This window comes from Theropithecus gelada, chromosome 9 (genome assembly GCF_003255815.1).
Source record: "Theropithecus gelada isolate Dixy chromosome 9, Tgel_1.0, whole genome shotgun sequence".
Classification (NCBI taxonomy): Eukaryota; Metazoa; Chordata; class Mammalia; order Primates; family Cercopithecidae; genus Theropithecus; species Theropithecus gelada.
The window spans coordinates 20,951,875-21,023,963 of record NC_037677.1 but is presented as its reverse complement, the minus strand read 5'-3'; the positions used below and the strand labels follow the sequence as shown (position 1 = coordinate 21,023,963).

At 42.2% G+C, this 72,089-nt stretch overlaps 1 protein-coding gene and 1 pseudogene across 1 annotated transcript; one reads left to right on the top strand and one right to left on the bottom strand.

Annotated features, from left to right (window-relative positions):
- The first annotated feature begins 19,811 nt into the window (after positions 1-19,811).
- Positions 19,812-52,943, top strand: C9H10orf126 (chromosome 9 C10orf126 homolog). The gene is given in 6 exon segments (XM_025397991.1): positions 19,812-19,834; positions 20,808-20,860; positions 20,863-20,886; positions 20,889-20,948; positions 45,750-45,784; positions 52,635-52,943. Coding segments are annotated over 6 exon segments (504 nt in total).
- Positions 46,892-47,017, bottom strand: LOC112632313 (annotated as a pseudogene).
- Positions 52,944-72,089: the final 19,146 nt, after the last annotated feature.

Genomic DNA, 72,089 nt, shown 5'->3' with positions numbered 1-72,089 from the left:
CCACCGCAATGGCGCTAAAATTTAAATAGAAGAGTAAGTTGATAGGAATAACCAAGACAATCTTAAAAAGAACCAGGTGGGACATGTACAAGATATCAAGATTATCTACAAGATACTTGATGTCTACAAGATATCAAGACTTACTATAAAGTTTTAGCAATTAAGATATTGTCTACTATATCTTTAGCAATTAAGATAATGTCTATTATTCCAGAGAGACAGCAAGAATGGAACAGAGAGCCCAAGAAAAGGCCTGCCAAATATAGCAGCTTGATCCACGACCGAGCTGACAATTGCAGATCAGTGTACAAATGGCAGATTATTCAACAAGTGGCACCAGGACAGTTGGTCATGTGTATGGGAAAAATCACGAAAGCCGTCTCACAGTCCATTTTCAGATGACAATGCTGAAGTCAGAGGGCAAGGTGGATTACAGTCCAAAATGTGAAAGGTAAAATTTTAAAGTACTTGGGAGAAAATATAGGAAGAATATCTTTATGACCCTAGGGATAGAGCAGAATTTCTTTAACAAGCACAGAGAGCACAAATCATAAAGGAAAATATCAATAAATTCGATCACAATAAAATCAAGATGTCCTATCCTTCAAAAGACATCAATGAGAGACTGAAAAGACAAGTCATAATCTGAGATATTTCAGCACGTAACGGACAAAGGATGAGTATTCTGTAATATAAAGTATATTCTGTATATTATACACACAGAATACTCATCTTTTTATATAAATGTTTATAAATTAATAAGGAAAAGATAAACACTCCAATTTAAAAAAAGGCAGAAAATATGAACAGGTACGACCCAGAGGAAGGCATAAATAACTAATACACAAATGAAAAATGCTCGACCTCACTGGTTATCAGGATGATGATAACCACTATGAGACATCACTACACACCCTCTACGGTGGCCCAAATGACAATGTCTTGCAAAGCCAAGTATTGGCAGGAATGTGGAACAAAGGGAGCTTTCAAACATTGCTGTGTTTGTGTTTGTGCAAGTTGATAAAACCATTTTATAAAACAATTTATTAGGAATTAAGTCAAACATATGCCTACTGTGTAAGTGAGTAAATTAGACTGTCTGTGACATACAAAAATTGACAATTTCATGTGGTTCAACCTAATATATACCCTAAAGACACTCTTGCACGTTTGATCTGGAGACATGCATAAGATTCTTCATAGCAATATTGCCTGTGATAATTCTAAAAAGAAAACAACCTGAACTCAAATGTCCAGTGATGGCAAGCTGGATAAGTATATTGATGTATATTAAGTAATGGAAGACTTTATATCACTGAAAATGGAAAACCTATACTCGATACAGGTCAAGAACATAGTGTATGAAAAAAGAGAACCAAGCAAAACAAAAAAAGCCCTAAATTGCGGAACTTATATATGATTCAACAACAGGCCAAACTCAACAATATGTTAATCAGAGATATGTTCACATATGTTACAATCTCTAAAGAAAATTCAGGAGGGGGTTTATATAAAGCTCATCAGTTACCTCTTAGAATAAAGGAGGAGAATCTGTTTCTGGGTGGCATTTATAAGGCTGCAGAATAGAGGAGAACCTGTTTCTGGGAGGCATTTATAAGGCTGCAGAATAATCAGTTACCTTTCTTTCTTAAGCTGGGAGACCGGCACATGGGTGTATGTTTCATTTCTTTAATTTCATTTTTTTTATTTCTATAATTCTTTAAGATGTATATATATATGTGTGTTTTTTGGTGTATAGTGTATATACAAAACAAGTTTTAAAACAGAGTAGATTGGCCAAGCATGGTGGCTAATGCCTGTAATCTCAGCGCTATGGGAGGCCAATGCTGTAGGATCACTTGAGCACTTGAGGCCAGGAGTTCGAGACCAGCCTGGGCAACATGGTGAAACCCCATGTCTACAAAAAATACAAAAATTAGCCAGGTGTATTGGCCATGCCTGTAATCCCAACTACTTGGGAGGCTGAGGCAGGAGAATTGCTTAAATCTAGGAGGCAGAGGTTTCAGTGAGCTAAGATCGTGCCTCTGCACTCCAGCCTGGGCGACAGAGAGAGACTCTTGTCTCAAAAAACAAAAAACAAAAACAAGACAAAATAATAACAGCAGCAAAAATAGAATAGGTTATAAGGAGAAAAAAATGCATCAGTCTAGCTTCCTTTCTAGAGCTCAGCTCTTAAACAATTGTCCTTTCTAAGTCTTGTTTTCTTCTTGTTATATATCCTGGTATTTTATTGTTCATTACATGTAAACCATTTGTCTTCCTCAGTTTAGAACTGGTAACATTGTAGGCACTCAATAAATATCTTATTATTGACCCGAGCAACCAACTAACCAAATGACAAGAGGTTCAATTTCCTTAATAATGAAACACACTACAAATCAAAACAAGGTGTTGTTTTTAACCTAACACGTTGGTAAAATTTAAAAAGTGATTAGTGTTTGGAAGGGTGAGAAATCACATATTGTTGCTGGGAATGTAAAACATAAAGTGGTGGCTAATTTACAAATAAATTTCAAAAGTCCTCAAACCTTTGTGTTCTTTGATCTAGTGGGTCTGCTTATATCACGTAAGCAGACATGTCATAGATGTGGGTAAAAATTACACTTCGCATAGCACCTTGTCAAACTGTGTGAAAGATGTGTGTTTGGCAATGATGGTTTGGTTAAGTAAGCTGTGGTATATCCATACATAGAATGAAATAATACAGAACTATTGAAAGGGTGCAAAATAGATGATGAAATAAAACACTTTTATTCCATCTATTTTGTGCCATTTTAAAACCTGATTTTAAAATGTTTTATAATAAACATTTTATAATTAACTTTTAAAAATTAGGTGGCTGGGTGCAGTGGTTCACACCTGTAATCCCAGCACTTTGGGAGGCCGAGGCGGGCAGATCACGAGATCAGGAGATTGAGACCATCCTGGCTAACACAGTGAAACCCCATCTCTACTAAAAATACAAAAAATTAGCTGGGCGTGGTGGCGGGCACCTGTAGTCCCAGCTACTCGGGAGGCTGAGGCAGGAGAATGGCGTAAACCCAGGAGGTGGAGCTTTCAGTGAGCCGAGATTGCACCACTGCACTCCAGCCTGGGCAACAGAGCAAGACTCCATCTCAATAACAACAACAATAACAAATTAGGCTAAAATCCTAGGTATAAAATAATTCCATGCTTTAAAAAGAAGCATATTTATGTATAAAGAACAGAAAGAATATACAGTTCCTGGGCCCATAATTGGTGCTAAATAAATAAATGAATGAATAGTAAATGAATGGAGGAAAGAAAGATACACCACACCAACACGCTAACAATGGTTACCTCTCTGTCCTAAGATTAGGGATGACAATAATTTTCTTCTTTTTACGCATATATGTATTTCCTTAAAGTTTATATTATGTTCATGTATTCCGGTTGCGGTAAGATTCAAATAAATAGAATTAAAATTGAAGACTAGTATTGACGTAGTACTATCTAGTTTTACATCACAACATTATCACATAGGAGGTTATTGAATGTCTTTGAAGTTGAGGTTGACTTTTAGGATCTGCTTCCTTTTTTTTTGAGACAGAGTCCCGCTCTGTTGCCCAGACTGGAGTGCAGTGGCACAATCTCGGCTCACTGCAAGCTCTGCCTCCCGGGTTCACGCCATTCTCCTGCCTCAGCCTCCCGAGTAGCTGGGACTACAGGTGGCCGCCACCACGCCCGGCTAATTTTTTGTATTTTTTTTAGTAGAGACGGGGTTTCACCGTGTTAGCCAGGATGGTCTTGATCTCCTGACCTCGTGATCCATCTGCCTGGGCCTCCCAAAGTGCTGGGATTACAGGCATGAGCCCCCACGCCCGGCCAGGATCTGCTTTCTTACCAATCTTCTTTTTTGTTTGTTTGTTAGGTTGAGACAGAGTCTCACTCTGTCACCCAGAATGGAGTGCAGTGGTACAACCTTGGCTCACTGCAACCTCTGCCTCCCGGGTTCAAGCGATTTTCCTGCCTCAGCCTCTTGCGTAGCTGGGATTACAGGCGCATACCACCATGCCTGGCTACTTTTTGTATTTTTAGTAGAGACGGGGTTTCACCATGTTGGTCAGGCTGGTCTCAAACTCCTGACCTCCTGATCTGCCCGCCTCAACCTCCAAAAGTGATGGGATTACAGGCGTGAACCACCGCGCCTGGCCATCTTCCCAATCTCCTTAATATATACTTGTTTATTCAGGATCCTGCAGGTTTAATATCTTTTAAAAGAAATGATGACCAGGTGCAGTGGCTCACGCCTGTAATCCCAGCACTTGGGGAGCTGAGGCGGGACGATCACTTGAGCCCAGGAGTTCGAGACCAGTCTGGGCCACACGGCAAAACTCTGTCTCTACTAAAAATACAGAAAAATTAACCAGGCGTGGTGGCATTCACCTGTAGTCTCAGCTACTGAGGAGGCTGAGGTGGGAAGATCACCCGAGCCTGGGAAGTTGAGGCTGCAGTGAGTTGAGATCACCCCCACTGCACTCCAGCCTAGGTGACAGAGTGAGACCTCGTCTCAAAGGCAAAAAAAAAAAACAAGAAGAAATGATTATGTGTTCATACCCAGATTTGAAAGTGCCCATTTCAAGGTCATTATTTGGCCAAAATCTAACTGGCTGGTCCATATGTATGTGTGTGTGTCCACCCACATCAGCAGAGGAGGAGGGCTGGGAAGACAGTGATAGGCACGGATTTCCACACGGAGGCTCTGGGATTGAGAGTTTCAACACAAGACTCATAGGCTGTGGGACTCAATTGCCAATTCCTAATATCACGCACGAAACTTTGCTTAAGGGTCTGAACTTTCTTAAACTCTCTAATCTGGATATCCTTATAACAACCTGGGGATGTATTTCCAGGTCTGATTTCTATTAATGTGGCCATTGTAGTTTTCGAAAATATTCATGGCAAGACTTGAAGAAACGTTTGGTTCTTGTTGTGAACCAAGTTATTAGAAACATTTCTGTGCTATTGAAGACACAGATGCGGGAAATTTAGCAAATCATTCTGGGTCTCGAGGTCAGTCTTTCTCCTACACTGTCCTGTGCACACCCTTGGGTGCTGCCTCCCTTCTGGAATTTTTGTGGGTTTGAGGCAGGACCAAGTATTTATTTCTACACCTCCTACAGTTTTCATGCTTTTTAGTTTCATTAAAATTTGAGTCTTCCAGCAATTCACCTAGGAGGAGGAGAAGGAAAAGGCAGGGGCTTCATGATATTCAAGATTGTGGGTTGTCTTGAGTGATAGTAATTTTTTTTTTTTTTTTTTGAGACGGAGTCTTGCTTTGTCACCCAGGCTGGAGTGCAGTGGTGTAATCTTGGCTCACTGCAACCTCCCCGCCTTCCGCGTTCAAGCAATTCTTCCACCTCAGCCTCCCAAGTAGCCGGTATTACAGGTGTCTGCCACCATGCCCGGCTAAGTTTTGCATTTTTAGTGGAGACAGGATTTCACTATGTTGATCAGGCTGGTCTGGAACTCCTGGCCTCAAGTGATCTGCCTGCTTCAGCCTCCCAAAGTGCTGGGATTACAGGCATAAGCTGCTGCGCCGGGTCCTAAGAAACCCTTTTTGGGAGATCTGTGAGTTTTCTCTTATTTGCATAAGCATGGAATTATTTTGAACATTAAGGAGCGACCCTAGACAGCCTAGGGGAGGGGCGGGGAGTGGGGGCGGGTAAAACACAAGTTAAAAACACATTTGTCTTACAGGAAAGATTAAAAACATTAGCCAAACCCCAGCACTGACATCCGCCGCTGAGTACATCATTAACAACTTGCTTTGGTGAACATCAGGGTGAACTTGGGGAGTCTTACAGGATCCTGGTGATCTGTGAAAATAATTTCCAGGATGACAACTGTATGGATGTGGGGAGGGGAGAACCTGCCCTGGGTTTTGTTTAAAGAATTTAACATTTAACAGATTATCTGAGCCTGAGTAAAATGTGTTGAAGTACCAGTTTTTGCCATACAGCCTCATGTCTTTGCAGCTCTATGGGGAATAGTATTAAAGCCTGTTCACTAAACTGCTATATGGGAGCCCCACTGGAGAATGTCTGATGAAGAAAAAATGGAAACAAGAAGGCTCAGCAGCGTGGAAATCCACAGTCAATTATCCCGAGACACTAAAAGAAGCAGTGGGAGGCCAAGGTGGGAGTATCATTTGAGCCCAGGAGATCAAGACCAGTCTGACAATATAGTGAGACCTCTTTTTTAATTTTTACAGAAAAATGAAAAAATTAGCCAGATGTGGTGGCACACGCCTGTAGTCCAAGCTATTCAGGAGGCTGAGGTGGGAGGATCTGCTTGAGCCCGGAAAGTCAACGCTGCAGTGAGCCGTGATCGCACCACTGGACTCCAGCCTGGGTGACAGAATGAGACCTTGTCTTCAAAAAGAAAAAAGAAGCAGTGTTTAGAAAAAGATAGAAGCAGTGCTTAGGAGTGAACAAATGTGTATCTCTACTTGCAGAGGTTGCGTTCAGCAGGCAGCTGTGAATTGAATCGTCCACTTTGCTTTCTAGATCTGGGGTCATGTTTTACTTTCTTTTTTTCTTTTCTTTTCTTTTTTTTTGAGACAGAGTCTCACTTTGTCTCCTAGACTAGAGTGCAGTGGCGTGAGCTCAGCTCACTGCAACCTCCGCCTCCCGGGTTCAAGTGATTCTCCTGCCTCAGCCTCCCAAGTAGCTGAGACTACAGGCACCTGCCACCACACCCAGCTAATTTTTTGTATTTTTAGTAGAAATGGGGTTTCACCATGTTAGCCAGGATGGATATTTTACTTCTAATGGCCAATGACGGCCCATCTGAAAGGTAGGAGTTCCAGCTTTGCCTGTGGGCAGATTTTTGCAACCACATCTGGCTTTGTTTTGCCATATTTTTAACCCCCTCTCCCCTGCTACATTTGTTTTCTTTTTATTACATTTCCCATCTGGATCCTTGTGTCTGCATTTCTAATGTCAACAACTGCTTTTATCACAGATAATAACTTCCTTTTATAAAAAGACCGTATCATCCTTACATGCATTTCAAATTAAATTTTTATGAACAAACACAGAAATACAGTATTTGGCAGTAAGCACGATGAAGTATACTTATAGCAATCTAAATCTAAGTTGTGACAGCCAGGAACCAAGGTGGTTGCAGTTTTTTAAGTAATCTATTTCTTGAGAGTTTTGTTAACTTTCTTCAGAACTTAATTAACTTCACATTGGGATGTTTATTTAAGTAAATTATGTGGTATGCCCAAACATTCCATAAAAACAATTATCAAAACACTAATTAATTATTTAAAGCACCAGCATTTTCCCAACCAAAATCGTTAAATGCTCCAAAATCGGTTGTTTGTCAGTAGACAGGCTGAAATAAACTTACGAAAAATGGCTGTAGAATAGAGGAAAAAACCAACCTCTACAGTTTCCATGGAACAGGACTAAGCAAGTGTTAAGGTTTCTATTGTTTTGGTTCTAGGTTCTGCGGCCGACTTTCTGTGGGTTGCTCAAACCCATCTGATTCCAACAGGAATCAGATGACCACTTGAATAGCTATAGAGGACAATTATAAAATAAGATTAAAATCAATTTCCTCTTCCTATCAGTTAAGGTGATAGAATTAGGTATAATATATATTATATAATAATTATATGTTATATTTAATCTAGTGAATAATATATAATATATGTTATATATAATATATAATACATATTATATATTATATTTAATCTAGTGAATAATCCTTTATAGCCATGCAATGCTGCCTGTATCCCACACCAAAAACTCAGCGAACTATAGATAGTTAAAGTTGAACACTTAAATGACAAGTTTCTAATGTTTCTAGTTTTGAGATGTGGTCCAACAAAACAATCATGCAGCAGAAGGATTTAAGCCATCTCAGCATGGAAACAGAATGGACAGAATTGGTTACACAGTTTCATCTCATTAATATAATAATGGGTAAAGTGCGAACTTCCGTTTTCAATGGTTTCTTAATGGCATGAAATTCATAGAAAAAAATGTATGGGTGCAGGACCCCGGCCTGACCCAGTCTCAGGCATCCATCTTATTTGAGACAAAATATAGCCTGGAAGGGCTCCACTGTGGAAATGAGAGCTTACATTTCAATGGCTATTAGGCTAGTTCTCAGACCTTTCTGAGTGGGATTAGTGCATGATTTTAAATCCTCCAAAATAAGTACTGGTTGCATTAGCCGCTAATGAATCATTCTTATCTGCCTATCCTACACCTTGGAACTACTCAGAACATAATGGCTGGAATCTTAATTTCTTTTATTGATTGTTCCAGGTAAATCTTTTATTTTTTTATTATTTATTTATTTATTTATTTATTTATTTATTTATTTATTTATGTTTTAGAGAGAGGGTCTCTGTTGCCCAGTCTGGAGTGAGTGGCATGATCATAGCTCACTGTAACCATGAACTCTTGGGCTCAGCGATCCTCCCACCTCAACCTCCTAAGTAGCTGAGACTACAGATGCATGCCACCATGCCTAGCTACTTTTTAATTTAATTTTATTGTTTTAGAGATTGGGGGGGGGTGTCTCACCATGTTGCCCAGGCTGGTCTTGAACTCCTGGCATAAAGTGATCCTCCTGCCTCAGCCTCTCAAAGCACTGGGATAACAGGCACGAGCTACTGCATCTGGCCCTTGTAAATCTTTACTGATACAGTCTGGTGACTACTTGCAAGATAGTTGCTCTGTGTAGACTTTGCCTCTATGCTTCTAAAGAAATGAAGGCTTGGAACAGCTATAGAATTTGGATGGATGCTTACTCTCACAAAGCTCAATCTCTAAAGAGGAATATCTCTCTTCTGTTCTATTTGACAACGTGTGTAAGGCACAGTCACATCTTTGTTAAATTTCTATCATATTATATAAAATTACCTACTTAAGGAGCAAACAACTTTATTGAATACTTGTTCTACAGAGTTCTGAGTTGGATGTTGTAAGGAGATACAAAAATATAAAGATGTAGCCTCTAACTTCAAGCTATTTACTACTTAGTGGGAAAAGACAGAATGAGTACATGTGAAAGTACACAAAAACATAGTCATTAGAAAACTCCATGTACATACTCAATTACGTATGTAAACGCTATGGGTGCTAGGTTGAAAAATTTAAGTCAATCAAGTGGCTCATGATAGGAATTTAGTTGAAGGAAAGCATGTAGCATGGGGAATAAGACAAAATACTACAAGGATGATACTGAATGAAGTCTAGAAGTTCAGGTATTGACCTGGGAATAAATCCTTTGTTTAATCAAAGGTTCATTCTACTGGAGTTACTGATTGAACTTTACGTGATATCCTATAAGAAGCTCCAAGTGTGGCAGAGAAAGTAACGGTATTTCCCAGTTTCCAGGTGCCTGGTTCTTAAATGACTGTAAAATCTCACGCTGGGATGAATCCATCTGAGCTTGGCACTTCTTTACCTAGTACTGGGGAGTCACAGGGAGCATTGAGTCTCAAGTGCTGGGATTACAGGTATGAGCCACTGAATCCAGCCTAAATGTTATTTTTTATACCCTTGCAATGAGGAAGGAATTCAAACTGTGTTGAGAGCAATGCAAATGTACAGCGTTTTATTAATTTTAAATCTTCTGCCTTCAAAGAAATAATAATCCCTGTGGGTACATAAAATACACTAATGTGAAAATAAATACTGAAACTGCAGAGTGATTCACTAGGTAAGTATTCAGTTAATGCAGGTACCTGATGGGGTGACATAAGGTTAGAACTGGCACCAAATGCCTTTGTTTTTTCTCTATCACTGGTCATGTGTTCAGCCATCCACATCTAACTCCTCTCGGTGTTAGCTCCCGGAACTGTTGCAAGGATCAAAGGAGATAATTTATTCTATTTCAATAAATGGTTTTGTTGAAATTCAGATGCACTAGGGAGTTTGCACAGTGCTGGAGTTAGAAAGATGAATACACCAGGCATGGTGGCCCATGCTTGTAATCTCAGCACTTTGGGAGGCTGAGGTGGGAGGATCGCTTGAGCCTAGGAGTTTGAGACCAGCTTGGACAACATGGCAAAACTCTTTCTCTACAAAAAATGAAAAATTAGCAGGGCATGGTGCTGCATGCTTGTAGTCCCAGAAACTTGGGAGGCTGAGGTGTGAGGATTTCTTGAGGCTGGGACGTTGAGGTTGCAGCGAGCCATGATCCTGACACTGCACTCTGGCCTCAGCAATAGAGTGAGACCCTGTCAAAAAAGAAAAGGAAAAGAAAGGAAAGAAAGGAAAGAAAGGAGGGAGGGAGGAAAAGAAAAGAGGGAGGGAGAGAAAAAAAGGAAGGAGGGAAAGAAAAAGAAGAACGCAAGAAAGAAAGGAAAGAAAAAGAAGAGAGAGAGAAAGAAAGAAGACAGAAGAAAAGATAAAGAGAAAGAAGGAAAAATAGAGAAAGAAAGAGAAGGAGAAAGGAAGGAAAAGAAAGAGAAAGAAGGAAAGAGAGAAATAAACAAGAAAAGAGAGAAAGAAAAAAGGAAAAAGAGAAAGATGAAAAGAAAGAGAAAAGAATGAGACAAGAATTGCTCTTGAACACAGCTGCACAGGGGAGGCAGACACTTAAAGGATGATAATCACAGTTTAGGAGCATTCAGAAGGACACGATAGACTCTGTCTAGAGGAGACAGTGTATGTTAGGACACTGTACATGACCAGATATGAAATGCTGTTAATATGGGAAGCTGTTAATGTGGGTTGCTTTTATCAGATGATTTTATAATAGTAGAAATGATTTTTCTTCATCAGGGAGAAGATGGCACAATTCCAGCTGAGATAATGCCTATTTTCTGATAGGTATTTATGAAGGAATGCATGGAAATGTGTCACGGGTAACCTCACATTCTGCTACTTCAGGTCAAAATCTGACACTAGCTATGTTTAACCCATTTGCTACTCTCTTAAGAGAGTTTGGGGAATCTATTCTTCTTAGTTAAGCATGGCACATCAACTGAGTCTCATGCAGTGTGCCTGTAGTTGTGTCTAGAGCTACAATAAAGAAGAATACAAAATTGTAGTTAGACAGGAAGAATAGTTTTGGAGTTCTGTTACAGGGTAGGGTGACTACAGCAAATAACGATGTAGTGTATACAGTATTTCAAGATAGAAGATTTTGAATGTTGCCACCACAAAGAAATGATAAATGTTTAAAGTGATGGATATGGTAATTACCCTGATTCAATCGTTATACTATGTATACCTGCAACTAAACACCACACTGTACCCTATAAATATGTAAAATGATTTTGTGTCATTTATAAATAAAAAATAAAATAAAAAATAAAATATCAACCCTTGGATAAAACAAAAACAAAAAAGAAGAAGAATACAGAGGTTGCTTTTTGAATTAGAATATCTGAAACAAGATCTGGGTGGTAGGAAGAAACCAACATTGTTTGGGTCTCCCTCTGTTGCCAGGCTGGAGTACAGTGGTGTACTTGTAGCTTACTGCAGCCTCAGACTCCTGAGCTCAAGTGATCCTCCCATCTCAGCCTCCTGAGTAGCTGGAACTACAGATATGTGCCACCATGCCTGGCTAATTTAAAAAATTTTTTTGTAGAGAGGGATCTTGCTTTGTTGCCCAGGCTGGTATCAAACTCCTGACCTCAAGTGACCCTCCTGCCTTAGCCTCCCAAAGCACTGGGATTATAGGTGTGAGTCACTGTGTCTGGCCTGAACCAACATTTGTATTGTGTGGACGTGTGCATGTGCATACACACACACACACACACACACACACACACACACACACCCTGCAGAGATATCAGCCTATGAGTAAAATAGTGGCCCATGATGTTACACATGTTCTTCTGCCTATCAGTCAACAAGAAGGTTTATGAATTTAGAATTGGTGGTCAGCTATGGACTTGTTGATTGCCTTTGTTTTCACAGCTATTCCATTTACTCACTTGAGAGCATTTTCTATGATGAATTCAAGCACTAGCCCATTAGTGAGCATTTACCTTAATGTTCTAGAGTCCTTGTTAGTATAATACAGAGTTAAGGGCTATTTCACATTGCAGTAAAGATCCGGACAGTGTCTTTTATTCTTTGTGGGGATAATTAAGAAGCTGTTGCTAGTGTCTGATGAGAAGTGAAGTTGCTGTTTCTGGCAGAGGGGCAATGAGGATCAAAACACATATTTGGAATTTTATGTTGTTCCTGAGCTCCCCTGCTGGGCCAGGATGTGGGTTGAATTTGCTGTCTTGTATTAATGAAAAAAAAAAAAAAAAAAGACACAAGGGAGGCCAGGCAGTGGAGAGCGGAGAAAATAAAAGGCGGTGAGATGAAGTCGAGTTTCCTCTGATCTCCCTCGGAGCTGCTGTCGACTCATCAGCCTCAGTTAATTATAGAGGCAGAAACTGAGCCACTGCCAAAATAAACGGTGCTGGGCACATACGTAGCCTCTTGATAAGGGCTGCATTTATCTGTGAGAAGAGCGTCTCAGATAAATGTGGAATGACTTACTGCCGGAACTTGGGACCTTTGTAAACCACGTCTACTAAATCTAGAGCTTGTTTATCAGTCAGTCTGCAGCTATTCGTCCCTGCAAACATTTTTTTTTGGTGCACATTCTGTTTCTCTTCCTGAAGGAATGGGAAAGCTGGTCTCCTGCGCCCTGGAATGAAAGTATCTTAACTATTAATATCTGGGTTTAGATGGAGTGGTACTGCCTTTTAAGTTTGTGGAAAGTTTGGAACCATGACTCTGCTGCGTAAAATTACTTTTCCCATTCTCTAGATGGGGAATTTTGAATTAAAGTTTGAGAGGATCAAGTCAACAGAGTTCACAATTATTGTTGATAAGCGTTGGGATGCAATCTTGTCTGTTTTATTGAAATTCAACACAGGACTTTCTGAGCCCTTTCTCTGCTATGCACCCTGCCAAGTGTGGGATTTCAAAGAGTGCCCTTGGACCATTGGGGAGCTCAGTCTTTTTTTTTCCTTTGAGGCAGAGTCTTGCTCTGTTGCCCAGGCTGGAGTGCAGTGGTACAATCATAGCTCACTGCAGCCTTGAACTCCTGTCCTGGGTTCAACCGATCCTCCTTGAGTACTGAGCCTCCCAAATAGCTAGGACTATAGGCACACGCCACCACACTCAGCTAATTTTAAAATTATTTTCATAGAGATAGGGTCTTGCTATATTGCCCAGGGCCTCAAACGATCCTCCTGCCTCGGCCTCCAAAGCACTGGGATTATAGGTGTGAGCCGTCCGAACCGGAGCTCAGTCTTGAGGTGGGATAAGCAATACAGATACATAGATCTCTAGTCCAGAAATACGTTTGGAAATGTGTTCCCACCCTGCCAATATCAATATTCAATACGTTTTCCATATTATGTATGACGCATGCATGGAGTTCTTTTATTGCTAATGATTAATGGATTAAGAAATACCATTTTCAGATCGATTTTTAAATACATTCTTACAGATCCATTAAGAGATTATTTTTATTCCATAAAATCAGTTTTAAAGTTATTATTTTATTCAAAATTTGGAAAGCATCAACCTCTCTGGTATCCTCAGTTGTATGCCTGTGTGCTTTTTGCCTTAATAATTACTTTTCATCGCCTGAAAGCTCCAAGCTGGTTGACTGTGGATAGTTAAGTGTTTATCTTTTGTTGCTTCTGGGTAGCACATCTTACTGCTCCTGCGTGCTTTTGAGTGGCAGAAAAAAGTCAGTGTTATCATCAAACATTAACCCCGTGACCTGCTTGTTTATATGCCTACTGTAACATGGCTTTGCTTGAATTTCTGAGGTTAGTCAAAGCAAATATCCGTACAATCTTGAGACAACTGCATATAAACTAAAACATCTTTTGTCAAGATTGCCAGTAATACATTCCTTCAGACCAAAGCCTTAAGGAAAACTAGCTACCGATATTAATGGAGGGAATTTCTTAAAAACTTAAGAGGAATTATAGGACTTTTGTACCACCTCCCATTTACCACTTTATCCTGAAAGATGTGGGGTGGAGGTCCTCCCCCTGGCTCAACTTAAGTGCCTTGTAGGGTTGTTGCTACAAGAAGGCACTGTCGTGTGAAACTAACTGTGCTTTGTGTTTGTTAAACTTAAATATTCTAAAATAAGCATTCGTTTTGTTTGTCCATTAGGTAGAGTATGGGGCAGCATGAAACAGAAATATCTGGCTTCAAATAAATTGTATATGCTAAATTTTCACTGTGTATGTGAATCTAATTATAAGACAAAGCTATATAAGACATTTAGCAAACTGTTTTCTAGAGATGATATTAGATAAAACCTTAGAAATCACACTGATTTTTTTCCCATTCTAAAAAGTGCATTTTGGCTCCATAGCATAATAGCCATCTTTCCAGGATGAATCGTTTATGTTTTAGGGGTAGAGAGAAATCTGATCCACATTAAAAGAAAGGCCAATCACTAACTACTCCAGAAATCATATAAATAGATTGTTATGGGCCAGGTGCTGTGGCTTATGCCTGTAATCTGCACTTTGGGAGACCTAGCGGGGAGAATTGCTTGAACCCAGGGCTATGAGACCAGCCTAGGCAACACTGAACTTGTCTCTACAAGAAATAAATAAATTAGCCGTGCAAGGTTGTGTATGCCTGTGATTCCAGACACTCAGGAGGCTAAGGCAAGGAGGATGGCTTGAGCCAGGGAGGTTGAGTCTGCTGTGAGCTGTGATTGTGTCACTGCAGGTCAGCCTGGGTGACAAAGTGAGACTCTGTCTATAAATAAATAAATATTTTCTTGCTAACAGTTGGCTTCAGTATTTGGAAAGAAAAGTTTAAAAAGTTTTAATAATGTTGTGCCCTCCATATCAATTGTTAATGACAACACTCTGTGCCACATTGTAGAAGACAAAATCATTCATTCTAGGTCCAAGGCTCTGTCAATGAAAGCAAGTTCACATTCTCCACAGTGGGCAGCAGAGGGGTACTCTTGATTTTTGCAGGTGTCACTGAACTCGAGAACCCCTGTTCTAATCCCTACAGTCCCTTTTTCCCTAGGAATTTGTCCCTAGTTCACAGTGTTTCCATGCCAAGCAACAGAAGGGATTTCCTTACAGATCTTCATATTGAAACAAACCACAGACAAATTCCTATTACTGAGTCATGGCTTTGGTTTACTCATCAGATCTCCAGCACAGGACTCACAGTCTCTATCTTATGCCTATCACTTTGTGGGTTTTGTTTCTCCAGAGTGCTAGAGAAAGGGTTTTTGATTCAAATCAGCATAAACTGCTGTTAGGAAAGAAAAGGTCCCTCTTTATTTGCAGTTTGGTAGCCAGAGTGCTGACTTAGCTTCATGCAGAATATATAATCCCTTCCTTTGTTTTCTTAATACATTTGCTTGTGCCTCAATAATGAAAATTTCTACTTTATATTTATAGTAATTTGTTTATTTGCCTTCTCCTCCTACTCTCTCTCTCTCTATATATATGTATATATGTATATAGATGTGTGTGTGTGTGTGTGTGTGTGTGTATATATATATACATTTTTTTTTTTTTTTTTTTGACAGAGTCTCTCTCTGTTGCCCAGGCTGGAGTGCAGTGGTGAGATCTTAGCTCACTGCAACCTCCACCTCCTGGGTTCAAACAATTCTCCTGCTTCAACCTCCTGAGTAGCTGGGATTACAGGCGCCCGCCACCATGCCTGGCTAATTTTTGTATTTTCAGTAGAAACAGGGTTTCACCATGTTGGCCAGGCTTGTCTCCAACTCCTGACCTCAAGTGATCTGCCCTCCTCAACCTCCCAGAGTGCTGGGATTATTGGCCTGAGCCACTGTGCCTGACCTTCCTCTACTGTATTATAACATCTTCAGGATGACATAATTTCTCATTCCACTTAAAATCTTCCATAGTATAACCACAATACTTTGCACATAGTAGGCTCTTGACAAATTCTGTTGAATCAAAAAATGCATTAAAAATGATTGCCTCATACCAGTAGACTTTCTTCCTTCTTAGTAATTTTAAAAGAGGGTTACCCTGTTTCGATTTCTTATCACATTGGAAAGGGTGCATTAACAGAAAGAGGCCCGTCTTCCTCAGTGGTTGGGGTCCAGAGAGTCCAAATACTTCTTCTCCATTCTGATTAGATCATATTTCATTCTGAACATAGCCCACTTTGAACTGACATTCAAAAGCACCTTCTCTCCTCCATTTCTGCCCTTTTTCTCCTTGCCCATCTATCCTTCCTTCATATTGCTGCAGCTCCTTGTGGTTGAGACCTGTTCTTGTCTCTATCAATAGATTCTTGCAGTCTTCAAATTGGAGCCTAAAAAAAACCACTGTATTTTGTTGTTGTTGTTGTTATTGCCGTGGTAATCTGCAACACAATAGCTTCTGTATTATCATGCTCAATGACTATCTCTACTGAGAAGAGAATGAAAGGAATTCATTATAAATATAATCAACAATAAACATAGTAATAAAGTAAATTATATAGACTGTTAGAAGATAATAAATGCTATGCTCTCCAAAAATGAAAGAAAGAAAAAAGAAAAGAAAAAGTGTAGGGCAGGATAAGGGAATAGCGTGTTTGAGGAAGGAGCTGAAGTTGTGTGTTTAAATAGGATGATGAGAACTGGCTTATGACAATGTAAGATCATGAGATTTGAGTAAAGTCTTAGACAGGGAGAGGAAGTGAGCCATATGGATCTTTGAGGGCATGGTGTTCAGGCCGAGGAAAGGAAGGAGGCTGGAGGTTGACTGAGGAGCAGAAAGGAATTGCTGTGCTGGACCTGAGATGGTAGGAGCTGAGACTAGGGAGGTCACAGAAGCCTGAATCACATGGAATAGATGATAAGGGGCAAGGTAGGAGCAGGGGGGCCTTTCAGGAGGCCAGAGCAGTTCTCCAGATGGTATTGGGATCAGAATAAGAGCAGCAAAGGTAGTGAGAAGTTGTCAGAATCTGGATGTGTTTTGAAGAAAGAGACAAGGGATATTCTTGTCTCTTTGAATCTATTGATAGAGACAAGAACAGGGCTCAACCACAAGGAGCTGCAGCAATACGAATAAGGATTGGATATAGGATAGCAGAGAAAGAGACGAGTCAAGGATGAATCCAAGAAGTGCTCCATTTTAGGCCAGAAGGATGAAATTGCCATCAACTAACTAACATGGGGAAGGTTGAGGGGTGCAGTGGGATAGGTAGGGAAAAATCAATTCAGTAGTGGACGTGTGAGTTAGAGAAGTATATTAGATATTCACGTGAAAATGATGAGTATGCTATTGGATATGCAGGTTTGGAGTTTAGAACAGAGGACTGGACTGGAGATATTCATTTGGGAGTTACCAGTGTGTGGGTAGTATTTAAAGCCATGGAACAAGATGAGATCTTCAAGGGAGTAAGTAGAGACAGAGATGAAAACAAGAACAATGACTGAGCCCTGGAGTAATTAGAAGTTAAGAGGGGCAAAGGACTGCAACGAATGTGCATGACAAGGTCCATGTATTGCCATCAAAGTGAGTGGCTGTTTCTGTGAGGGTAGAGGTCAAGATGACTGAAGGAGGAGAGAAGTTTAATGACCTGGAATGGTGGAGTTTTGGAAGCATTATTATCTATGCGTTGAACATGCTCAGAAAAGAGAGGAGAAGTATTGGAGAGGATGCCAATGGGCTGACGTTGTTGGAAAAGGTGGGGAACAGTGTTGGGCAGGGGTATTACAGGACCAATGCATTCGTATGCCTGTTGTGCAGAAACGGATCAATACACCAAGACAGCAGGCTTTGCAGCAGAGAGGGGGTTTGATGACAGCAGGGAGGCCAAGTGAGCAGATGGGAGAAGACCCTCAAATCCATCTTTTCGAAGAGTTCTGGGCTGAGGTTTTCAAGGGGATTGTGGGGGTTGAGGGGATGAAAAATTGTAGTCATTGATTGGTTGGGGAAAGGGGGATGAAATCATCAGGCTGTAGAAACTGCATTCTTCGGTGAGTCAGCTTCTCATGGGGTCCTTCAGACCAGCTGGCGTCAGTAGTTTCATCAGTATGCAGGACTTATAAGAATATCTCAAATGGAAAACAACATTTCACAATGTTTAGTTGTTGTCTGTAGAGCAGTGAAGGGGAACTCTAATCTTGTGACAGGGTCTCTGTGATTCTGGAGCAATAGGTAGCAAAATACTATGAAGAAGGATCAGAGAACAGCTGACCCCATGACTATCGCTGAGTATGTGCAAGCTTGGCTTATTTTTGTTTCTCTTCCTCTCTTCTCTTCTGATTAATTTTATAAAGTTTATAGGGACAGTTTCAGGGGTGATAGATGATGATGGTATGAGATTTGCAGTAGAAAGGAAGGAGAAGGCTTTGGGCGGGGAAAGGACCAGCAGGGCCCCTCCATCACTTCCGGGTCTGCAGGAGGTGGCAGGAGGGCCTGGAATGAAAATTAGCCTGCGGCCGGGTGCAGTGGCTCACGCCTGTAATCCCAGCACTTTGGGAGGCCTAGATGGGCAGATCACAAGGTCAAGAGATTGAGACCATCCTGGTCAACATGGGGAAACCCCGTCTCTACTAAAAATACAAAAAATAGCTGGGTGTGGTGGCGTGTGCCTGTAATCCCAGCTACTCGGGAGGCTGAGGTAGGAGAACCATTTGAACCCAGGAGGTGGAGTTTGCAGTGAGCTGAGATCACACCACTGCACTCCAGCCTGGTGACAGAGAGAGACTCCATCTCAAAAAAAGAAAAAGAAAAACAAAAACAGCCAGCGCATAAGAGAAGAGGTGAGCATCGTCCTCAGGGAAGAGTCAGTTTTTGTCAGAGCAAGGAGGGACTATTTGGAAGTTAGATTTGGGATGTGAAGAGTTTTGCTATTAGTGGATCAGGCTGATGACACCGTGGACAGGTTTCAGGAGTCAGGAACGGGTGGGAGAAAGTTTCCCAGTGTGGGTTGTGCAGCACCTCCTGGCACGGAGAGTGTGGGTGTGACGAGTGGCTTGGGAGGCGAGAATGAAGAGCATGAATGCCAGCGTACAGCACTGAGCTCGCGTCTGCCACGTTGTAAGCTCTCAGAAGACCTCAGCTTCTATTCACTTTGTCACAAATCGATTAATTATTGAGCTGAAGGATATATTAGAAAAGGGTCAATAGCAATACTTCTAACTTCCAATCCGTACTTAGGCTTGGCATTCAATTGATGTTATCAAAACCTGTGCTAGCTCCAAGGAAGAGAGAACACTGTGTTCTGATTTAGTTGCTTCCTGAAAGGAGCTGAGAGCTGTAAAATGCAGGCAAGATTGGACTTTTCAGTAATGCTTATGTATTGACTTGCAAAAACAGTATTAGAACATTTTTTTTTAATGCACATATTATCTGCTTAGGGTAAGGGAAAAGGTTTTATCCTTTTATTTTTGCATATCCCCTTTGAGTGAACATGGTTCTTTTTTCTTTAACTTACAACTTTACAAGGTATTTGGAGAAATATAAGGGAGAGAGAGTTTCTGTTTCTTATCTCTTTAAGCAATACCCTCTTGTATACCAAATAATATCTTCCTGTGGTTAATGATATGAGAAACAGAACACTTCTCCAGAAACCTTTTCACATCCCAGATTCAGAGTTCCTGTGCCAGGAATCTGATCTGACGTATTTTACTACTTAGGTAAATCCTTAATCTCAAGAGTGACAAGAGTGAAGTCTTTTTATGTTTGTGTATTAGAGATGGGCCTCCTTCTGTCGCCTAGGCTGGAGTGCAGTGGTGTGATTACAGCTCACTGCAGCCTCAACCTCCTGAGCTCAAGTAGTCCTTCTGCCTCAGCTTTCTGAGTTGCGACTACAGCCATGAACCACTGCATCCAGTTCAGGTTTTTTGCTTGTTTGTTGTTTTTCTTAAAAAACACTAGTGATTCTATTTTGATTCTGGCAACTTTCATAAGGTCCAGGGACAAAATAAATGTGTTGTCTCCTGGGAGGAGATGGATTTATAAGCCCATGGGCACCATTCAGAAGCCGTGTGCCCTGGAAGCACCAAGGAATGTTGCTTGCTCCACCTTCCCAGGTGCTCAAGGCAAACCCCTGGGTCATCCTTGACTCTTCTTTTGCTCTCACAGGGCACATCCAATCTATAAGAAAGTTAACTTGGCTCAGGTAGTTTAAAAATCTATCTGAACGTAGGGGCCAGGCACGGTGGCTCATACCTGGAGTCCCAACTACTCAGGAGGTTGAGGCGGGAGGACTGCTTGAGCCCAGGAGCTCGAGGCTGCAGTGAGCTATGATCATGCCACTGCACTGCAGCCTGGGCAGCTGAGCAAGGCTCAGGCTGGTCTTTAACTCCTGGCCTTTAGTGATCCTCTTGCCTTGTCCTCCCAAAGTGTTGGGATTATAGGCATGGACCACTGAGCCCTGCCTAAAACTTTTATTCAGTGACTTGGAAGAATGTTCTGGTGGACAGGAAAACCCTGGATGGAGAGAAGGTTGAGGCATTTGAGAGGTCAGAGAGAAGCAAGGTATCCAAGGACAATGGAATTGGCTGGTTGTTGCTCAATTTCATTGAGGCTCTACAGTAGGATAATGAAAAGCTGTAGGCAGGTAGGGAGCAATTGAAAGCCAAGTGTGAAGGCCTGAGGGCCTCCAGGAAAGAAGCCCATATTCACTCAATTCAGTGTAGAAAAAGCAGAAGACCAAACTATGGATTTAATAGGCTTGCTTAGCTTCAAAGATGATTATCATTACGCAAAGATCAGAGGACTGGTTGGGAAAACATGGAGCTCTTTTGCACGGAATGGGGACATTTGGGTGGATGCCTCCAAATATTTTGAGTTCTCAAACTCTTCTAAGCCCTCGGAGCCTGCAGCGGTGGCTCACCCTTCCCTGTTATGATCTGGAACTCCCACCACAGAATTCCGTTTCCATGGGCCAAGAGGGTTTCTCAGGATCCTCAACTTCTTGCCTGCTTGCCAGACCAATCACTAGAGGTAAGTCACAACATCACCAAGCCAAGAATATTATGGCAACATTGATGAGCTAGAAGGAGACTGTACCTCCCCCAAACTGTGAGTAATTAGCCCCCATGTACTAGAAGGAAGGAACTGGATTTCGAAGGTGCTTAATCAAGGAGCAGGATAAAGGCAAATAAAGGGACTTGAGGGCATTTTCTCAGGATGTGGGACTTAATGCTTGGCAAAGACCCTAGAGGATAGTGCAAACTTGCTGCTTGGGTGGTTCAACAAGCCTGGAGATAGGTCCATGCTGAGTGGAGCTGAAACAGATTTTTAAAGGCTCAGGGAAGTGAACATGCTGGAGAGGGTATATTATGGTGATCAGAAGACCCACCAGAGGATTACGAAGCACAAGGAGGTCTGGAGAACACAGCATTCACCAAGCCATTGGGAAATTAGCTGGAGGCTTTCCTCTGCAGACCACAACTGGTGGTATGAAAGGCTGTTGTGGAGTTGAACCCACAGAGAGCAGTGATATGGGGTGAAACAGAGGGGAATCTTGTGAGGATACTTCTTAATACATCTAATTAAAAGAAAGCCAACACAGGCCGGGCATGGTGGCTCCCACCTGTAATCCCAGCACTTTGGGAGGCTGAGGTGGGTGGATCACTTGAGGTCAGGAATTCAAGACTTGCCTGACCAACATGGTGAAACCCTGTCTCCACTAAAAATACAAAAATTAGCTGGGCGTGGTGGTGTACACCTGTGGTCCCAGCTACTTGGGAGGCTGAGGCAGGAGAATCACTTGAGCCAGGAAGATAGAGGTTGCAGTGAGCTGAGATTGTGCCACTTCACTCCAGCTTGGGCGACAGAGTGAGATCCTGTACCAAAAAAAAAAAAAAAAAAAAAAAAGGCTGACAAGGATGCCCAGGAGGCTGAGGGTGTTTGCTCTATCAAACATTTGCAGTCCCTTGTCTAGTACCTAGAACCTGAGGCAGTTTTCAGACCTGGAATCCCCCAATAGAAAGGGTGGCCACATTCCCAGGATGAAGGACCCAGCAACACCACACGAAGCCTATGATGGTATCATTCCTTTTGTCTTTCCCCAAAGGACATTTATTCAAGTCACTCTACTCTGGGAAAAAACTCCCAGATGTTTTGAAGATTACTGGATGCCCTGTAGGGATGGATGGAGGTAGGCATTGAGGTGTGCAATGACTCAGATCTTCATTGGAGAAAGGACTTACCTGGCAGCTGCAAGGAGTGTGGGCAGCTGACAGCTTCTAGCTGCAGTACCTGGAGGATCTGCTTCAGCTTTTGAACCAAGACCACACTTTTTCTAGGCAGCTCCCAGCCAATACCGGCACCATGGCAGTACCAAGGCTGCGTCTGTCCAACACAGGAATCCTCTTTGCTCCAGAGCTTCCCATCACGTTGGTCAAATCCGTGCCCAACCCACCAAAATCTGAGACTCTCTCTTGTCTATCTTGTTTTCTACCCTTTTTCCTTTTGTAAGTGTCAAATCTGCATCGTGATCTGAAGGCTTTCCATGCTTGGGCAATCTTCATATTTCCTCTTACGCTTTTTACAAACATTACCCCCCAACCCCAAATCTCTTGCACTTCTAACTCAACCTCATTGTCTGCTTTCCTGAGGATGCAACTGACATGATGCTCTGGTCTGCTCAGTTGTAGTCTGTTTAGCCACAGATAAGGCAGTCGGGTACAGTAAATGGCTTTGCAGAGGCTCGCTAACACATGGAAATGTTTATACCCATTTAAAAAGTTGATTCACAAAGTAGTACCAGATTTTCTCATTACAGTATTTTAATGCAGGGGCTCGTACAGTTAAAATATTCTGGAAGTTAAGTAGGAAAACTACATTGAAGATAAATCTACATTAATTACAGATGCAAAATTTTTGTTTTAAATGTAAGCATCTATCCTACTCCCTTCGACCAGAGTTAGGCTGGGGTTCTATGAATTGCACACAGACGTTTCTTGCTTGTTACGGAATTTGCTTTTTGTATTTTGGAAGCAGCTAAATTCTGGGCAACAAAACCAAACTGGTCTCACATTTAGATTAAGCACCTTCAATGGCTGAGCCACTTCCTCTTGAATGTTTGATAGTCACCCAAAATTGAGGACAGTAGTGGATACACTCTTCGCCTTCTGTTTCAACACTCTCTTGCCTTTTTTATTTCCTAGTGCTATTTGTGGCACCGCAATCATATATGTTTACTAGGTTTAGACAACAACACCATCTTGGCTGACACTTTAAAAAAAAGATTTGAGATCCTTGACAACAGCTCAATTCCTCAGACTTAGGAAGAGGTCACATGGCTTCTCACAACAGCTAAGACAAGGGTGGGAGTGGGAAAGTCTTTCCATTGCTTCATCTAGGCACTTAGTAAACAAAACCAGTTCCTCAAAATAGCTTTTATACAAAGAACATAATCTTTTACCTAAGAATCTTTATTTGGGTTTCCATCATCCAGTCTTTTCCTTTTTTCTCTTTTAAAGCTCGAAGCCCATGGACTTTGAGATTTGTTGCATCTTTATCCACAAATCTCCTCCCTTTAATAACCAGTCTTCTCAGAACTTAGATTCCAGCCAAGCCAACACCTTCAACATCTTCTTCGGATGTTGACTATTACTAGACCGTTTTCCAGCCATTCTCATTTTATCAATATCTCCTTCAATCACGAGATTCCTTCTTAAGAACCGTTTCCTTCTAAAGGTCTATTCTAACTGCCTTCAAATGATTTCTTCTTCTTCATCATTATCTTAATGCTTCCTTAGCCATGAGCTTGTTTGTACAAGTGTAAAGATAAATGGCGACTGGCAGAATGCCTGTGCTTGAAAGATACAACGGGCTTATCTGCCAATTTCTTCCGTCCTATAGAACTGTGGTTACACTACTCCGCCTTCATTACAATCACAAATGTGTGAGAATGAAGGAGAGGCCAAGCATGCCTGTAATCTTGGCATTTTGGGAGGCTGAGGTGGGAGGATTCCTTGAGCCCAGGAGTTTGAGACCAGTCTGGGCAAATGGTGAAACCCTGTCTCTAGAAAAAATACTAAAAATTAGCCTGGCATGGTGGTACATGCCTGTGGTCCCAGCTACTCAGGAGGCTGAAGTGGGAGGATCACCTGAGCCCAGGAGGTAGAGGCTTCAGTGAGTCCTCATTGCATTGCTGCACCCCAGCCTGGGTGACAGCTAAACCTCGTCTCAAAAAAAAAGAAAAAAAAAGTAAAGAAGAAATCACCATCTGAAATCTGAGGATTGAGGGACTAATTTGGCTACTTTGTAATTGTTTTATTATTATTATTATTATTATTATTATTATTGTTATTTTGGGATGGAGTCTCACTCTGTCCCCTAGGCTGGAGTACAGTGGTGCGATCTAGGCTCACTACAACCTCCATCTCCCAGGTTCAAACGATTCTCCTGCCTCAGCCTCCTGAGTAGCTGGGACTATAGGCGCCTGCCACTACGCCTGGCTAATTTTTTGTATTTTTAGTAGAGACGGGGTTTCACTGTGTTAGCCAGGATGGTCTTGATCTCCTGACCTCGTGATCTGTCCACCTCGGCCTCCCAAAGTGCTGGGATTACAGGCGTGAACCACTGCTCCCCGCCTGTGATTTTTATAAGTTGTTTGCTGTCAGAGCTAAGGATTTTACTTGAGTTAACAAATAACTATGCTCTAAGTAACAAAAATGCTTAGCCAAAGACGTGCCAATAGTTTTCCTGGTATTAGCTGGTTCCCCCTTGAGTTAAAACATACCTATGAGAACACATAGGAGGACATCTCTCAAAATGTAACTGGCACCAAGCTATTTATGTATACCTGTTTGCTTGTCATCCATTGAGCCAGGCATCTGACATCTTTGTTGCCTTTGTGTTTCTAGGTCTTGGTACTGTTGACATTTGATAAATGTTTATTTCTTGATTTTAATTCGTAGCCTTTGTTTCATTTAATACTTAAGTTCTTCATGCCAGAATTGTCTGGATGGAAGGCAACTGGAAGTTTAACATAGATAAAGGAAATCGAGGTCACAGTACATTCTTCATAGTTCTAACATCTGCATTTCGGGAACAGAAGGCAAACGTTTTAAATGTTTTGCTGATTGCAGTTAAACAAAATGATCAACTACTCATCATGATACAGTTCAGGGATGTATGTCTGCAATTCACACATTTCATCTCCTAGCTTGTTCTTCTTTCAATAAAGAGGTCACGATGGGAGTGACTTTTAGGCTAAGTAAGAAACGGTTACCTTTGCCTTTGTGTCTCTTGTAATAATTGTTGCATTGGGTACGGATTACATGTGATATGTGCATTGTGATCTGCTTCAGAACAGGAGAGGACATGTGTTGGTCTTCCCCAGGATCACCTCTGTGAACCACTTAAAACTCCAGTAGACACAGCACTGGAGAGTGTCCCGCAGAGAACTGTTTTAACTGGCCATCTGCCTCCTCACCCTCTAGATTATGGACCTGTGTTTTGCAGCTTTTAGGCTCCAGATCTTTTTTTTTTTCAGTCTCAACCCCTAAATCCTAACAAGGCTAAATAGTCTTTTGTTTCTTTAAGTGTGTAGAAGCTATTCCAAAGCTTTTTAGATTTCATTGACTAGTAAATTTCCAAAAGACACTTTTGAAGCCTTGCTTAACGTTTTTAATATTTTTATTTTATCAGGTAAAAATAGTTCTTAAAAAGAGATTGTCAAAGATATGTATATATATTTTTCTAGAAATATTTACTGTGGCAGATATTCCTCTCTCCTTCCTTTTTGGCAAAACTTCAATTTCATGTGGGAGTTTATCCCTCTCCCATATGAGTTAAAATTTAATCTTGACAAGTCGAAGCCTCTAAGTCAATATCCTTGAAAGTGATTGGCTTAAGGGGAGGCATGAGATCCTTTTCTGGACTGCTATGTACATGGGAAGGTCTGTTAGGGGTTTATGCTGGTCTGTTTCCATTTGTCCCGCTCCATCCAGAACTCATCTGTCTTTTTCTGCTTTGTGCCCCAGGAGGTTGACCTCTAAGTATTGCGCTGTGAAGTCTTCCTTGTCCTCTGGCATTCCACTGGATTCGGCTAATGGAGGCATTGCTAGGAGGGCAGAGTATTCATAATTCGACCTCAGTCTCCCTTCCTCCTGGCTGCGATCCAGACAGTAGCCACATTCCTGTAAGGCACAGCTCCCATGTCGGGCAAGCTCTCTTCCTCAGCTACAGCTCTCTTTATGAAGGGTGGAAACTTCCTTTCTTCTTTCTCCTTCAGGACCAGAAGCAGGAGGACTCTCTGCTATAATCCTTGGCATTTCACCTTTCCTCCTTGGTTCTCTTAACTTTGCTTGCTTGCAGTCTTTAAACAACCCCTCCACTAAATTCACTTCTATTAAATTCTCTGAGAATGCAAGCTCTTCCCTGCTCAAACCTTGACTGATACAGGGGGCTTCGAGGAATGGTTCTTGAAAAGACTCATAGAGGAGGAAGACATAGTCTCTCTTGTACTGGAGGTCATTGTGTCAGCAGGTGACCCTGGGACCTTGGAGGCAGCCCTTTTGAACAAGGAAGGGATTCAGGTGAGAGAGACTAACATGCTGTGGATAGCAGAGTCAGAAAACGGAAGGGGAGTGTGTCCTTGAGTCACTGTGCTTTTGAATGAATCAACTTTGGAGGTGTCCTGAAAGGGGACAGTGTGCTCGATAATCTAGTACACATTGCTGATGCTTTATGCCACTTTGAGCAGCAGTCTTGTGTTCTGTGAAGCTGAACAATTTCTCTCTCACTCCCTTCTTGAGATGGGGTCTTGCTCTGCACTCAGGCTGGAGTGCAGTGGGGTGATCAAAGCTCACTGCAGCCTAATACTCCTGGGCTCAAGCGATCTTCCTACCTCAACCTCCCCAGTAGTTGGGACTGCAGGCATGTACTGCCATACCCAGCTAATTAAAAAAAAGTTTTGTGAAGAGGGATCTTACTATGTTGCCCAGACTGGTCTCAAATTCATGGTCTCAAGCAGTCCTCCTGCTTCTGCCTCCCAAAATATTGGAACTGCAGGCATGAGCAACCATGGCCATCAGAAAGTTTTCTTGAGTCTGATAAAACAAACCCACAGGGTGCAATTACAAAACAATGGGATCGTTGGGGGGAAATGTACTTAAATAGAGTGCACAGAGATGCGTCTAAAGTGACTTGAACAATGAGAAGCTCAATGAGAGATGAGCAGGTGGGAAAACTATCACCACTACTTCAGAAAGAAAGGGACATTTAAACTCCAAATATGCAGAAAAAAATAAACTGAGAATAAATGGGAGGGCTAGAAAATTAAATGGAATATTAAGGACATTACTTTTATTTTTTCCTAATGTTTGGTAAGCACGTGTGTGTGTGTGTGTGTGTGTGGGTGGGTGGGTGCACGTGCGTGTGTGTGTGTAGTGTCTTTTTCCATGGTTTATGGCTTAAAATAAATTTTTTGGTAGAAATTATACAAAGCACTCATTGCTGCATGCATATGTAACAGGGTGGCATTTAACCCAGTTTAGGTAATGGGGTAAAGTCAGTGAAGGCTGGTGCCGGGATCCTGTACCTGTAAGACTGAAATGGTTTTCAGGGCCCCTGCTCCACTCCCACACGCCTTCACCAATTCCTGGTCTTGTCTCTGCCTCATCCTGCTCTGGGTTGCTCTGCTCTGGTCCTGGTCGTGGGCCCCGGCCTCCCTCCCGCCCTGGCCCTCCAGGCTGGCTTGCTCTGTGCTCTCTGACATGCGGTCCTGGGCCGGGGTTCCCCATCTCCTTCCTCCTTATCCTTCTACCCGGCATTGCACCTCTGTGATTCTCTAGAATAAATTCTCTATCCTTGAACTACTACGGTGGTGATTTTAGTCTTGGTAAGCCCTTCCCCTTGAAAAAATAACATTTAAAAAAAACACAATTTTCTCTAATATATTTTAGGATAATTTTAATTAAAAAAACCCCTGTATGGTATTCGTTTCTCATGGGTTGTAAATGCTGAGTGTCTTTTAGGCTTGCCCCCTCTCTGTGCTCCTTGTCTTACTCTGGCCCCTTTTTCTAGACCCTCCTCCAGCTTATGGCCCTCCTTTGCTTCTTCACGTCTCTTTTTGAGACAAGGTCTTGCTCTATCACATGAGCTGGAGTGCAGTGGTGCCATCATAGCTCACTGCAGCCTTGAACTCCTAGGCTCAGGTGATCCTCCCACCTCAGCCTCCTGACTAGCTGGGACCACAGACACGCACCACCGGCCCAGGCTAATTTTTAAATTTTTGCCAGAGGTAAAGTTTCACTATGTCAGCCAGGCTGGTCTCCAACTCGTGGCCTCAAATGATCCTTCCACCTCAGCTTCCCAAAGTGCTGAGGTGACAGGGGTGAGCCACTGCACCTGGCCCACTCACCTCTTTGAATCACTGTCTTCTCAATTCTGAATCCTTCTAAATTTTCCTCACCAACACTCAGATTGAGAAGTGGGAAGAAGAAACAAGAAAATAGGAGGAGAAAGAGGAGCCCAAAACAATTACTTTCTAATGCAAGCAGAACAGAATCAAGGCGAAAGAAAAGATCTTTTGAGGCCTGGAATTGAGTGAGCCCATGAGCCAAACCCTGGGGGGAAGGCGGGAGGCAGGACTTGTGATTTCTTCTTGGGTGAGCTATTTGCTTAAATGATGCTGGAATTGTAGGCCATAGATGCAAATTATAGAATCATTCCCTGATTTGCCCACTAGATTGGGCAAGTTGGGGAAAATAATCAATTTATCTGTTGAAAATTAATTCTTTCCGTTGGACGATAGCGAAAGGGCCTAAGAAGATACTGAATAAATGCTTTCTGATGATGTGGGCACAGCCAGGAGCCACTACACTGATGTTTTGAGGCCTTTCCAGCTGTAGAGTTCAAGAGTTCTTAATTAGAAACACATGTTCTGAGAGTCCACACAGTCACATCTTGTCACCGTAGAGGAAGACATTAAAAGGTATGGCTCTAGAATGAAGAATGGCCTGGTGCAGTGGTTCATGCCTGTAATCCTAGCACTTTGGGAGGCTGAGGTGGGAGGATCACTTGAGTCCAGGAATTCGAGACCAGTCTGCGCAATAAAATGAGACCCCTGTCTTTACAAAGAGTAAAACAATTAGCCAAATATGATGGCGCACGCCTGTAGTCCCAGTTACATGGGAGGCTGAGGCAGGAGGATCGTTTGAGCCCAGGAGGTTGAGGCTGCAGTGAGCTGTGTTTGTGCCACTGCACTCTAACCTGGGCAACAGAGCAAGACCTTCTCTCAAAAACATAAAAAAAATAATCAAAGGAAGAAACTTGTTCCTTGTGATGTATGGGGCAAGACGTTCTGACCTTTTCCTTTTTTCTTGGCGTTGGGACCTCAGGGGATTCCCTTAGCCTCTCTGGGCTACCAGTGTTGTGATCTGTAACACTGAGATGATTAATTCTGTTCTACTCACCTCTCAGTGTCGAACAGGATCAAATGATACAGATGACAGCATGTGGTGACACATAGCCTTCCACACTAGTGCAAGGTATCACTGAGGTTTTACTATGATGTGTGACCCAGTTGCACGGTCACCAGGTACTGTGAGTGCTACTGGCCAGCTCCCTGCTGCAGAGGAAGGCCAGAGTAAACTGCAGTTCTACCCTGGGTAGCTTCACTTGGCTGGAAAAACAAATCACTTACCCAAGGTTGTGTGCCTAGACTGTGCTGAGAAGCCAGGGGAAAGAGAGAGATGTCTCAACCAGGGCATTTACAAACCGAAGCCTGGGAGTACCATCAGACTTACCAAAGGACCCTTAGGTTAATATATTTGCAAACATAGCCACCTGGCAGTTCAAAATGAAGTCACATTTGTTTAAGAAAATTATAATTAAGTGTGTTTTTGATTCAAGTTCATCTTCTTGGCCCCTTCTCCTAAGTATTTCTGAAATCTGCCCACTTCTCTCCACCAATACCACCGCTTTATTCCAGGCCTGCCTCACCTCCCATGTGCTTCAAACTCTCAGCCTCCCACTTGGTCTCTTTTGTTCCAGTCTCTTTCCCACAGCACCCTACTGTCCACGTCCACCTCACATCATCTCTGCCTCTAGTCAGATCCTGTCACTTCCCTGCTTAGCATCTTCCAGTATTTCCCTGTTCCTCCTCCTTCCGTGCGGAACTCAGACTTCCAGCCTCCCCAGGGCTGGATTGGGTTGCTCCTGTGTGCTCAGTGGGCATGCTCACCCACCTTCCGTCCTTGATCTCACCTGGTGTCCTCACATCACACTGTTTTGAAGAAGGAGAACTCTGACTCCCACTAAATCTTCTCGTCAAAACTGCTGACTTGAGGCTTGGATGAGAAGGTGGAACAGGATATGGAAAAGAATTATCACAGACCCCCACTAGACAGCAACCATGTGTCTTTTTTTTTTCTCTCTCTCTGTCTTTGAGATAGAGCCTTGTTCTGTCTAGGCTGGAGTACAGTGGCATGATCTTGGCTCACTGCAACCTCCACCTGTCAGGTTCAAGTGATTCTCAATTCTCAGCATGCCTCAGCCTCCTGAATAGCTGGGACTACAGACACCTGCCACCACACCCACCCAATTTTTCTATTTTTAGTAGAGACAGGGTTTCGCTATTTTGGCCAGGCTGGTCTCGAACTCCTGACCTCAAGTGATCCACCTGCCGCGGCCTCCCAAAGTGCTGGGATTACAGGCATGAGCCACTGCGCCCAGCCCATCTCCTACTACATCTATAATCATCTCCCTCCACTGTTTCCTCTTTCTTCCCTCCAGGTACAATTGTCATGCATCCCTCTCCTGTCCAAGGCCAATTCCTATGCTCATGCCTTGCACACGATCCCTGCACCATCTCAGGGACTTCCGCCTTTTATTATCTCCTCTATCTCCAACCTCATCAAGCTTCCCCTTTCTCCTGGATTATTCCCATCAGCATGCAAACATTCTGAATGTTTTTCCTTGATCCTTTAGAGGATGTTCAGCTATCCTTCCATTTGTCTGCTTTTTATGCCTAAAATTCATGGAAGAGTCAGCTGGGCATGCCATGTCACCACCTCACCTCTTCTCCATGCCTGTTGGGCTCCCGCTTCTGCTGCTTGATGGTGACTACTGCTCCAGGTGAGCAGTGACCTCCTCCTTGCCACACTCAGGGCTCAGTTTTCTTTTTTTTCTTTTCTTTCTTTCTTTCTTTCTTTCTTTCTTTCTTTCTTTCTTTCTTTTTTTTTTTTTTTTTTTTTTTTTGAGACAGAGTTTCACTCTGTTGCCCAAGCTGGAGCGCAATGGCGTGATCTCGGCTCACTGCAAGTTCCACCTTCTAAGTTCAAGTGATCCTTCTGCCTCAGCCTCCCAAGTAGCTGGGATTACAGGCATGTGCCACCATGCCTGCTAATTTTTGTATTTTTAGTAGATTTGGGGTTTTGCCATTTTGTCCAGGCTGGTCTCGAACTCTTGCCCTCAAATCATCTGCCCGTCTTGGCCTCCCGAAGTGCTGGGATTGCAGCCGTGAGCCACTGTGCCCGGCCTCAGCTTTCTGCCTTCATCTTGCTCCTTGCTCAAGGGCAGTCACCACCTCCCCTGGGTTTCTTTGTCTTTTCCAGTTCCGTTGCTGGCTCCTCCTTCCCTCCTAACACAGCTATATGACTGTGTTCCTGAGCCCTCCACTGCTCTTACCACACTCTCTGTGGGTGGTCCCAACTTGACCCACGGCTTTAAATAGCATTTATTTGCTGGTGATTCCTGAATTTATAGCCTCAGCTTAGACCACTGCTCCTCTGAACTTCAGACTTGTGTATCCAACTGCCCACTCTCCACTCCCATGTAGCAATTTCACAAGCATCCCAAAGTTAATATGTCCCAGAATGAACTCTTGATTCCTGCCACTTCAGTCTATTTCTCTCCTGTCTTCCCTGTCTCAATAAATCACTCCTTCATCCACCTGTGGCTCCATTCCGAAACCTGGATGGCCATTCAGAAATCTGGATGGCCTACGTGTCTCTTCCCCTATACTTATCTTCATAGCTGATTTGTCAGAAATTCCGGACTATTCTACCTCTAAAATACATCTTGAATCAGTCCACCTGTTACCTCTTCTCTCACTATAGTCCAAGCCACCACCAGTTTTTTCTTCTCCTTCTACTTCTTCCTTTATTGTGGGGAGGAGGAGCTGGGGCATGGTTTTGCTCTGTTGTCCAGGCTCGAGTGCAGTGGTACAATCATAGCTCACCGTAGCCACCACCTCCTGGGCTCAAGCGATCCTCCCACCTCAGTCTCCCAGGCAGCTAGGACTACAGGCCACACCATGATGCTCAGTTAATCTTTAAATATATACATATTTTTTGTAGAGACAAGGTTTTGCTGTGTTGCCCAGGCTGGTCTCAAACTACTGTCCTTAAGTGATCATCTTGCCTCGGCCACCGAAAATGCTGAGATTACAGGTGTCAGCCACTGTGCCCAGCTCACCATAAGCTTCTTAAGTGGTTTACTTGATTCCACTTGTGGAAGGCTTCGATCTCTTCCTACACAGCATCCAGGGAAAGTGTGATGCCTGTATAAATCTTTCAGTGGCTCCCTATTGCCCAGCTCATATGGCCCTACTTGGTTTGGCCCCTGCCTTTCTATAAGCCCTCCTTCTCTCACCATGTCTCTGCCCCTCCTCTTTTCACAACCCGTGGCTGGCCCTCCTCACATCTGTCTGTTTCACTGATGAATACTCAGTCTCTGGTAACTGCCCCAGTGCAGAGGCTGTGCAAATCAGTATTTGTTTTGATTGTTGAATTTATTGCCACACGTTAGATCCTAGAGTAACTAAGATGAACTAAAGAAAGCTTCCACCAAACAGGAGCTGTTAGTCAAGTAAGTGACACAAATGTGTACACAGAGAATACTTACAATTCATTGTGATGGAGTGAACATGAGGGGAAGTCAAGGAAAGGCTTCTCAGGGAAAGAACACTTGAATTGAGTTGATGACCTTCCCCGTAAATCTAAACCATCACATAAAAACAATAACTTCAGGAAATAGCATGGAAAAATATGCTAAAATATTAATATTAGCATTCCTGGCTTTTAGTTTGTTGGAAGTTTTTTTTCTTCTCTATTTTCCTATTTCCAAATATTCCAGCATGAATTATAAAAGTTAGCTTTTTTATGATAAAAAAGTTAAAAAAAAAACCCAGAGGAAATAGTTCTTTAGTTCTTACACACACACACAACAAAATAAAAACAAATGAAAACAAAAATCCCTGTTGAGCAATGCAAACACACATTACACTTTGATATTAATAAAACAAGACACACTGGGATATCTCATTGTGCATTTTCTCATGGGTTTCTGGAAGTCAGCTACAGGTACTGGAAATGAAGCTTCTTCTCAAAATAAATTTTCCAAAAACAACAAAAAAATTGAAGAAAAAAGTGAGAAAAAGAATGAGAAATGTTGAAATCTTTTTACTGAGTTTATGAGTTGAGTGGGTAGCAGGGAAAGGATGGGTTGGGAGGGAACAGGGAGGAAAGGAAATAGGATTTTTTGGTGATGTTCCACTCGTAAAAGTCAGTGGATATTTTTACAGGTACCAGCTAGTCCTTCCTGAAAATCCTCTACTGGTGACAGGCTGTGAAGCAGCAATAGGAAGATAAATGCTTTTCTGAAGAGTAATTTTAGTGCCATGTGGAAAATGTGAGGGGAAAAAAATTAAAGATCGAATGGAAAATCCATCCACGGGCCAACCCACACCACAGAAGCGTTGGGGACCTTGCATGTCCTAATTAGCCCCTACACCGGGAGCAGCAGCCCCAGCAGAGGCCTCTCTCTGGGCAACTGCCCTCGTCCTTTGTGGGGGGCAGCCTGGGTAAAGAGCATTCATTTACTCCACATGCCCTGAATGTGGCTATCATTTTGAGGGTGCAGAAGAATTGGAAAGTATAAAAAGCTAAGACCACCAAGCAGTGACCTTTTCCCCTTATTCTACAATGCAAGTCTATTTTTCCGTAACGGGTATTTAGATGGTTTTGAATGGAGCCTTCCCAATGCAGGCAGTGTTGCAGGGAAGCTGCTTGCAATCTCTAATCTCTCTCCAACTCAGCTTCTTTTTCTACCCTAGTCAACCCTTTTGCAATCACGATGAAGTTCATGCAGATCTCACCAAGACTCATATCCCTTCCTTTTGTTTTCTCTCTGTGCTGAGATGATCCTCATCTAGTGCCCTTCCGCAGTTCAGAATTTTCCCATGTTCCCGTGGCAAGCTTTAGAGTTTCCAATGCCCGAGAACCACCCAGCTGGCAGAAGCTAAAAACAAGATGGCGTCATCATGAAATAAACCCTACTAGTATGTAGGGGATTCATAGCTTTCTCCCCTCTTCTTTACTCTTACAGCTTCTCTTCCAAGTCAGAGAGTTTGAAATGATAGAACATTCTGAGGATTTCCTGAGAGCTTTGTACTGAGACATCTTTAAATATCTAGGAGGAACATGGGCAACTGTAATTTCCTTCCTAGGACCACCTCACTAGATGATACAGTTCCGTTTTAACAAGGGTAGCTAGTGGCTGAAAATAAGAGTCACACCCCGTGTTCAGAGCATTGCCATTTTATGTTTTGAGGTACAATTGACCCTTGAGCAGCTTGAAGGTTAGAGGCGCTATGCATACTCCCGAATACTCCAAAATCTGTGTATAACTTTTGCCTTCCCAAAAACTTAACGACTCACATAGCCTGCTATTGACGGGAAACCTTACCCGTAAGATAAACCTTTGATTAACACATATTTTGTATGTTCTATGTATTCTGTACCGTATTCTTACAATAAAGTCAGCTAAAGATAAGGAAATGTTATTAAGGAAATTATAAGGAAGAGAAAATGTATTTATTATTCATTAAGTGGGAGTGGATCGTCATAAAGGTCTTCATTCTAGTTTTCTCTGTGTTGAGTAGGCTGGGGAGGAGGAGGGAGAAGAAAGTTGGTTTTGCTGTCTCGGGTGTGGCAGGGGTGGAAGAAAATCCACATGTAAGTGGAAACTTGCAGTTCAAGGGTCAACCGTGTATTTTTTTTCCAGTCAAAGGGACTTTCTGCTCCCACACGAGCAGTCATTGAGTTCTAATGGTTGACGTTTAAAACACAAAAACTATAGGATCTACAGGAATAATTTCACATTTAATTGAAAACAGGAGACAATCCCGAAGGACTTAGCATAAAGGAGATGGTTCCTGGTCCAGTCTTAAGCCACCTGCTGTAATATGTTCAAAGTCCCTTTTTGGTCCTGATAGCCCAGACAATAACTGGGAATGTTTACTTCTCTTGTCTTTAATCCTTAGCCTAAGGGTTTGTCTGTTTCTTAGTTTTAATTGTTGTGTTTTGAGGAGTTTCAATCAGGTCTGGTTAGATGTAGAATTAAGTTGGAACCTAGTTTGAAGGAGTTTACCTCCTTTGGCTATAATTGAAAATGGTAGCTGGGGCCAAGGGAGTGCTGACAAGATTGCTAATTTGGCCTCTTGTGACCAAGAACCTGACTTGATGAAGCAGTGATGTGGGATTATTGCGTTTGAAATGATGTACTCACATAAGCTTTGGTACAGAAGTTGCCAAGAGCCTCAGGAGCACCAGGATCCGGCCTCGCCCAGCTGACTTAGGGAGAGCAATGGCTCCAGTTTGCTGGGGACTATTCCAGGTTTAAAAGGGAAAGTCTCAAGCTCTGGAAAACCCCTTAGTTCTGGGCAAACAGGAGAGTTGGTCACCTGGAATTCAAGTCTGAATGAATCAAAACAAGAAAACAACTGGGGAAACACTGATGGTATCAGGTTTGAGTTTTCTTCTTTTGTGGGATGAACCTTGTTCACAATCATTTTACTAACTGGGGTGGAGAAGAGTGTGAGAAAGGGAGCACAGATGGAATATATATATACATATATATATGTATATGTGTGTATATATGTGTGTGTGTATATATATACACGTATATATATATACACACACACACACACAGTTTTTTAGAGAGGGTCTCACTCTGTTGCCAAAGCTGGAGTGTGGTGGTGAGATTACGACTCACTGCAACCTCCACCTCCTGGGCTCAAGTAATCCTCCTGCCTCGGCCTCCAGGGTATCTGAGACTACATGTATGCACCACCAGGCTTGGCTAATTTTTTGTATTTTTGGTAGAGACCAGGTTTTGCCATGTTGCCCAGGCTGGTCTCGAACTCCTGGAGTCAGTGATCCGCCCACTTTGGCCTCCCAAAGTGTTGGGATTATAGGTGTGAACCTCCAGGCTCGGCCTACATACATATATGTGTGTGTGTGTATATATATGTGTGTGTGTGTGTGTGTGTGTGTGTATACTTGCAATGAGATTGTGTTTTCAAGGCAGCTTGTCTTCAGTAGTGGCCAAGATTAGAGAATGGACCAACCTATGATACCAACAGAGGTTGAGTCTAAGCTAAGGAAAGCAATTTGGGATGAAGAATGAGTCTTTCCTTCCGTCTTTCCTTTCTTCCTTCTTCCTTCTTTTTTGTTTTTTTAATTTCAAAAGTAATGTATGCTGTGTAGACAGCAAGGCTGAAACTATCAGAATGTGGGAGAATCTCCTTGCCTAGAGGCAGCCACCCTCTGTGCTCCAGTACTTGATGTTGAGTATTCATCATGGGTCTATCGCTCCAGAAGACCAAGGTTGATTTAGGGGCTGTGGTCAGCCTTCATGATGGAACTTGGCCTTCTGGCCACTTCATTGTGTTTGTGAATCTATCCTGGATAGTGACCAACTCTCATGGTTTGTCCAGAGCTAAGGGGTCTGCAAAGGCTTGAGACTTGCAGGTTTGGGCAGTAATATGAATATTATCTATACCTCTTCCTCATCTACAGGGGTTAAATTGAATCCAAATAGTGTGCTGTTTACCTCCCTCTCCATCTTTACCCAATCAAAAGTGAGAGCATTATTCACTAAACTGTGAGAGAGAGATATATATATAGACAGTCGGCTCTATTGCACAGGCTGGAGTGTAACAGTGTGATCTTGGCTCACTGCGACTTCCATGTCTCAGGTTCAAGTGATTCTCATGCCTCAGCCTCCCAAGCAGCTGGCACTACAGGCATGTGCCACCACGCTCAGCTAATTTTTGTATTTTTAGGAGAGATGGGGTTTCACCATGTTGCCCAGACTGGTCTCAAACTCCTGGCCTCAAGTGATCTGCCCATCTCAGCCTCCCAAAGTGCTGAGATTACAGGCGTGAGCCACTGTGCCCGGCCTGACTGTGAATAATATAAAACCCAGATATGCCAGGGTTTCTAAAAAGGGAGATTCTTCCTGTGGGCAAAAATGGCAGGACTTCTAGTCTTGCTTGTTGAGTCTTTGACACTATTGTGTTCAGGCTAACCACTTAAACTCGAGTTCAACAAATGGAAAGGGACAATTGTAAGGATATAATTCTAAAGAGGAACATGATGTTAAATAATCTGGCTTATAAAATCATATCACTGCATTTTCCAATTACTGTCTCTTCATGGTCACCTTCCCACATGGCTTTACCCCTGTGTTCACAGGACAGTGGGCATGTTTGATTCTGCCTCAAGGCCTGCAAGAGAAGTAAAACACAGAGGCCCATAAAGACAGAGGTGTTCCTTCTTATTTCATTTTTTTTTTCTTGTACTCTGTTGTCCAGACCAGAGTACAGTGGTGCAATCACTGCTTACTGCAGCCTCAAACACCCAGGCTCAAGCAATCCTCCCACCTTGATCTCTCAGAGTAGCTGGGACCACAGGCATACATCATGATGTCTGGCTTATTTTTAAATTTGTTGTAGAGATGGGAGTCTCACTATATTGCCCAGGCTGGTCTTGAACTCCTGACCTCAAGTGATCCTCCTACCTGGACCTCCCAAAGTGTTGGGATTACAGGTGTGAGCCACCATACCATGCCCCCTCTCATTCCTATCTCAGGACATCTTCAGGGCTCCATTTTGCTTCCAAGATCCTTCCTCCTCTCCAATGCTGGGATGTCCACTCCCCGTAGGGAGGGGCTAACTCCCACCCTGAACTTCGACCACTCTTATGCCAAGTCCTCAGCAGGGCCAGCATCAGACTCTAGCAGAGCAAGCCCGATGGCCACACAAAAGGCAGACACCCCTATCAGAGGACAGGGGCATTGTGTTGTCATATGACACTTTCCTATTTTCCAGAGTGTGGCATGTCGATTTTTAAAACAGAAATCAGGGAATGGAGAAATTGTATAGCTGTGCGTATGTGACTGTACCTTACCTGGACATGAGTTTGCCCTTTGCTTGTGGTAAAATGATATAGACGATATTGTCTTGAGGGATCACTGAGATTTTCATACTCTTTGAGCAGACCTTTGAGAAATTCCTTGGTGAAATCATTTCTTAGTGGATTAGTATCCCTATAAATTATGAAAACATGGCATCTAACGATGAACGATGACCTCAACACAAATAAAATGATGAGAGCCAAGCTGCTGTGGACCTCAGAGGTTCTAGGGAGGTCTGTTCTCATGACCGCATGCATTTGAGCTGGCCTAAAGATAACAAAAAGGGACTTCGAAATATTAGGCTGCGGTTGCTTCACTGATCAAAAGGAGGAGGGAGTTGTTTTGAAGGTTTCATCTGGTTTCTACCACGGTGGCGTTGCAGGTCCACTCAGACCGGTTGTTTTGTATCCTCAGTCAACGTATCCAGAAACTGAAAGGATCTGATGCCTGAAAAGGGAACAACAAAGCCCTCCAAGCTGGAGTAAATCTGACAACAAAACAGATTGCAGCAATAATAAGAAAAAAATTCATTAAGCCAGACATGTTTGAAATATAGGGACTCCCTGTGGAACCACAATGAAGACGGATCAGACACAAAAGCGTTCAGTGTCTCCATTGTAAAATCAAAGCTCCAGTTAATGGGGCGACTTTGAACATAGTTGAAGTAATAGGTTCATTATTCTGCCTAATCCCCACTTTTCACTGTGAAACAATGTTAAATGTTAGGATTCTTTGGAGGTATGAATTAACAAATACTGAGTTTCCATGACATTTTTAGGGACATGTTTTATTTTCCCCATTAAAAAATTCAGCTATTTCTTTAATGTGGTTAATCTCCAATGTGTTCCCGAGAAAGCAACTAATGATTAGACAGCAAAGTCAAACAGTTAATTTTAAGAATATGTGTTATGACCCAGAATTGGTGCGTAACGTTAGCTACAGATCTAGAATCCGAAAATGGGAACTGCCATGGAATCTGGCAGGAAGAAGGTAGCACTTGGGTTAAAGGGGGCCAAAAATGAGTGTCATTGAAGTTTTCACTACATCTTAAAATAATGTGATTTTGAAAGATTATTTAAAAATTTAATGAAAACCTTAGTTTACACAAAAATTTGACAAGTAAGTAATATTTGTAACGGTTTGATGGGAGTAGGGCAGGAAAAAACTTTGTCAAATTGGACTTTCCTTTAAGAGAATCTTTAGAATTAAAATGTTACCACTGATGATGACGTAATATGTTGGCAGAAGGAAGACATGTTGGAATGATGTTAAAACGAGCAAGTTGAAGTTATTTCTTGGCGGTCTTACGATCACGGACATGGGTTTATTAAAAAATCGTTCTTGTAATGATTATGGGGAAAATTATAACCTCGAACATGAGACAGTCTAAATTTAAACATTCCTTTTTATAGGTTTCTGTGATAAATTGTTAATATGGGGCTCCTTAAATAATTGGTTATTAAATATGGCCCTGGGTTGTACAATAAGAATAAATGTAGTGTCACTTTAACTAATCTTTGAAGGACTATTATTCCAGATATTTAGCTTTACCAACACAGGACCCTGTAAAGACTTGCAGGGCAGACATATTTCCTTTTTGCAGATTTAAGAAATGTAAGCTTTAGGCTTGCCTAAAGCTGAGAACCGCTGGAGTGAGTAGCCAGCTCTTCCTTTCTCTGGATCAGTGCCCACTGTGTTTTGGTGATCGAAGAAGACGCTTTTGCTTCTGGGTTGCTCTTGAATGAGACCTGAAGCTTTAAAAATATTCTTGGCCTGGCTCACGCCTGTAATCCCAACACTTTGGGAGGTCGAGGCCGGTGGATCACGAGGTCAGGAGATCGAGACCATCCTGGCTAACACAGTGAAACCCTGTCTCTACTAAAAATACAAAAATTAGTCAGGCGTGGTGGCGGGCACCTGTAGTCCCAGCCACTCGGGAGGCTGAGGCAGGAGAATGGCGTGAACCTGGGAGGCAGAGGTTGCAGTGAGCCAAGATCACGCCACTGTGCTCCAGCCTGGACAACAGAGTGAGACTCCATCTCAGGAAAAAAAAAAAAAAAAGTATATATTCTTGGCCTAGTTTTAGGCTAAAAAAATGCATTATCACTCCTTGCCATTCTGTAGTGAATGAATGCACTATAAATCTTCATTTAACTTTATTATTATTTTTAATTTCAAGTTTTTTTAGAGACAGACAGGGTCTTGCTCTGTTGCCCAGGCTGGATTGCAGTGGTGCAATCATAGCTCACTGCAACCTCCATCTCCTGGGCTTAAGTGATCCTTGACCTTGACCTCCTGAGTAGCTGGGACTACTGGCGTGCACTACCATGCCTGGCTAATTTTTGTATTTTTTTTGTAGATTCAGGACCTTGCTATGTTGCCCAGGCTGGTCTTGAGTGTTTGATCTCAAGCAATCCTCCTGCCATGGCCTCCCAAAGCTCTGAGATTACAGGAGTGAGCCACCATGCCTGGCCCTAATTCTGCATTTTAATATATAAAATCTAGGTGCCCTTTTGTGTCCTATCTGTGGAATTGCCTGGTTCTTTTCATCTGCATTATATTTCCATCTGAAGGGACTCCTAAGTTGCTACTATAATCAATGAATAATTTATCACTCACCATAATTTATTGAGCATATGCTGAAAACAAGTTGGCAAAGAACTGAGAATGAACTACAGATATTTAAAGAACTTTTAGAATAATGGAAATTATTGTAAAAGGGCTTTTGGGGAACTGTCTTTCATTTAAAGAGGTTTTGTCTAATAGGCAAAGTGTGGAGTTTGGGAGAAAGGTAAGGTGAGGATATACTTTGGGAGTCCCCAGCATTGAATCAGTCATCTAGGGTGTGTAAATGGGTGGAAAAGAAAAACTGAGGTCAGAGAACTATAGTCTAGTGATGCCAGAGTATAGAGTAGGGCTCCCTTTCTGGCTGCACAGAAGTTTAAAATCATACGGCCTTGGAAGCCAAACTTAGGAAGTGTTGAGGAAAAGGAGATTGTTCAATAGTGCCAAGCACAGTGGATGCAACAAATAAGACAACATTGGCCATTCATTTTGTCAGTGGGGAGGTCGTTTTGATCTTGACATGGGCAGTTTCTGTGGATTAGTGAAGATGAAAGCCTAAATGGAGTATATATTTTTTAATTTTTATTTTTTGAGACAGGGTCTCACTCTGTCACCCAGACTGTAGTGCAGTGGCACAAACGCAACCCACCGTAGCCTCCACCTCCTGGGCTCAAGTGATCCTCTCTCCTGGGCCTACCAAAGTGCTGGGATTGTAGGCGTGAGCACCACCGCGCCCTGCCTAAATGGAGTATTTTCATGAGAGGATAAGAAAGGAGAAAAGAAAGATGGTCAACATAGATAATTCTTTAGAGAAGTTTTATTATAAAAGGAAACAGAATATGGGAGGTGCCTTGAGGGACTTGGAGTTAAGGGATTTTTTCTTTTTTAAGATGGTAAAAAGTTGCAGCCTGTTTTTCTGGTTTTGTTTTGTTTTGTTTTTTAGAGACAGGGTCTCGCTTTGTCACCCAGGCTAGAGTGCAGTGGTGGGACCGTAGCTCACTGCAGCCTTGAATGCCTTGGCTTTACCAATCCTCCCTCCTTAGCTCCCTGAATAGTTGGGACTACAGGTGCACACCACCATGCCCAGCTAGTCTTTTCTTTTCGAGACAGGATCTCACTACATTGCCCAGGCTGAGCTTGAACTCCTGGGCTCAAGCGATCCATCTGTCATGACTCTCAAAGTGCTGGAGTTACAGGCGTGAGCTACTGCGTGGCCAAGGTTTTTGATACTATTGTGGCTAATGTCATCAACTCCCCAATATTCACTCCACTACAATGGATTAGCCTAAGCCAATCATGATGACTGTGCAACTCATGCCAAGGATGGGTTTCAGAATACACGAGGGACCTCACTTTAGTTGATGGATATGAAAGGAATTCTAATGCAAAGGTGGAGAGCTGGCTTGAGGGAGACTTCAGGGAAAAGTTCTAAATTCTTTTACAAACCATTGAAGAAGAGATGATTCCTCCTCTTCTTTCTCTAGATGCTTTTAATTTTGAGGCCTGGTGCTGCTTCAGCCATCTTATCTCCAGTCTGTGATTGAGGCTAATACACATGGAGATCCAAGTGGAAAGACATGCAAGAAGTGGACCTGGAGCCTGACATATCACGCCTAAGGCAAACCTTCTCTTTAGGCTTTTTTTGATGTGAGCTAACATATTTCCTTACTTTAAAGCCACTTTTAGTTGTGATTTCCTGTTACTTGCACCTGAAAACATCCTACTGATACTGATAAGTCCCGAAACATTGCTCTTCAGAAAGCTGTGTACATGCACTCCTTGAAAATATGCCACAATATGTTGAAATAAATAATAAATACCTTAAAATAGGTTTCAATAAATCTAAACGCCATTGGGTATGAGTGTGTTTGTCAGTAAGATTTTTTGTCAAAATTAGTCTGATCAACTTTTGAGGTGTTGCGTCTATCAGGGGAACAGTTAAGTATTTGCTGGCTACATGTGACTGATGCAGTGTGGAGGCTCCCAGGGGGAGGTTTGCTCTGTGGCCTCAGGCCTCAGGGTGGAGGCAGGTTGTGTGAAGGCAGTGTCACTCTTGATGGATCCCATATTGAAACTAGTTTTTGAATATCTCTTGAATCTTTTCTCTCCATTCTCAGAGAGTCTGCCTTTGTTTATCCCCTTATAATATCTTCACTGGATTCTTGCCAAGACATTTTAACTGTGCTATCATGAGACTTCTCACTCCTCTGCTACAAGACAGTCTTATTCCTCCGCACTCTCTCCTTGTGGGTTAAGTCCCTTCCAAGATGCTTCCAAGTTCCTTCCTTACAAACATAAGGAATATGGTGCTCTCATTCTTCTGGTTCCCTGGATATTCCTGATATCTCTGCATCTTTGGGTTGCACACCCTTTGACCTTTGAGCTGGATACAGAAGACATTCAATACAGTTTGAAGGAGGAATGAATAGGGCAACCTAGCAGTATGTGCATTGTCTGAAAAAAAGAAATCGGTATGAACTGCTTCAGGAGAGAAATGGAAAGCTGGAGGCTTGGGAAGTGAATTATGCCTGCAGGCAAGTTTTCTAAAAAATGTTTTTTTGTTTTTTGTTTTTTTCACTTTTTCCCAGGCTGGAGTGCAGTCATGCAGTCTCAGTTCACTGCAACCTCCACCTCCTGGGTTCAAGTGATTCTCCTGCCTCAGCCTCCTGAGTAGCTGGGATTACAGGCGCCTGCCACCACGCCCGGCTGATTTTTGTATTTTTAGTAGAGATGAGGCTTCACCATGTTGGCCAGGCTGGTCTCGAACTTCTAACCTCAAGTGATCCACCTGCGTTGGACTCCCAGAGTGTTAGGATTATAGGCATGAGCCACTGCTTCCGGCCTAAAAAATGTTTTGACCAGGTTGCTGGCATTAAGAAATTGGGAGATTTTATATTAAATCATCTGGATTTCTGGCTTATTTTGACATCAATGGCTCATTCCCAAAGAGCAGTAGCCAGCTGGGGCCCACTAGGGTCCCTCCTTCTGGGGGTTCTCAGTTTGACTCATTCCTCAGCCGGCCTTTCTGTTACCTGCATGCTGCACTCAGCCTCAGCTTTGGGATTGTTCCAGAACTTCCAGTGCTCTGCTCTTATGTGTTCATGGTCCAGGCCTCTGTGGACTGTGTCAGAGGCTGTCACTGCCCTAGTTTAGGGATCAAAAGCTCCATTATACATTTGTCCTTTGGTGCCCAAATGCCTCCTTGTTTCCTGCAACAAGCCAAAATTTGGAAACCTGGTTTCTGATTAGAGCTCAGCTTTCTTTTGAAGTCTCTCACTTTTCTGGATTCTTCTCACTTTTCAGAGTGTGTCCTTATTTGTAAAATACATTATCTGGACAGATGAGCTGTGAGGTTGTGGACTGTCTGTGGTTATTGTGAATTTATCCTGAAACGTATCTGCGTGTTATGCAACCCTGAGTTGAAGGGTACAGGGCCGGTGGGGAGGGTACTCTATCTAACAGGAGCCTTGCCTGACATGGGGAATAATGGCCTATTTCCCTCCTGTCAAACCTGAAGCCTCAGGAATTTCCGAAATACTGAAACCCACTCCTTTGGCTTATGGCTCCATATAAGCTGTAAAACACACACTCAACACTTGATACTTTTCATTACGATGAAAGGACCCTCAAGTGCAAGTGACAGAGTATGTTGATCTATGGTTAGGGGCATAACATTGTGCTTTACTGTCTTCAGAAGAGTTTTGCCCAACTGTGGCTTTAACTTGACATCCAGACAACAAAGCTCCCTGATCACATTTAATAAGAAAATTTAATAACCCCCTTATTGAGTATTTCTGCTGCCCCCATAGATTAACCTTTAACAAATGAAGCTTTCGTTGCCACACAGCCTCAAGAATGTCCTCTCTGTGATGAATGTGCCTAAATTTGTGTGGACGTGAGGTCTCTGGAGGCTGGGAGAATCCTGTTGTGTGTGGAACAGTTCCCAGGGAGCCAGCTCTAGTGGAATCGATGTCACCAAGACACTAGGAATGACATCCAGGGCCCACAGCCTCCTAATCACACTCATCCACACTAAATTACAACATATAGAAGAAACCCATTTCTCCAGGTTTTTAAATACTAGACACACACAAACAGCCAAATAATTTCGCCAAGATTTTTAAATCAATGGTCATCTATTTGAAAATGGAATGATGGACCGGCTGTGCTGGTTCACACCTGTAATCTCAGCAGGTGGCTGAGGCAGAAGGATTGCTTAAGCCTAGGAGTTTGAGACCAGTCTGGGTAACATAGCAAGACCCCATCTCTACTACAGATTAAAAAAAAAATTAGCTAGGCATGGTGGTGTGTGCCTGTAGTCCCCGCTACATGGGAGGCTGTGGTGGGAGGATAGCCTGAGCCCAGGAGTTTGAGGCTGCAGTGAGCTATGATTGTGCCACTACACTCTAGCCTGAGTGATAGAGTGAGCCCCTGTCTCAAAAAATAAAATAAAATAAAAATGAACAGTGGGTTACTGTGGGTCACAGCAGCATAGCGGTTGTTGGGAGGTGTTCGTGATAATGTGATGGGACAGTTGGTGTTGTCATGGAGACTAATCCACATTATGTGGACAAGAAAAAAGAGTCAAAAAATGTCTGTATTTTATTTTGTGAATACCTTATAAACATTATGAAACAATGCTTATTTACCATTTAGCAGAAGATACTCTAGATGTACGAGCTTGAAGAGAATTTGAAAGAAAGAACTGATAACACTGCAGGATCTTTCCCAAGAGCTGTTGCATCACTGTTTCCTGGGGTTTAACTGGATGATATCACAACAAATCCTTCTACATGATTTTGTCATACTGCTCCCTGTAGATCAGAGAAATTTTGATTTACAATAATTTTTATTTATGATTATGAATGATGGCTTCGAAGATATTTTAAGGCAATGAATGTGTCATGGAAATTTCTATTACTTTCAGGTTATGCTGGATAAGTTCACAGCTTGAATTATGTTTAGTCTCTAATATTTAAGGTTTAATTATTGTTGTGATTTTTTTTTTTTCATTTTCAAGTAAGCCTAGAATTGTATGATTGGAACTCAATGACGGTAAATACTTTTTATACGCCACAGTTTATTTGCATGATATATATTTTTACTAAGTGAAAAAGTTTTCTAGTACATATATATACACACACGCATACACACATATACGTACTTCATACTTATTCTAACGAAACTTTACGTCCCTTATTATATACTATACCTTATGTGCTCAAAGTGCCTTTTTGCACCCTTGGATCTGTTTGAAATCAAGATTTCTGGCTTGTAGATGTATTTTTAATTGGGAACAGATGAGCCTCTGGCCACCTGGGTGAATTATTTGGGACTGCGGTGTGTTCCCCTCTAGCACTCTGCACCCTATGTGTTTCTTCTGCTTCCCTAGGGAGGTGATTGGTGAGTCTTAGGGAGGGGCCAGGACAAAGGTCCTGTGGCCTGGGGAGGACAGGTTATAGTTTAAGCTAACACCCCGTACGTGCTAGGAAGTCACCAAGGAAGGAGGTGGCCTTGTCCCCCGGGGGAGTTTGCACTTGTGTACCTGTGGCTTGTCACGTAACCAAGGTGACTGGAGAGACTGGCTAGGTCCTGGAGAGTCTCACATTTTAAATTTTAAGTTAATTATTACTATTTGAAAGGAAGTTTGCCTGTGTTGTGCAGGCTGGCATCGACCTCCTGGGCTCAAATGATCCCCTCGTCTCAAGTGATCCTCAGGCTGAGATGACAGTAGCTGGGACGACAGGCATGGGCCACTGTATTACTCAATTTTCATACTGCTATGAAGAAATACCTGAGACTGGGCAATTTACCAAAAAAAAAAAAAAAACCAAAAAACAAAAAAAAAACCTTTAATGGACTAACAGCTTCACATGGCTGGGGAGGCCTCACAATCATGCAGGAAGGTGAAAGAGAAGCAAAGTCATGTCTTGCATGGCAGCAGGCAGGACAGGGGTGCAGGGGAACTGCACTTTATAAAACCATCGGATGTCATGAGACTTGTTCATTACCACAAGAACAGTATGAGAAAAACCCATCCCCATTATTCAATTACCTCCCACCAGGTCCCTCCCATGATATGTGGGGATTATGGGAACTATAATTTAAGATGAGATTTAGGTAGGGACACAGCCAAACCATATCAGCCACTGTGCCCAGCCACGCCTGCAGCACCTAGTATTCCCAGGTGGTCTCCCATCCAAATACTAACCAGGCCCAAACCTGCTTAGCTTCTGAGTTCAGATGAGATCAGGTGCATTATCTTCAAGATGTAGTATTTGCACCATCGATTCTAGCTTCTACACAATGTGCAGGGACATTGAATAGATGTTGTCCAAATCCCAATTTTTCTCTTTCAAGCATTGCCTCATCCCATAGTAGGAATGAGATAGAGAACATGGTAATGCCGCAGTTCAACCGCCCTAGAGTGACAGAAAAATGAGATGGGTAGAGATAAATACTACTACAAAAGCTCTCATTTCCTAAGTTCTCTGCATTCTATAGCAGATGGAAATAAAATGGGCATCTATTCTGGACTCCAATGTTACCTTGCCCAGGACTTTGTGACTGTCATCGAGGCATGACTACATACCTGTGTCCAGTTAACCACCACCAAAATAAGAGCAATGGCTCCTTCCGATCTCCCCTTCCCCTACTTGGAGGATGTGTGTGTGTGGGAAAGATTGCCTGCTGAAACTTCACACACCTTTGGACCCCAGCATGTCCCCCAACTTTGCGCTTGCTGTTTCAGGTCACTTAAGCTGATATTAATGTTCCTTCTCATCTATTCCCCTCCCTTTTTGATGTAAACAAGAAAAAACAAAACAAACAAACAAACAAAAAACCAACTTTCATTCCCTTGTTTAAGGTCAGATGCCATGAGTGAAGAGGGCTGGTTAACAGTGAATATGTGGCTGGGCACAGTGGCTTACGCCTGTAATCCCAGCACTTTGGGAGGCTGAGGCAGGAGGATCACCTGAGGTCAGGGGTTCGAGACCAGCCTGGGCAACATGGCAAAACCCTGTCGCTACTAAAAATACAAAAATTAGCGAGGCGTGGTGGCAGGCGCCTGTAGTCCCAGCTACTGGGGAGGCTGAGGCAGGAGAATCACTTGAACCTGGGAGGTGGAGAGTGCAGTGAGCCGAGATTGTACCATTGTACTCCAACCTGAGTGACAGAGTGAGACTTTGTCAAAACAAAACAAAACAAAACAAATGCATGAGGGAGAAGCTTTACAATCTTGTGAATAAAAGGAAATGTGTTCTGAAGGCATCAGGTGGCTTATCTTTGAATCTCTGGGGCATTGTCACAGGACTGTGGGGCGTTTAAGCCCAGACAGAATTGTCTAAGATTATTAAATGAAGGAGTCCCGCATTCATGGTGACTCAAGCTGTTAGTACTTCCTTTCTTCTGGGATCCAGCCTGTTGTGGCCTCTTTAGTATCAGCAGTGGCTGCGCAGAACATTGCCAAGCCCTTAGCAACCTATTCAGAAGCTCTGTGGGGATGGCTGGGGAGTCCCAGGTTTGCAAATGCAACTGCGAGTCAGCCTGGAAAGTCGGCACCACGGTGCCCTCTCCCTGCCCGGCTCCTGCCAAGAAATTCCCAGCTACCCTGCTGTTTATTAAACAGCTCAGTAAAGAAAGCACAGGGGGCAAAACAGTCATCTATATGAGCAGAAGGCATTCACAAGTTGCCAGAGTGATTTTGTCTGAGTGTTCGGCCTGGAGGTGGCTGAAAGAGGAATAATGAAACTGAACGGGCAGTCCAAGCGGACATGAAACAACGATTACACAGTGGGTATTTCTTTGTAGTTAGGCACTCTCTTTGCCAGCGTGAAACTCAACTTGAACTTACTCAACAGTTTAAAGTCAGGGATTCCAGAGACTTAGCTTTGGAGAACACGTGAAGAAATACCCACCGTTCAGGGGCAATGCTGACATTTACAAGGCTGATGCGAAAGATCGCATGTGTGAATGGAAATACTTTATCATTACGGATTTATCCTCTAATGATGCATGTTTGTAAAGCACCTAAAACTAAAATACATAAAAAAGTTCTCAATAATTTTATACACACACACATCCAAAAGCAGCTGCATTTTTACAGATTAGCTATTTAACTGGTCAAGGGCAGTTAGGCTTAATTAATGTGAACTTAGCCACTAAAGTTAATAAATTCTCCCATGGGAGCTATGAATTGAGAATGTGAAAGGAAGTTCTCTATTTAATAGCTGATTAAATGACTAGTGCTTTCCTACAAAATCATTTTCTGGGTTTTGCAAGCTAACAAGGAAGCGTCACTTTGATTTTTTTTTTTTTTTAAATCAAGAAGATTTAAGACAATTTTTGCTCTGTAAAGCAACAAAAAAATAATTCATATAGACTTCATGGAAGATTTGTTTGTTTGTTTTTAGAAAAACCTTAACTATTATAAATATTTCCCTAGTTGCCTGTAATCTAAAAAGTCAAGATATTTGCTATTGGATTAACAATGCTTTGACTGACTCACATACTGATTTTGAGTTATTATTTCAGCTAAGATGAAAGAAAGTTTCATAAAGAAGGCAGTGAAAACCCAGGATCCCTGGTCCCCAGGGTGGTTTTGTGGTAATAAGAGGTTAGGGAGCTTTAATCAGTGACTTTGGCATCTTTACTCAATATATGAAAGAATTACGAAGGTTCCTTAGGTACCGAACTTCCTCCCAAGGAGGGAGCTTATAACTCAAAAACTTAAGGATTTAAGTGCATTGACTAAAATTCAGTTGTGAGAGAAGGGAGAATTCTTGTTTGAGAATTCCCTGCATAGTCATTTGACAATCACCATAAGACTTTCTTACAACACTTTACTGAGGTAAATTTAAATATAGTAAAGTGAAAAAAATCTAAGGCAAAAAATGTGATGACTTTTATACATATGCTTACAGCCACGTGACTACCACACAGTTCCGTGTTCCTCAGCTGAGTGCAATTCTAATCTTTAAGAGGAGGTTTTTGCTATGCTTGTTTTTTTTTTTTTTTTTCCACAGCCTGGCACTTAAAGTGAGCCAAATATTTCTCCAGGTACACTCAGCTGTAGAACTAGTGATCCTGTCCAATGCTGTAAGAAAAATAGGCTGTGATTAAATTTGTTAAGTAATAATTGTTTATTGGGGCCGGGTACAGTAGCTCATGCCTGTAATCCCAGCACTTTGGGAGGCCGAGGCAGGTAGATCACCTGAGGTCAGGAGTTTGAGACCAGCCTGGCCAACACGGTGAAACCCTATCTCTACTAAAAATGCCAAATTAGCCGGGCGTGGTGGCGCATGCCTGTAATCCCAGCTACTCGGGAGGCTGAGGTAGGAGAATTGCTGGAACCCGGGAGGTGAAGGGTGCAGTGAGCCAAGATCACACCATTGCATGCCAGCCTAGGCAACAAGAGCAAAACTCCATCTCAAAAAAAAAAAAAAGTAATAATGGTTTATTGGACTTGATTTTGGTGCCTCCTTGAAGGATTTTGAAGAGTAAGTGTGAGCATGTGAAGCTTTGCAATGAGAGATTATTTTACTCCTTCCTAAGATAGGATTCCCCTATAGTCTCAGAACAAAGGATAGTTCTGTGAATAGTGTATTTCAGCCTTAGGGAATCACATTTTAGTACTTCATTTTATAGTGGGTGGGTGAAAATTTCATTATGGGTGTTCATCAGTTCTCATAATTTAAAGTCATAAATTAAAAATCACTAATTTAAAAGGGTTTAATGTCTGCATTGTGGAAGGCATTTGGGATCTTGGTGTTTGAGTTAGTTTCCTGACCCAAAGACTCAGACGGTAGAAGTAGCATCTCCCTAGTCTCCAGCGTTCTTTTAAAACACAATTACAAAAGATAATACATGCAGTGCCTGGCACACAGCAGGGTGAAAAGCAAATGTAAACTCTTTCCTCTTCCCTCACCATCCTTCTCCTCCTTGATCCCACTTCTAAATGTCATAGCTGAGTATGGGTACCTGTGAATAGATCAAGAGATGTCAGACAGTGGAGACAGGTGAATCTTGAGTTAAGGCGGAGACGAGGGTGAGGTAGTGGTGGAGAACATAGGTAGGTTCAGGGTCTAGAAGGTGAGTTGGGCTGGTGTCCTGAAATATAAGCCGTGTTGGCAAACACAGGCAAGAGAAGGTCCAAGTGATGAGAGTTGATATTAAGGACCAATGGATATTGGGAAACAGTTGAGCAAAGGCAATTAATTGAGCACAATCATTCCATTCAATTCAACAAACATTTATGGAGTCCTTTCTATGTGCAACTAAATGCTCTAAGATTTCTGAGTTAGGAACAGCCTAGCATGTGGCAAGTATAATTGATGGCTGATTGCCAACCTTGGGCAATGACAGTCAATTTCTGCTCTGGTTTGAGTAATCTGGTTTGGGTAGACTAGGATGACAGTAAACACTGTGTTGGGGGAGGGTGTAGAATGGGGGAATGACACATTTCTGCATGGTTGCAACCAAAGACAGGGCTTCTGGGAGACCTGCGTTGTAAATGTTCCATCTCATTGGGCTGTGTCCATTTATATCTGTCTCCCTCTGGCGCCAGATTTTTTTGGTTTTATGTATTTCTAAAACAGAATCCTGTCAATTCCTTCTGAGGTCTTCAACTGGAGTTTGGGTTGGGAGGGCCATGCTGTGTAGAGTTTGGAGCCACGTGGGGCCTACCAGCATTATTAAGTTGCATTCTTTTGACGTGTGTGTCTCCCTTTGCCCCAGCCCTGTTCCCCACCTGTGAAGCAGGCTTTGTCTTCCATACATTATGGAATACTATGCACATAAGAGAAAAGAGCTTCATTTTCTTTTCAGTTTTTTTCCATACTTCGTCAACAATTAACCATGTTAGAAAAAGTAGAGCTGAAATAATCCCATCAGGAATTGGCACTGGATTTCTGGAAAACTTAGCCCTAACCACCTCTTTTATTTAGTGTGTTTGTCTAGGAATTGAGAAAAGCTTGAGTGTTGGTTTATCTTATGTTTCCGACTAAGAGCAATTTCATAAATACTAGAAACCTTGCAGGGAAAAAACCTATTTTCATTGAATGATTAATGCACTAGGCAAGAGAAATTTGAATGAGGCACTAGGCAAGAGAAATTTGAATGAGTGGAGACTAGAAGTGGGTTTCTTGATCTTCTTCTGCATGCAGCATTTTTTTTTTTTTTTTTAAATTTGGAATCTATCCTCAAAGTTTGGAAATTTGTTTAGGTTATGAAACCCAGTAGTCAGATGAATGTCACATCTTCATTAAACAAAACAAAACACAATTTTCTGCCTTCTGAACTGAAGAGTGGTGTTACCCATCTCTGTGGAGTAGGGGATGTGGGGGGCTCTCCAGCCTGTGCATATAGGATCTAACAGCACACACCCCTTTATGTTGAGGGGCCTCCCAGTTATAAGGCTGATGTTGTTTTTTATGACAAGAAACTATTTGCAAAATTTGATTTAGGATCCAATTAGCTAAATTTAAGATTATGAAAATGAACCAGAAAGAGAAGACTCTGATAAACAACTTTGGCTCTTGGGAGGCGGACCCCTCACATCCCATGGGGCCTCCAATCAGAGGCCTCGAGAGAATCTCTAGAAAGCCTGAGAGTGGGTGAGGCCTGGGCTCCTGGAGACTGCTTCTGGCCCCTGGCCTTCCTCCACTTTGGGAGAGACCATCCTGTCCTGGAAACACGCTCCGTGGTGACGCCATGGCAGGGTTGGCCTTCTGGAGTCCGTGTCTCTGGAAGCCGCATCCACGTCCCACTTCCTGGTCCGCACTGAGTGAGACTGGGAGAGGGTTTCCAGGGGCACTTCCGTTTCAGCTTGTTTCTATTTTAATGCCTGGAGACAATTAAGACCAATGTCTGTTGCCAGTATTTTTTTTTTTTTTTTTTTCCATAGTTCACGCTATTCTTAGAAACAGTTGAGCCAGTGGCGGTGGAGTCTGAAGGGTCTGGAATCTTTTCCTTCGTGTGGCAGCAACTTATTTTTCCTGCGGAGGCTCGGTGGTGCTTTTCTTGGGCTCAGGATTGCGGCTTGGATGGCTCATTCCCTGGGAGTGCACACACTGAGCCCTTTGGAAAGGCAGCAGCAGGGCAAGGATCAGTGGCTTGCAAAGAGGCAAAAAAAGCAGGGCCCGGGTTCCATAGGCAACTGCTTTGTTTACAGTTCCAGAAACGGTGCTTGTTCAACTATCCTGAACTTTTGTAGAAGTTCAAACTTGGAAACTGTAGTGATGAAAATGAGAACTGTGTTTTAAAAATCACTTTTAACTGTCTGTGAAGCAAGTCTACATTTTGGCAAAATGGGCTGCTTTTAATCTGGTCATGTGGGATTTAAAAAAAATTTAATTCAGCTGGATTTTGCAAAGCCCTTGCATTGTATGACATGAGGTTATTTAAGGTATAGTTTTGTCTTCAAAGAGAAGAAATAAGACAACGCATGGATTTCCAGAGTAAAAATAACGAGGGAATGTTATTACCCAAAAGCATGTATTAGAAAGCTCACTTGCAGTGATGTTGAACTGGGAACATTCCAGAAGGATTCCACGTGAAGCAGTGTTTGCTTTTGTATGTTTGAAATGCTCCATAATAAAAATGAAAAACTGTAAGAGCAAAAGAAATAATAATACAGATTATGAAGTAATTAAAATGAAGCAGAGAAAAAGCCTGTAAGATGCAGCCTAAATAAATGATACTTTAAATCAAGCTTATCCAACCCATGTCTTGTAGCCCGCAATGCGGCCCAGGACATATTTGAATACGGCCCAACACAAATTCTTAAACTTTCTTAAAACATTGTGAGATTTTTTTTTTTTCTTAGCTCATCAGCTATCATTAGTGTTAGTATATTTTACGTGTGGCCCAAGACAATTCTTCTTCTTCTGATGTGGCCCAGGGAAGCCAAAAGACTGGACACTTCTGGTTAAAATAATCATTTACGCCTCAGTCACATATATTAGAAAATGAGAAAGACTGAAAAATTTGCCAGCTACGTGCTTGACATAGTACAATAGAAAAACAACAGCAAAGCAAGCAGAAAGAAGGCAGAAGAAGGAAGGAAACCATAAAGATAAGGAGAGCAATTAATGAGCTAGAAAACAAAGTAATAATGCAGAAAATCAACCCAACTAAAAGCCGGTTCCTTGAAAAGAGTGATAAAGCCATCTCTGGCAAGCTGACCAAGGACGAGAGAAGAAAAAGCATGAAAAAGAAACAGAGCATAGCTACTCATGGAGATTTTAAAGCCTGTAAGAGAATACTATGGACAAGTTCCTGACAGTACATTTGGAAAGAGAGAAACCAGACAATCTCCTAGAAAAATATTAATTACAAAAACTGATGAAAGAAAAAGCTGGAATATACTTATAATCAACAAAAGAAGTGAATCAAGTTAATAATCTACAGCCTTCCTTCCCCGGATGCCTCCCCTCCGAAAACCAGGCCAGACACAACCAAGTTTACAAAATCTTCAAAGAACAGATAAGCACTACTTTGTCTAAACTTTTTCAAAGAATAGGAGAAGGACAACTTCCCACATCATTTTGTACGCATAACCTTGATAATAAAACTGAACAAGTAAAGTAGAGTGTAGCAAAATTGTAGGTCATTGTTAATTATGAACATGAGTGTAATAATCTTAAATAAAATATTAGTAAACCAAATCTATCAAAATATTTAAATAATACATTTTTGACCAGTTAGTGTTTATCCTAATGTTGCAGGATGGTTTACATTAGGAAATCTTTTTAATGTAATTCACCACATCTGTACATTTAAAGATGTTCAAATGTTACTGTATATTGCTTAATGTTTTATGTCTGTAAAATATAAAAATATAGTTAATTACTGTCTATCTCTGGTGATGGAGATGCTTTAGCTGACACTAAAATATTTTCTTTCTCAAAAAATAAAAAGGTAACTAAAGGAAAGATTGTGTTAAGGATAACACTTCTTAGATCTAGTGGATGAACCCCTTGGTCATTGTCATCGTTTTCATTTTTTCTGAATTGCTGAGATATTACACAACTAAACATGTTTAAGAAAAAAAGAGAAAAGGGCAAAATCTGGAACTTAGATGATATCCAGCACTGTTCTATTGATATATTTCATTTATACTCATTTATGCACTAAATGAATATTTCTACTAAAAATACAAAAATTAGCTGGGCATAGTGGCACGTGCCTGTAATCCCAGCTACTTGGGAGGCTGAGGCAGGAGAATTGCCTGAACCCGGGAGGCAGAGGTTGCAGTGAGCTAAGATCATGCCACTGCTATAACAGATTATCTGATATAATAGATTATCTTTTCCATTTAAAGTTTTTTCTTAACTAATCTCCTGCCCTACCATTATCAATGTGTCTCCATCCGGTGTTTACCAACACTAAAATTGATTCACTGGCACCTTTCTGTCTGTCCCTTCCAACTTTCTCCTTACCAAGCCAGGAATGTTGCCAGCCAAAGTTCTGCAATTGACAGGTTTGTTGGTAATGGTGGGTCTGGGGTATTTTTCTGCTCCCGCCCGCTAGTGTGGACTCAGATCCTGGGTCCACCTTCACACTGACTTTCTTAGGACTTAGGAGAGAGAAATCATCCTCAACCTTGGGGCTAATGATGTGACCCTTGCTCAGCGACTCTCAAACCACAAATACTCTTCTAGCCAAGGTCAGAGGTCAGTTACCCATGGGGGACAGGCGGGCAGCAGAAGGGACATCATAATTGGATAAATCTGTTAAATTTTCATATTCCCAATTTATTTGCTGTTCATTTAGGCAATGTCTGCTCTCTGTTCCTCAGCCCCTGTTACCCCTATCATCCCGAAGTTTCTCTGCATTTAGTAGTTCATCACACACTTGTTCAGGGTACCGAGGTCCACATATGAGGGTTGGCACTGAAATTGCCATGAAGAGTAAGACCTAGGCCTAACCCTGGCGAAGATTTCCCCTTTGTGGGTGAGACAGACGTGCACTGGAGGTAGAAACCATCTCAGCTGCTTTATTCTTTAGACATTTCTGGTTTATGTTCTTTTTACATCTTAGTTCAATTCCAGCTTTCTTGTGAAGGTTTCCCAGATTTCCCTCCTCTGGGTTCAAACATACATATCCATGTTGTTACCAGGTGTTAGCTCTGGCACTTAGTCCCCCCTGCATTGCGTGGGGAAAGACCACTGACATAGACAAACGAACCCGGGTCTAGTCCCTGATCCATCTTCTTAGCCGTGTGATTTTTTCCTTCAATTCTCAAATCCTTTGTCCTTTCCTTTGTCAAAGGAGGGTAATCCCCATGCCTCACAGAGTGGTCATGAGTATTCCGTGAGCTAATGTATAAGGGAACCAGCCTGGGGTCTGTCTCACCCATAGTCACTCATTAATTATTAGTTTTTCCCTTATTTTTTCATATCTTTATTCTTCATCTATCAAAGAGTTAGTCTATCAACTCTAATTTCTCATCTGCCTCTAAGGTGCTGAGATTCTGATATATTGTTCTTTGATTATCAGCAAACTAGTTATCGCCTATGTATATTTTATTTTCTGAGCATGATGGTAAGTTTCTTGAGAATTGTTATCATTTTGTCATCCTTGCTGTGCTCCAGGCAGTGAGGGCTCTCTGTGTATATCACTAATCTGTGTGTCATTTCTATGTCTGTTTGTTGTGTTTTCCATTACAAAACACAGACTCCTTGAGAGTATAAATTGTAAAACTTCCTGGCCATATTTCTTCAGTGTTTGCTACATTGTTGTACAAAGGGGAGTCTGAGAAACATTCAGAGTGGTAGGGAATGACAAGCCCTCTTCCACCATAGGCCCAGCTTTCTTTAAACACTATTTCTAGAATTACTTCTATTCAGAATAATTGATCTTCCATTGAAGCACTCTGTTAGAGTGCAACATTCCTCAGATACCCTGTTCTGATAATAGCATGATTCCAAGTCGTCGTCATTTTATTCATTTGATTGATCCTTGGAGCATGTACCCAGGAACTGTTCGTGGCAAGTAATTGAATTTCAAATCTTATCTCTCTATGATAATCTGATATGTGTTCCTACTGTGCTTTGGCTCCAAATATTATAAAAATCACATTTCTGAAATCCAAATTTTACCTCCAGGGATCTTTCTGCTCTTGTTAACGAACAGTTTGTGTACGCTGAACTCTCTGAAAGAGTTTAGTCAAACAATCCTCAACCCTTCCACTCTTTGAAAGCTCATTATTAGTACATACTAATACAAAACAAACAGCAAGTCTTTTGTCACGAGAAATACTCCCCCAGGCTGAAGGAGTTTAATATTTAGAAAATGACACTCACGCTGTCGTTCTTCAGAGAACTTACTTCTATCAGTAAACATATATTCAGTTATTATTTTCCCAGATAGCAAATATGACTAAAGTATTACAGCATTTCCTTGTTGGTGCTCAAACAGTCCAAGTACCGCCTCTTTAAGTGGGATCTTATCCCCCAAGTTAACAATTTAGTTAATAAGTGTTTAGTTTGAACCTCTTCTAACACTTAACACCTTGACTCAAGTAGGCCCTTGGTCCCTGGTTGTCTCAAGGATCTGTCTGAAGACTTTCAATAATCTAAGTTTAGTAACATTACTATAGCATAAAATCAGTCTCTCTCTCTCCCTTTTTTTTTTTTTGAGACAAAGTCTCGCTCTATAGCCTAGGCTGGAGTGCAGTGGCGCAATCCTGGCTCACTGTAGCCTCTATCACCAGAGCTCAAGCCATCCTCTTGCCTCAGCCTCCCGAGGAGCAGGGACTATGGGCACATGCCACCACGTTCGGCTAATTTTTGTATTTTTGTTTTGTAGAGTTGGGGTCTCACTATGTAGCCCAGGCTGGTCTCAAACTTGTGGGCCCAGGCAATCCTCCCATCTTGGTCTCCCAGAGTGCTGGGATTATAGGTGTGAGCCACTGTGCCCGGTCAAAGTCAGTCTTGAGCCAGTTAGGAAGAGTGCTGCCTGCCAACACAAGAGCTTTGAAAACAAAAAACAAAAACCCTAAAAGTTTAGCTGGGCACAGTGGCTCATGTCTGTAATCCCAGAACTTTGGGAGGCCAAGGCACTTGAGGTCAAGAGTTGGTGACCAGCCTGGCCAGCATGGTGAAACCCCATCTCTACTAAAAATACAAACAAATTAGCCAGGAGTGGTGGTGTGCGCCTGTAATCCCAGCTTCTCAGGAGGCTGAGGTGGGAGAATCACTTGAACCCAGGAGGTGGAGATTGCAGTGAGCCAAGATGGCGCCACTGCACTCCAGCCTGGGCGACAGAGCGAGACTCTATCTCAAAAAAAAAAAAAAAAGAAATCTAAAAGTTTGTTTTATAAGTAATGAAAATGTATATTACATCTCCAAATAGACTTCAAACCACTTGGCTTGCGTCAAGGACTAACTCTGACTGTCTAATGGCTATAACTGATAGCTTGGAAAAATTGTGATCCTTCTGTGTGCGGTGTAGGTGTGTGTATCAATGAGTTAAATAAATGACTTCTGTTATGTAACAGCTTCTCGATTTGTTTGAGATATTAAAGATTAATTTGTGCAACCTAATGAAGGAGGCTGAACTCCAGGTTCCTTAAAACAGGAGTGAGGCCCATGTGTAAGAAAAAAAGAAGGAAAAATCCTGATTCACCCCCGTCTCCCAGCCCTCCCTATTCTTATGGCCTGAGCATTTCTTCCCCAGGATGGAAGGGACTTGACACTTGAGGTGTCTGTGCCCTTTGCACCGTGACTTGTCTGTCCCGAGCACACATTTTAAATCCTTTGTTTGGATCCCTTCTCTAAAAGAAAAACAAAACCAACAAAAATCCCAGCAACTTAGCTGAGCATGATGGCATATGCCTGTAGTTCCAGCTACTTTGGAGGCTGAGGTGGGAGGATGCCTTGAGCCCAGGAGTTTGAGGCTGCAGTGAGCTGTGATTGTACCACTGCACTCTAGCCTGGGTGACAGAGTGAGACCCCAACTCCAACTCTTAAAAAAAAAAAAAAGAAAAAAGAAAAAGAAAAAAATGGTCAAGGGTGAGTTAGGTTCTAGAAATTAATTTGAGCATTCAAGATATGCATCAAAGTGGCCCTACCCTTTGACTGGGGTTCTGCCTTCTTTGTGATTTCTTGGCCGTGTGTTTCTTCACTCATAGCCTCTAGTTTTGATGGAGAGTAAGCTTGCTCCTTGTGGGGAGAGGGGAAACCCCTCTAGCAACTGTTAATTCAGTAGTGGGAACTTATATCCCATTTGCTCATTTTCAGTAAGTTTCTAAAATGGGGGTGTGATCACTGTTGGCATGCTCTCCCGATCAGTACTGAGTGAAGCATAATCTTAGAAGTACTAATAGCAATAATAATAATAGCTAACATTAATTAAGCATTTAATCTGTGTTAAGTGACATAGTATTAAGTGCGTATCATATGGTCATTTAATTCTTTTTTCTAATTAAAAAAAAAATTTTTTTTTGAGATGGAGTCTTGCTCTGTTGCCCAGGCTGGAGTGCAGTGGTGCAATCTCAACTCACTGCAACCTCCACCTCCCTGGTTCAAGCAATTCTCCTGCCTCAGCCTCCCTAATAGCTGGGATTACAGGTGCTCTCCACCAGGTCTGGCTAATTTTTGTATTTTCAGTAGAGATGGGGTTTCACCACATTGGCCAGGTTGGTCTCAAATTTCTGACCTCATGATCTGGCCGCCTCAGCCTCCCAAAGTGCTGGGATTATAGGCGTGAGCCACCACGCCCGTCGTCTTTTTTCTAATTTTTAATTTTTAACTTTGTGGGTACCTAGTAAGTGCATTGGCCCTTTAACTCTTATAACAACTGTGTAAATTAGGAACTATTATTTTCTCCATTTTATTGATGAGGAAAGTGAGGCTTCAAGAGTGTAAGTCATTTGCCTCAGTTACTAAGCAGTGAAACTGAAATTTGAAAACGCAAGTCTTATATCAAAGTTCCTGATCTCAGTTTTTTTATCATATGTAATGCACAATGTATCCTAGTTGGAAAAATGTTCATGCAATAGAAATGCAGCTGATGTCCCCCTTAACTCCCCTATCTTATATCAGTCATCTCCCAAAGTTCTTAGGAGATTCCCAGATCTTTGTTTTTATGCATTTGTGGTATATGTATAAATAACATGATTTCCTTCTGTGAGATTTGAAAAATATGAAACATATCATATCATATGTTTTAATATGTAACTAACGTTTTAAGAAAAATATAACAACTTATTTAAGAGATTTTTTTTTCAGTTTAATACAAAGATTGTGTTTTATTATTTCAAAATGGTTGCATGGTATCCTATATTATGGACGTACCCTATAATAGTCAATCGTCTCGCTAGTGTCCCATCGTGATTAGATTTTTTTGTAATACAAATCGACTGATGTCTGTTTCACCTGTTCTCAACTTCCAAGATTAGAGAAACACAATTAGAACTTTAGAAAATTGCCTATACAAGGCCAGGTGTGGTGGCTCACGCCTGTAATCCCAACACTTTGGGAGTCCAAGGCAGGCAATCGCAAGGTCGGGAGATCAAGACCATCCTGACTAACATGGTGAAACCCTGTCTCTACTAAAAATGCAAAAAATTAGCCAGATGTGGTGGCACACACCTGTAATCCCAGCTACTCGGGAGGCTGAGGCAGGAGAATCACTTGAACCCAGTGGGGTGGAGGTTGTGGTGAGCTGAGATTGCACCACTGCACTCCAGCCTGGGTGACAGAGCAAGACTCCATCTCAAAAACAAAACACAACAAAACAAAAAGAAGAAAATTGCCTGTACAGGTGGTGTTTGATTTTTAAAAAAATTTCTTGCCCCTTAATGTCCTGGGGTTATTGGAGGATACAGCGCATCTGGCCCAATTGTGAGGTCACATCACCCCAGTGAGGGCAAGTCCCTCTTCCTTGATAAAATGCTCACTGGTTTCTTTTGCTTTGAGAATAAAAATGACCTGGGAAGGAAATTTCCTTTAATATTCCAGTTTTAGTCGCCCCTGAACACTGGCCAGTGACCTTCCTCCTATGTGAACCATTTTAGCTGGGGAGAAAAATCCTATTGCTTCTTGTGGATGTATACACACACACAGACACAGACACACAGACACACACACACACAGACCCACACACACAGACACAGACACACACAGACACACAGACACACACACAGACACACACACACAGACACGCAGACACACACACACACACAGACACAGACACACACACACAAAGACACAGACACACACAGACACACACAGAGACACACACACACAGACACACACACACAGACACAGAGACACACACACAGACACACACAGACATACACACACAGACACACACAGACACACACACACAGACACAGGCACACACACACACACACACACAGACACACACACAGGCACACACAGACACACAGACACACACACACAGACACACACACATACACACACAGACACACACACAGACACACACACACAGAGTGAGACCCTGTCTCTCCCTCTCTTTATATATATACACACACACATAGATCGTACCATTATATATATATATCTCTCTGTATATAGATACATAGCTCTCTCTATATATAGATTATACCACTATATATAGATATATTTAGTGGTCTGTCTATCTATAGTGGTGTGATAGATATAGGTATATCTATATCTATCTATCTATCTATCTATCTATCTATCTATCTATCTAGTGGTGTGATCCGTATATATAGAGAGAGACAGGGTCTCACTCTGTGATTATATATATCTAGATACATATCATATGTATCACATATCTAGATCATATATATCTACATATATCTAGATCATATATATCTAGATATATGTAGATCTTATGTATCTAGATACAATCATCTCTCTCTCTATATATATATATATATACACTTCTCTCTCTATATATATAGAGAGAGAGCAGTGGTGTGATCATGGCTCACTGCAGCCTTGAACTTTCAGACTTAAGCAATCCTCCCACCTTAGCCTCGCAAGGAGCTGGGACTTCAGATGCTTGCCATCCTGCTCGGCTAATATATATATATATATATATTTGTAATTTTTGTTGATATGGGGTCTCCTTGTGTTGCCCAGGCTGGTCTCAAACTCCTGACCCCAGTGATCTGCTGCCTTGGCCTCCCTCAGTGCTGGTATTATAGACGCAAGTCACCATGCCTGGCCCTCTTGTAGATATTTTACGGTATGCTAAGAAAACTGGTTTTTAATCTTCCCCATCCAGTTTGTGAATAGTTCAGTAGCAGCATCAGTGGTTTCTCTACCTGTGGTTTCACTGAAATGTACATTTAGATCTTTGGCTTCCTTTGGATTCACATTTCCATGGAAAATCATGCGTTTCAGCTCCATAGCTTCACACCAGAAATTCTCCATATTTTCAACTTTTGCTAAAAATTTCTCTCTCATCCAATGAACGATTTTCCCCCAGCTGGACCCTTTGTTAAAGTAGTTTTCTAAAACACTTTTCTTATATCACTACAAAGAATAAGCTAGACTTCTTTACATGGTAGATCTGAGTTAACTGCAGAGGTTAACATGCTACCCTTCCAGGTGTCTAGAACTCCTTGTTAAGACTCTTGACTTTCTTAGGTATCGTTAACTCCTTTAATGATCAGGAATACTAATAAAGTAGCAAATTTGGCCATTTGTCCTCAGTTGTAATTAAGATGGTTTCATTTGCTTTTATCCCTCTTCCTCAGGGCTTTGTCAATCCATGTACAATACTTTCTAGCATCTTAGATTTGGCCATTTATTTTAGAGAGCCATAGAATTTGAGAGATGGTCATTCTTTCAGCTGTCATTTAATATGCATTTAAAAAACCCGTGTGTATTAGTCCATTTTCACACTGTTCTAACGATACTACCTGAGACTGGGTAATGTTTAAAGGAAAGAGGTGTAATTGACTCACAGTTGCACATGTCTGGGGAGGCCTCAGGAAACTTACAATCATGGCGGAAGGTGAGGAAGCAAGCACATTCCTCACATGGTGGCGGGAGAGACAGGAGCGAAGTGGGAAAAACCCCTTGTAAAACCATCAGATCTCATGAGAATTCATGTAGTATCACAAGAACAGCCCAGGGGAAAGTGCCTCCATGATCCAATCACTCCCCACCAGATCCTTCCCTTGACACGTGGGGATTATGGTTGGGGACACAGAGCCAAACCATGTCACTATGTGATTAAATGAATCTCCTGGGGATGGACTAGAATGCAGATCACCTCATTCAAGGCCAGTGGTGACCTAAGTTTCTGAGTCAGAAATTGGAGAACAGTTGCCATAAAAGGAGATCCAGGTTCTTTGGTCAGTGTTGAGTCAATGTGGATATTATCTCAGCTGCGTTTTTTTTTTTTTTTTTGGTGGGTGGAGTTGGGGTGAGAGGAAAGGGGATTATCACACACTGTAAACCCTAAATGAGTAAAAGGCTGTCATAGACCTTATGAGTGGGTAGATACTGAATGAGGTTTTGGTCACTCCAGTTGAGAGCAGGCCTGACCGGGTCTGAGTTTATAGGACTCTCTCACTCCTCATATCCTCTAGAATCAGGGAGACTGGGACTCTTCTCCTGAAGACAACCCTAAGGGGTTGCCAAGAGCCCCAGGCAGCCCTTGTGGAGCCTGAGGTGGGGAATGTGTTTCCCCCGGCTGGGGGCTGGGGGAAATGTTTTGTTGCTCCGGTTACAGAATGCAGTCAGGCACGTCGTGGCTCTGGGAGAGGCCCTTGCAGCTGTCATAACCAGGGCATGAGAAACTTCCAGAGCCTTCTTCACCCTCGAACTGAGGGCTTGAGCAGTCTCTTGCCTACATCAAACAGAGGTGGTATGATTTTAACTGTGCATTCAAAATCTTTGTGGAATATTCCAGACAAATCTCCCGACAGGAGACCTACATTGGAGACCACATTCTCAGATGGCTCCTGAGGCAGGGCCCTGAGAGCTGAGGGTCTGCAGGGGACAGAAAACCATCCAGGTCTCCTTCCGGTACTGGGTTGTACTCTTCGTGTTGTTTTTCCTTTCCTTCCTCTGTGTTCTTGCTCCTCTTTCTCTTTGGCAGAATTTTAGAAGGGAGTGGTGTCTTCAGGGCTCTCTTTTCCCCACCCCTCCCTTCTACCTGCACCTATTGACTCATCCTGGAGAGTTACATCGTTGGCTTCTAGTGCACCCTGGCTGGCTGACACCGAAGCTGGCCCTTCTAACAGACAGGCTCAGTAATTAGCCACATGGGGCATAGAACCCGACAGCTGCTGACTAAGGCGAAGTGAAGCTTGGGGTGTGGGTGCTAGCAGGGCCTTTGTTATTGCTAGTGTGGAGCACTGGAAAGCCAGAGGTACCGAGAAACAGAGGCAAAGAACTAGGAAACAATCTGAGGAAGCAGACATGAGCAGTTCCTCATTTAAACTCTGTTCTGTCATCCTCAGGCCCTTCCTCTGTGTGTGTTCCGAGAAGCACCACAACTAGGCCATCCTCTGCTGACACTTAGTGCTAAGTTTAGAAGGTGATGCAACAAACCAGAGAAAAGGCAAAAACATATACAGAGTTGCCTCCATTAACATTGGTTATTTTTTTTTTTTTCCATTTTTTTTTTGAGACAAGGTCTCACTCTGCCACCCAGGGTGGAGTGCAGTGGCGCAATCTTGGCTCACTGCAACCTCCACCTCCCGTGTTCAAGCAATTCTCCTGTCTTAGCCTCCTGAGTAGCTAGGATTATAGGTGCCTGCCACCACACCTAGCTCATTTTTGTATTTTTAGTAGAGATGGGGTTTCACCATGTTGGCCAGGCTGGTCTTGAACTCCTGACCTCAGGGGATCTGCCCACCTTGGCCTCCCAAAGTGCTGGGTTATTGTTTTTGATTTTTAACTGTATTCATTTATTTATTTTTCGAGACAGGGTCTTGCTGTGTGGCCCAGGCTGGAGTGCAGTAGCATGATGATGGCTCACTGCAACCTCAACCTTCTGGGCTTGAGCAATCCTCCCACTTTAGCCTCCCAAGTAACTGGAACTACAGGCAAGCATCACGATGCATGGCTAATTTTTAAAAATTTTGTTGTAAAGGTGAAGTCTCCCTATGTTGCCCAGACTGGTCTTGAACTCCTGGGCTCAAGCCATCCTCTTGCCACAGCCTTCCAAAGTGCTGGGATTATAGGTATGAGCCATTGTGCCTTGCCCAACTTTGTTTTTTATTCTGTGCTGGGTGTCATATGTATGTGACCATTTCCTACTTAATGTTGACAATATTATGGCTGCATGGAAAAACTCATTTTCCTCCAGAATGACCACAGTTGGAAACAATTAGTGATATAACTTTGATGATATTATACATCTAACCCCGTGCTTTCCTAGTGATCGACCAGCATTTATTCTCAGGGCTGTGATCGTCTCCACCACTCTTGGTCCAGGGGAAGACAGTCTTTCTCTAAGGTACACAGCCATGTTTTAAGGTACAAATGTAAACTGAAATTAAGTATTTCTTTAATATTAAACCACATGTCTGATTGTGCAAAGCATATCATTTTGAGGCTAATCCAGATTCTTTATTTGCTGTGACTCTTTCACCTCAAAACTCTCTTTTTTCCATTTCTCTTCCTCGCTGAGCCCTAGTGTGCAGGAAATAGCGTATCCTATATTTGCCAGTAATGGTTTTTGAGGTGAAATGTAAAAAAAATGATGCATGGCTTCTCTGAGACTCTGGGAAATTGAGTGTATTGATTTGTTTTTACCATGTGGTAAAAGGGGTTTTTGATTTATTTACCTTTTTAATCTTCAAATCTTGGCACAAAATAAAGGTGGCATGAAAAATGAGCTTTGAAAGGACAGATTTAGTTGTGGAAGAGAAACTGGCCAGGGCGATTTTTCCTACATTTCTGAGCTGTGTAAAGATGAAGGTCTGATAGGAGCTGACACTCAGGACAAGGCCTGGGGCACAGAGCAGAGCTCCTCAAGGAGGCAGAACAAGGGCCCGTTCATTCTGGAATGTGGTTTGTGGGAGCACGAGGAAGGAAAACCATTCTGCCCCAAAGTTTTCTCCCATCAAGTCCAACAGGGTCCGAAATGCTAACATGTGAGATTCAATCTTCTACGTAAAACACTCCTTTCCTTGGGTTCTTACCGAAGAAGAAGAAAAAAAAATCCAGATACTGAATTATATTGGCACTAACACTCTGGTGGAAATCTACTTAGCCTTAGTAGCTGAAAATATCATGGAAAGTATTTACAAATTTGTCAGTGATTCTAGTGAATAAAGTTTTTCTGGAACACAGCCATGTCCATTTATACATTTTCTATGGCTGCTGTTGGCACTACGACGGCAGGACTGAATCATTGTGATGAAGAACACTTCTCAGAAGGCCCAAGATGTTTATTATCTGGTCCTTTAGAGAAAAAAAGTTGCTTATCCTTTGTCCATAGTTATGCTTTCTAGTACAGTAGCCACTAGCATCATGTGGCTATTCAAATGTAAATGTCTTAAAATTAAATATAATTAAAAATACACTTCTTCAGCCAGGCGCGGTTGCTCACGCCTGTAACCCCAGCACTTTGGAGGCCAAGGTGGGCACATTACCTGAGGTCAGGAGTTCGAGACCAGCCTGGCCAACATGGTGAAACCCCGTCACTACTAAAAATATAAAAAATTAGCCAGGCATAGCGGTGGGTGCTTGTAATCACAGCTACTCGGGAGGCTGAAGTGGGAGAATCGCTGGAACCTGGGAGATGGAGGTTGTAGTAAGCCGAGATCGCAGCACTGCACTCCAGCCCGGGCAACAGAAACATATTTTTTCATTTGTACTAGCTACATTTCAGGTGCTTCTTAGCCACATGTGGATAGTGGCTACCATATTGGTCAGCACAGACACAGAACATTCCCATCATTACATAAAGTTTGCTTTAAACCTAAATATGAATGAAAACCTAATGTATTAATCAATAACATATTAATCTTGTGTATAAATCTACTCACAACCCAAACATACCACGTTCTTTGATCTCCATCACTTTTTAAAATCAAAGGTAAAAATCACTTCAGAGAATGAGTTAAACCCATTGCCTGCCTCTGAGCAGTAGGGTAACACCTCACTCTGAATAATCCTCCGGACAGAATTCTCTCTGGAAAAATGATTATTTCCTTCTCGTATGTGAGTCTTAAAAGACGCAGGCATTCGGGCTATTTCCACATATTTCACTTGACTCCTGCATTCACAATTCCTTGCTGGCCTCTGGGTAAGAGAGAGATTCTGTGAGCTGTGGACGGGGTTGCCCCATCTCAGAAGGAAGGTCACCCAACCCTCACAAGCCTGAGAACATTTTGACCGCTGCCTTGAGATGACAACAACGAACTCTTCCAAAGGGAGAGCTGAAGATCATCACAGCTCATCACGGCTGCTCGAGTGAGCTGCTTGCCTGAGGAAAGAGTTGAGGGGCTGGGGGATCATTGCCCCTCGTCTTGGCCAAGGTTTGGCTTTCTGCGCAATGAGGTGTGACTTTTTTATTGTTTGTTTGCTTGTTTTTTTTTTTTTTTTTTTTTTTTTGAGACAGGGTCTCATTCTGTTGCCCAGGCTAGAGTGCGGGGGCACGATCACAGCTCACTGCAGCCTTGACCTCCAGGGCTCAAGCAGTCCTCTCAACTTAGCCTCCTGAGTAGCTGGGGCTACAGGGGCACCTCATCACGCCTGGCTAATTTTTTTTGTATTTTTTGTAGAGACAGTGCTTCGCCATGTTGCCCAGGCTGGTCTCAACCTCCTGAACTCAAGTGATCCTCCCACACCTGCCTCTCAAAGTGTTGGGATATAGACATGAGCCACCTTGCCCAGCTGACAGTTGACATATGAAGAACTGGTAAAGGAAGCATGGGACCTGGAGAATCTCTTTCTGATCTGATTTGAGAATTATTTTTATATTAGGTGGGGTAAAAGCTGAGCTGTCATAACACAGACTCAACAGTACAGAAGTTTAAAAGATGAAGAAGTTTCTTTTGTACAACCATCCAAAATAAATGTTCCAGGTGCAGCCTATTCTGTTCCACAGTTATTTAAGGACACAGGTTCCTTTCAAGTCATTGCTCTGTCCTCCCCTGCCCCCTGTTCTCTGGGGGAATTGTCATCTGCATGGCTGAAGCTGATTATAGAGGCATGTCTAAGTTTCCACTTGTGAGAAGGGGAAAAAGCATGGACGAGACATGCCCACTCCCTGAAGGCCTGGGTTCCTCATTGCTTGGTCATGATCCACTGGACTGAACACCCTACCTAACTGCAAGAGTCGCTGGAAAATGTAGTCTAGACTGTGCTCAGGAAGAAGTGGAAAATGAATTTCAGTGAACTAATGGCACTCTCCACTGTACTTTCCTTTCCTTTTCTCACTTTTTTTTTTTTTCCCAGAAAGAGTTTCACTCTTGTTGCCCAGGTTGCAGTGTACTGGCACGGTCTTGGCTCACTGCAACCTCTGCCTCCTGGGTTTAAGCCATCCTCCTGTCTCAGCCTCCCAAGTAGCTGGGATTACAGGCACCCCCCACCACGCCCATCTAATTTTTAAAATTTTTTTTTTTTTTTCTTTTGAGACGGAGTCTCGCTCTGTCACCCAGGCTGGAGTGCAGTGGTCGGATCTCGGCTCACTGCAAGCTCCGCCTCCTGGGTTTACGCCATTCTCCTGCCTCAGCCTCCCGAGTAGCTGGGACTACAGGTGCCCGCCACCTTGCCTGGCTAATTTTTTTTGTATTTTTTAGTAGAGATGGGGTTTTAATTTTTAAATTTTTAATAGAGATGGGATTTTACCAGGTTGGCCAGGCTGGTCTTGAACTCCTGACCTCAGGTGATCCACCCACCTCAGCCTTTTCTCAGTTCTCAATGTTTTTTTCTTTTCAAACGCTATGACTCCATATCCATCAAGACAGTATATTGTTTCTCATCTTCTCCTAATTCTACCTCCCTCTCTTTCCAAAAAACAAACAAACAAACAAAAAAACCAAACAAAAAAAGCACTAATGAAAGAGAATTTATTTTTTCAACCTTTTTGTTAATATTTCAAAAATCACAAATTCCCAACAGACATAGACTGGGTTGAAAATAATTACATTTCTATGGAATGAGCTCTTTCTATCTAAATGCTAGACTCTCCCAAACGGGTGCTCTTTCATGTTTTCCTGGAGCAGGGGTGGTGTGGGGCAGCGACCTCTCATCATATCGTCAACAGCCAGAAACATAGATACAACTGGAATGTTCTCCGGAGCCAGTCTGCTGTGTGCAGGCCTCAGCATTCCGTGTCGTTTTGTTCCCTTCATTCCACTAGAGCGGCTCCAAGTCATGACAACCGGTGGGGATAATTGACGTAAAAGTGCTCAACCCCAAGTGGCCAAGCTTCCCCCAAACAATTGCTGGATTGTTCGGGGACCTGTTGATGCAACAAACCTTGTGCTGAGAAGCTTGCCCCGTAATTAGCAAGCAATGCTGTCAAGCCCATCAAATGGTTTTGTGTGATGGAGTGAGCGAGACAAAGCAGTCTCCTGTCCTTCGCTGGCAGGGAAGACAGTCGGTTTCTGAATGGAGCTGACACTTCTGTAAAGGGAACTAAGTGAATGTGGCTTCCATTTCACACTCGTGCTTTCCAGACTGATACCAAATCTATGAGCCTGGGCTCTCGAGTTTGGCTCTCTGGTACTGGGCTGATGGGCAGCAAAGTCTTAATGAAGCTCAGGGAAGGAAACAATGGCTTTGGGGTGTGAGCCCTGTTTTCTTTATGCCTCAATAACCCTGAATAACCTCTGGGAATTCTCAAAAAGGAGCATATTTTGCACTCACTCAACACGGAAAGGAAGTTCAATACGTGATAGTTTTAACCTTGACGTTGACTTTGCCTATTTGGGGAAATTAGAAATGATGCAAGGTGATCTCCAAGTTACTCAGTGCTAGAAGAATACCATTCACTGTGTATACTGTACACTGTGATGAAAGCAAATGTAAATTTTATATCTTTTTTTATTTGCTTTTATGAAAACATACAGTTGTAAAGAAACATTGAGGAGTGTTGGGGAAAGCAGCAAATGAGAAAAAACATGGGTAGAAATTTAACTTTTTAGGGCCTCAGCTGCCTTGATTGTAAATTGGGAACATTCTTTATATAATCTATAGAATGTTATTCAACCCCAAATATGTATGAACAGATGGATCGTGTCCTTTACAAAACATTGTAATATATATAGTTATGTTTTAAAAAATCCCTTTCCTTCTCTCTGTACATATATGTTGATATTTGTATGTTTATAAATATACAATAGATGATAAAGCTCTATGGACACGTTGATGCATTAGATATTTTTCCTATATACTTATACCAGTTAGAAATATAGATGCATTTAAAATCTGACTCATGCTTCTGAATTGAATGAGAGTGGAAATAGTTACTTAGCACCATACATATAAATATCCAAATATAATTGTTATTAATGTCAACATACTTAAACTGTGATGATGACCATAACACCATTAAAGAGGTATCTAAAAGGCAGAAATTTCTATCTTGCATTTTATATGTGCTAAAATAACTGTGACTGAGTTATTTTAGCATAGAAAAATTGAGGAGAAATTTTAGCATAGAAAAATTTCCTCAGAAAACTGAGGAGATCTTTTAGCATAGAAAAATTTCCATTTATTTTAATTTTCACTGTAGATTTCATTCTTAAAAAGTCTTTAGCGGCTGGGCACGGTGGCTCACACCTGTAATCCCAGCACTTTGGGAGGCCAAGGCGGGTGGATTACGAGGTCAGGAGATCAAGACCATCCTGGCTAACATGGTGAAACCCCGTTCTCTACTAAAAATACAAAAACAATTAGCCAGGCATGGTGGCGGGTGCTTGTAGTCCCAGCTACTCGGGAGGCTGAGGCAGGAGAATGGCATGAACAAGGGAGGTGGAGCTTGCAGTGAGCTGAGATCACAGCACTGCACTCCAGCCTGGGTGGCAGAGCGAGATTCCATCTCAAAAAAAAAAAAAAAAAAAAAGTCTTTAGCCAATTATGGCATGATACAGTTGGGGAAAAATATACAGTCATAATTGTACATTGTTTATGGTATTTCTCAAACCCTTCCATCTCTTGGTGGGCTTTAATTTATTACCAGTTGAAATGAAATGAAACCTCTGACATTCATGGCACATGGGCATGTGGAGAATGAATTAAATATGAATATTTACTTAGGAATTTTGTGTATATTTCTCCCAATTTCAGATTAATAGTACAAAATAGAAGCTGTTATGTAACTTCTGAGATAACATGGGGGAGAAAAATATTATCTTCAACTTAGAGGATGGCCCAATTTTCAGGTTAAAGGAACAAAATTTTACTTCTAATTACTGTACTATTATACTATTTTATAATCTAGACTTATCAGAGATGAAATAGGTTGATATAGATAGAAAATATGTCCTTGTTTTACATCTTTGCTTTTTTTTTCTCATTGTATTCTCAGCTTATATCACCATACCTGGCACATGAAACATTAACAAATATTTGTTTAGTGAATGAACAAATGTCTGAATTTGAGAATAGGTTCCTATGTCTTTGTGAATGTAATGGTTAATTTTATGTGTCAACTTGACTGAGACATGAAGTCCCAGATATTTGGTTAGACGTTCTTCTGGGTGTGTCTGGGAGGGTGTCTCTGGGTGAGATTCACATTTGAATGGGTGGACTGAGTGAAGCAGTTTGCTGTCTTCAATGTGGATGAGGCCCGTTCAATCCTTTGGAGGCCTGAGTAGAACAGAAGGTGGGGAAGGGAGAAGTCGCTCTCTCTGCTTGATGGCCTTGAGTCGGGATATCTGCATCCTTCTGCTTTCAGTCCCAGACTGCAACTTAGACCACTGGGCTCTCCCGGTTCTCCTGACTTTGAATCTAGATTCTTTTCTTTGGTCTTTCCTTAAAAGTTCAATTTTTTTTCAGCCACTTTTTTTTTTTGGTTACCTTGTACAGACAAAGGACGAAATGTCAGGTATAGTCAGAGAAAAATGAAACATAAATATCCTATGTTAAAGTGCATTATAGGGTGTGTGTGTGTGTGTGTGTGTGTATGTCTGTGTCTGTGTGTGTTGGGGGGAAACTTATGAAGAGAGAGTTTTGAAAGCACTAAAAATATTGCCTTAAGGGAAAATGTTGATAAGCATGGTAGTTTAAAAAAATGACTGCAAATTTTTGACACTACTTCCCTTAAATCTGGGTGGGCTTGTTACTTTCTTCTAGCCAACAGAATACTGCATGACTTTCACAACTCAGTTGGAAAAACTGACACAGTTTTCACCTTGTTCACTGGCATACCTGCAACAGGACCCCGAGTCGGCCATCTTGTGACGACGTCCATACTATGTGGAGATGGCATATGTAAGTGC